Genomic DNA, 62,080 nt, shown 5'->3' on the forward strand with positions numbered 1-62,080 from the left:
ACCTCCAGGAATACGGCCAACCAGAGTTGGCAACCCCACCCACTGCACAGCACAGAGTGTCTGACCCCTCCCTCTCGCTGCTTGGGTTCATGACCTCCCCCCCCCATCCCCCTCTGTCAGCGGATACCGGGAGCTGCTCTGGGTTTTGGCAGGGTGGGGTGTTTTTGATAGCAGTTCTGGTGAAGTCTCGCTGAAGGAGATTGTTCAGTCACTAAATCCATGTCAGAAACCTCTCAGATTTCGATCGTTCACAAGCCTGGCAAAAAAAAAAAATTAAATTAAATCACACCAAATATAAAATGACCCAAGAGCCAGACTCCAGAGAATGAGATAAAGTGGTGGTGGAGAGAGCTGGGGGCGAGGGGATCGCCCAATCGTATTCCCTCGAGTGTAGGAGATCAAGGGGTGATCTAATTGAGGTGTTAAAGATGATTAAAGGATTTGTTAGGGTAGATAGAGAGAAACTATTTCCTGTGGTGGGAGAGTCCAGAACAAGGGAACTTAACCTTAAAATTAGAGCTCGGCCGTTCAGGGGTGATGTCAGGAAGCAGTTCTTCACACAAAGGGGAGTGGAAATCTGGAACTCTCTCCCCCAAAAGGCTGTTGATGCTGAGAGACAATTGAAAATTTCAAAACTGAGATAGGTTTTTGTTAGGCAAGGGTATTAAGGGTTACAGAACCAAGGCGGGTAAATGGAGTTAAGATACATATCAGCCATGATCTAATTGAATGGCGGAACAAGCTCGAGGGGCTGAATGGCCTCCTCCTGCTCCTGTGTTCCTTAATAATTCAACATAGCAAAATCCAAACTGCGCACCAAATACTCACATCTGTGAGTTCACTACAAGTAACACTAAGATGGGAAACTTAACCCCTTCCCATTTTAAAAAACAAATTATGATAATGTAGTGCTTTTAAAGTAATTAAACCTTCCAGGGAGCTTCACAAAGTGCAACGGGGAGTGGTGAGAGACGAGGGAACTCATGGTTGAATAGACAGGTTTGAAGAGGCTGCGATATTTTGAGGCTCTTTTCTCATACTCAAAGGCCTCCTCCTTCCAGCAGGCCCTTGCTCTCCTGGACCCAGACTGGCCGTACATGCACTTTATCTGGTACTGCAGCATTGCCTGAGAACAAACAGGATCCTCTGGCTTACTGGATGCGACATAAGCTCTCTCCTGATCTCCCAGACTTTGGACAGTCGAGGAATAAACTTTCTATCAGACTGTGGCTTTGGCAATAAACTACAGAGCGAGTTTACTGAAAGTAAGAGATAAGCAGGAGCAAGAGACAATACGGATGTTTGCACAATGGTAGAACTTTACCCCGTACTTCCTCCTTGGGTACAGAAATAACAAAAGCCACGGCACTCTGCTAACTAGGTTTACTGATATTAAACCTGGACTAGGTTTACTGATATTAAACCTGGACTAGGTTTACTGATATTAAACCTGGACTAGGTTTACTGATATTAAACCTGGACTAGTGTCCATACTGAAACTCAGAGACCCTGGGGCTCCAACAGACTGGCAGCACTGGGATCGAGCAGGGCAGATGGTAGAATCAGGGCAGACAGCAGGGATAGAGTGGGCATAGGATAGGGTGGGGTGGGGGAATAGAGCAGGATAGGATGGGGTAGGCGGGAATCGGGATAGGACTTGAATGGGGGATAGAGTGGGGATGGGATCGGAGGAGGGCAAGGAATGGGACAGGGGCCATAAATATAAGATAGTCACTAATAAATCCAATAGGGAATTCAGGAGAAACTTCTTTACTCAGAGAGTGGTGAGAATGTGGAACTCACTATCACATGGAGTCTTTGAGGTGAATAGCAAAGATGCATTTAAGGGGGAGCTGGATAAACATATGAGGGTGAAGGGAATAGAAAGATATGGAGATAGGCTTAGATGATGAGGGGTGGGAGGAGGCTCGTGTGGAGCATAAACACTGGTATAGACCTGTTGGGCTGAATGGCCTGTTTCTGTGCTGTAAATTCTATGTGTATAATACTTGTGCCAATTCTCTGACCTCTGTTGCTGTTAGATTTACAGTGTACAGATTCCTGGCCTTCCCCAGCGTGGGGTTTGTCAGAGACTCCAGATCTTCTAGTCCTTTCACACTCCAGTTTGCCTGATCCAAAACCAGTTTAGTGGCAGCCCTAATAAATGGGCCCAAATACAGGGCCCAAGGTCTAAGCCGGTTCCTGAGAGCAGAGTGGAGAGCCACCCCCTCTCTCCAATCTCCTGCAGGCCCCGAACACTCCCTCTCCCCGCTCCATCTGTTCGAGGCCCAGCGGTGTGGGATATAATTCCTGCTGCTGCATTCTGCTGACCTCAGGGTGTTGCCAGTGATCGATTTGTTTCCTCCCAGTGACCAGGCCTCATTCTAAAATGAGCACATTGTGTAAAATCACTGTTGGTTGGAGATGTGTAAAACTGCAGAGGGCAGCGCTGCCCAATAAGATCAGTGTTCGAGAGAGTGGTTTGAGACCACAGGGTGACTACATTAACCCGGTGTTCCCATTATCCAAGTAAGGCTTCCCACCTCTTCATTTCGAGATTGACCACCCTCCCATTTCTCCACTGTCCCCCCCATTGTGTTAAAGATCCACACACCAATCTCATTATAGTGTGTTGAGGTATTTTGTATCAAATTGAACAAATAGGGGTGGACGAGGAGGGGGTTTTGTGATACCCTCCCGTTCCTTTAGAGCTGGGACAGCTGAATGTGAGCCAGCCTCACCCCTTCCCCCTCCAACTAGTTGGAATCGCACATCCGTAGCAATTTGCAGCACAGAAGGTGGACATTCGGCCCATCGTGCCTGTGCCAGTGCTAGCTCTTCAACAGACCCACCTCCTCGAATTCCATTTCCCTGCCATTTCGCCACATCCTTTTATATTCATTTCTTCAGGAACTTATCCAATTCCCTCCTGTCTCAGCAGCCCCCCCTGTGTTGAAACATTCCATGTTCAAATAACTCTCTGTGAGAATTTCTTCAAACTTCACCCTTCACTCTTCCAGTGACAGTCCTCAGTCTGTGCCCCTTGATACTGATTCACGGGCCCCTGGGAACAACCTGACATCATTTATCCCCTCAACACCTCTCAGAATTTTATAACCATCTACTAATTCCTTCTTACCCTTTACTCTGTATCTAACCCTGTACCTGCCCTGGGAGTGTTTGATGGGACAGTGTAGAGGGAGCTTTACTCTGTATCTGACCCGTGTTGTACCTGCCCTGGGAGTGTTTGATGGGACAGTGTAGAGGGAGTTTTACTCTGTATCTAACCCCTGCTGTACCTGTCCTGGGAGTGTTTGATGGGACAGTGTAGAGGGAGCTTTACTCTGTATCTAACCCATGCTGTACCTGCACTGGGAGTGTTTGATGGGACAGTGTAGAGGGAGCTTTACTCTGTATCTAACCCGTGCTATACCTGCACTGGGAGTGTTTGATGGGACAGTGTAGAGGGAGCTTTACTCTGTATCTAACCCGTGCTGTACCTGCCCTGGGAGTGTTTGATGGGACAGTGTAGAGGGAGCTTTACTCTGTATCTAACCCGTGCTGTACCTGCCCTGGGAGTGTTTGATGGGACATTGTAGAGGGAGCTTTACTCTGTATCTAACCCGTGCTGTTCCTGCCCTGGGAGTGTTTGATGGGACAGTGTAGAGGGAGCTTTACTCTGTATCTAACCCGTGCTGTTCCTGCCCTGGGAGTGTTTGATGGGACAGTGTAGAGGGAGCTTTACTCTGTATCTAACCCGTGCTGTTCCTGCCCTGGGAGTGTTTGATGGGACATTGTAGAGGGAGCTTTACTCTGTATCTAACCCGTGCTGTACCTGTCCTGGGAGTGTTTTAAGCCCTGCCCAGTGTGGGGTCTGATCTGGTCTAGTAGCAGTGATCTAATCACTCCTTGATGCCGTGGTTTGTCTCATTCTGGTTACATTGCCATTCTGCTTGACAAACAGCACAGTCGTGTCTAGACAGAATCCTCCAGATGCCTCAGGTCAAACTGACTGATTCCGGCCAATACCAGTTGTCTGCTTCAGTACAGCTGGGATGCGCTATTCCCCGCTCTCCCTCGGGGACACGGTGCTCAAAGTGCGATCGCTTTCTCCGAAGGGATTTTGTGCAATTTAAACCTGCTGGTGGCTCCTGACTGACTCCCTCTGACCCTTTCTCAGGCCTCAGGCTGAGCATGTGCAGTAATATCAGTCACCATAGCTCTCTGCAATGACCTCCAGTGTTATTAATTCCTCCTTTATCCATGGATTACAAAGGGGAGGACGTTATGCTTCAGTTGTAGAGTTCATTGGTTAGATCGCACCTGGAGCACAGTGTTCAGTTCTGGGCACAGTACCTCAGGACGGATATATTGGCCTTGGAGGGGGTGCAGTGCAGATTCACCAGAATGATACCGGGGCTAAAAGGGTTAAATTATGAGGCCAGGTTGCATAAACTTGGCTTGTATTCCCTTGAGTTCAGAAGGTTGAGGAGTAATCTAATCGAGGTGTTTAAAATGATAAAACAATTCGATAGGGTAGATACAGAGAAGGCATTTCCTCTGATGGGGAATCAAGAATAAGGAGGCATAATATTAAAATTAGAGCTAGGCCATTTAGGAGGGAAATCAGGAAGCACTTTCTCACACAAAGGGGAGTGGAAATCTGGAACTCTCTCCCCCAAAGGCTGTGGATGGTGGGGGACAATTGGAGCTTTCAAGACTTGGATCGATAGATTTTTGTTGGGTAAGGGTATCGAGGGATATTGAGCAAAGGCGAGTAGATGGAGTTGAGGTGCAGGTTGGCAGTTTGAACCCCCTCACTGTAGCTGGCAGTGTCCCCGTGGGACAGATGTGCCCTCCAGCCCAATGGAAGGCTGCTTCCATGCAGGTGGTGCCTCACCTCATTGAGTTACTCCCAGCGCCCTGGGTGCCCACCATGACTCCTCGTGAGTGACCGGAATAGGCCAGACCTGGAGCTTCAACAGGGGATATGGATCTTGCCCCTGCACCAATGGCCCTGCTCCCTTCCCGAGGTATCGGCCCGGGATCCAGTGACACGGAGACTGACTGTGGAGTTGTGAAGAGCTCAGTTTATTTTTCAATTCCCAGTTGGCAATGTTCGACTGGGAGAGACTGTTGGCTGCGGAGAGACTTCAAACCACATGATGGTCGCCTTCTCTATCCATAGCAAAGCCCTTGGGAAAGTTATCAGTCTCCTGTGACAGAGGGGGGAGCCCCAGGTCAGGTCTGTGCTCTAATGATTCAGGCCAAGGAATGAGTGACCATGAAGCCTGGCACTAGGGTCTAGGTGTCAGTCATGGCTCATTGGATTTTCCCTCCCCTCTGAGTCAGACAGTCATGGGTTCAAATCCCACTCCAGAGACTTGAGCACAAAATCTAGGCTGTCACTCCAGTGCAGTTCTGAGGGAGCACTGCGTCCTTCAGAGGAGATGTTAAACTGAGGCCCTGCCTGCCCTCTCAGGTGGGCGTAAAAGATCCCATGGCACTGCAAGAAGAGGAGGGGAGTTTTCCCAGTGCCCTGGCCAATATTTATTCTCCAACCGACAACCAAAATACAAATGATCTGGTCATTTACCTCATTGCTGTGTGATCTTGCTATGTGCAAATTTGCTGCTGCATTTCCTACATTACAACAGAGGCCCCATTCCAAAAAAATAATACTTCATTGGCCGTAAAGCTCTTTGGGACATGCTAAGGTCGTGAAAGCAGCTATATAAATGTAAGTTCTTTCTTGTTCTGGTGTATTCACATCTCTTGGGTTGGCTATAGATCCCTGGACCCCAGGAGTCCTCAATCAACTGACCATTTTCTCAAGGGAGCCTGGAAGGAGGGTGTAGGAGGCTATTTGACCACAAGAGGCGACACCCAATCCTATGCTCACCTGATATCCCGCAAGCATCATCCGGTGGGAGTTGGCAGATAATGATCAGGAGCAAGGACGCTGGCTCTGGGCCTACTGCTAACCCAGGTGGGATCGGTTAGCTCAGTACAGGCCTGGGACGGGGCCCGGGACTTGCCCGTCTGTGTGACTTAGTTCACGGTCTGTTCACACAACCAAGCCACTAGGGTGAGTGAAAATTACCGTGGCTCGAACCACACTGTTGTTAGCTGAGCATTACTAAAAACTGCAGTCTTTAATTAACTTGGTCATGTCGTGAAATGACACGCACAGCTGAGTCCTGTCTAATGGAGGGTGGTGAGCTGGGTCAGTACTTGGTGTCTGTGGTTTGACCACGAAGGCTTTGCGACGTGTTGAGGCAGCAATCTCTCGAGATCACTACAAGCACCAATTCCTTCACTTGGAAGGTGTTAGCCATGGCTCAGTGGTAATTCTGTCTCACTTCTGAGTCAGAAGGCTGTGGGCTCTAAGTCCCACTCTAAACACTTAAACACACAATCTAGATTAAACCTCAAGTATAGTTATCTCTAACACATATTCTCTGTCTTTTCAGCGTGGCTCATGAAATGTTATGTCGAACCTTTGTAAATATCTTAGGCCTGGGTTTTCTTTGGGGAATCCACCATTTTGTGCTCCATCGAAACCTCTTCCAAATTTCGATCTGCTTTATTCCATGAGCTTCTCCCCCTTTAAGAGTCGATCTGTAGATTTACAGTGGTTCAGCACCGCAGGGTTCCCCTCTCTGGGAATGGCAGACTCCTTCTACAAGTGAAAAGCTCGCTGGGACCCTGCCCTGCAGGTGTGATTGACCCTGACCCAAGTACAAGGGTCGGGCTGGAGGGTGGCAGTCCTGGTCTGACCTACTGCCCGATCCCCATATCCCTTGATTCCCCTAGAGTCCAAAAATCTATCCATCTCAGCCTTGAATATACTCAATGACTCAGCATCCACAGCCCTCTGGGGTAGAGAATTCCAAAGATTCACAACCCTCTGAGTGAAGAAATTCCTCCTCATCTCAGACTTGAATGGCCAACCCTTATCCTGAGACTATGCCCCCTAGTTCTAGACTCTCCAGCCAGGGGAAACAATCTCTCAGCATCTACCCTGTCAAGCCCTCTCAGAATCCTATATGTTTCAATGTGATCACCTCTCATTCTTCTAAACTCCAGAGAGTATAGGCCCATTCCACTCATAGGACAACCCTCTCATCCCAGGAATTAATCTAGTGAACCTTTGTTGCACCGCCTCCAAGGCAAGTATGTCCTTCCTTAGATAAGGAGACCAAAACTGTACACAGTACTCCAGGTGAGGTCTCACCAAAGCCCTGTACAATTCCTTACGTTGTACCCCATCCCCCTTGCAATAAAGGCCAACATACCATTTGCTTTCCCAATTGCTTGTCGTACCTGCATGCTAACATTTTGTGTTTCTTGTACAAGGACACTCAAGTCTCTCTGAACACCAACATTTAATAGTTTCTCACCATTTAAAAAATATTCTGTTTTTTGATTCTTCCTACCAAAGTGAATAACCTCACATTTCCCCACATTATACTCCATCTGCCACCTTCTTGCCCACTCACTTAACCTGTCTATATCCCTTTGCAGACTCTTTGTGTCCTCCTCACAGCTTACTTTGCCACCTAGCTTTGTATCATCAGCAAACTTGGATACATTACACTCAGTCCCTTCATCTAAGTCATTAATCTAGATTGTAAATAGCTGAGGCCCAAGCACTGATTCTTGTGGCACCCCACTAGTTACAGTCTGCCAAACTAAAAATGACCCGTTTATCCCAACTCTCTGTTTTCTGTCCGTTAACCAATCCTCAATCCATGCTGATATATTACCCCCAACCCCATGAGCCCTTATCTTGTGTAACATCCCCCTATATGGCACCTTTGTGAATGCCTTTTGAAAATCCAAATATACTACATCCACTGGTTCCCCCTTATTTACCCTGCTAGTTACATCCTCAAAAAACTCTAATTGGTTTGTCAAACATGATTTCCCTTTCATAAAACCATGTTGACTCTGCCTAATCATATTATGATTTTCTAAGTGCCCTGTTACCACTTCCTTAATAATGGATTCCAGCATTTTCCCGACCACTGATGTCAGGCTAACTGGCCTGTAGTTCCCTGTTTTCTCTCTCCCTCCTTTCTTGAATAGTGGGGTCACATTTGCTACCTTCCAATCCACTGGGACCATTCTAGAATCTAGGGAATTCTGGAAGATCAAAACCAATGCAACCACTATCTCTGCAGCCACCTCTTTTAGAACCCTAGGATGTAGCCCATCAGGTCCAGAGGATTTGTCGGCTTTTAGTCCCATTAGTTTCTCAAGTACTTTTTCTCCACTGATATTAATTACTTTAAGTTCCTGACTCTCATTAGCCCCTTGGTTCCCACTATTTCTGGTATGTTTTTTGTGTCTTCTACTGTGAAGACAGATATAAAATATTTGTTTAACGTCTCTGCCATTTTCTTACTCCCCATTATAATTTCTCCTGTCTCAGCCTCTAAGGGACCCATGTTTACTTTTGTTACTCTCTTCCTTTTTACATACTAGTAGAAGCTCTTACAACCTGTTTTTATATTACTTGTTAGTTTACCCTCAAATTCCATTTTCTCTCTTTTTATCAATTTTTTGGTCATCCTTTGTTGGTTTCTAAAACTCTCCCAATCCTCTGGCTTATTACTCCTCTTGGCAACATTACAGGCCTCTTCTTTTAATATAATATTCTCCTTAACTTCTTTAGTTAGCCACGAGTGGATCACTTTTCCCGTGGAGTTTTTATTTCTCAATGGAATGTATATTTGTTGAGAATATTGAAATATTTCTTTAAATGTTTGCCATTGCTTATCCACCTCATACACTTCAATTTAATTTCCCAATCTATCTTAACCAACTCGCCCCTCTTACCTATGTAATGAGGGGCGATAATACTAAATGGAAAACTTATAATGTATTATCGGTAGATATATAGATGTATCTGTACTTGCCTTTCATTCCTCCAGAATCTAGGTGGTGCTGTGATGACTGCCCCACTGTCCCTCCTGTTCGCCTTCTCAGCCTGTTCATCCCATCCCCCCGTGTTGTCTCTGGCCTGGGCACTCTGCTCAGTGGCCACCTGCCTGGGTCACCATGTCTCAATCCACCCTTCCTTTCCCCACCGTTGGGGGTCTCAATCCACCCATCCTGTCCCCGCCCTTGGGGGTCTCAGTCCACCCGTCCTGTCCTCAATCTTGGGGGTCTCAGTCCACCCCTCCTGTCCCTACCCTTGGGGGTCTCAATCCACCTGTCCTGTCCCCACCCTTGGGGGTCTCAGTCCACCTCTCCTGTCCTCACACTTGGGGATCTCAGTCCACCTCTCCTGTCCCCACCCTTGGGGGGGTCTCAGTCCACCTCTCCTGTCCTCACCCCTGGGGGGAGGTCTCAATCTGCCTCTCTTGTCCCCACCCTTGGGGGGATCACAATCCACCTTTCCTGTCCTCACCCCTGGGGGGGTCTCAATCCACCTCTCTTGTCCCCATCCTTGGGGGTCTCAGTTCACCTCTCTTGTCCTCACACTTGAGGGTCTCAGTCCATCTCTCCTGACTCCACCCTTGGGGATCTCAGGCCATCTTTTCTGTCCCCGCTGTTCAGGGTCTCAGGCCACCTCTCCTGTCCCCACTGTTAGAGATCTCAGGCCACCTCTCCTGTCCCCACCATTGGGGGTCTCAGGCCACCTCTCCTATCCCCACTGTTGGAGGTCTCAGGCCACCTCTCCTGTCCACACTGTTGGGGGTCTCAGGCCACCTCTCCTGTCCCTAATGTTGGGGGTCTCAGGCCACCTACGTGTGTGACAATATTTCAGTTTGAGCGTTTTGGAAAACAAATCAATGATGAATTTGAATAGGTTTTCAACTCAATTATATAACTGGTAGCTTCACTTTTTCCTTCAGAAAGCAAATCAAGCTGAGAGACAGAGATATTGTCCCATTGCAAAAACAGCTCACTCGGTGATAATTGTTGAGCCAGCCTTGGTGGGTGAGTGAAACACTAATTATTTGCTGTGTGGTGGGAAATCCCAGAAGCCGTGTGAGGTAATTAATGGCCTGAATTTCCTCAGAACCTTCAGCACTTAAACCGATATTGCTTCATTAATGTGCTGGACGAGAGTTTCCTCGGTGATCTGCCCGCCGTAGCCCCGTGGGATTCGTTTGTGTCAGACGCAACTCACCTGGATAGTGCTGTTCCTGGAAGTTTCCTGATTTTGCACCATTGCTGCACTCCGGGAAAGTTAGACCCATATAAAACACAGGAAGCTGCTCCCTCCACGTCACCTGATTCAGGCGGGAGGAGGTGAAGAGTTTGAGAGTTTCGAAGAGTCGCCAAATGTGGCTTTGTATATTTCTGGCTTCACAGATGTTTTTTCAACCCATTTAGTTACAGAGACTTGCATTTGACCGGTCCTACAGTCTCAGTCTCACCAACCCCACCCCCATCCTTCTCCTCCCCCCCTCCACATTCTCAAAATGACTCTGGTGAAAGGCAGTCCCCGTTGGCATATCTTTCTATGCCATCCTAATGGATGAGGAGGAGGAAGGAGGATGGGGCGATCGTACCCAGCGGGACACTGCCCTCTGACTGTCCCAAAGTGCCCCTGACTGCACTCCATCCTACGTACAGCCCATGGTGGGGCTCCTAGCTCTGACAATAGCTGTTTTCTTGATATATATTAATGACTTGGACTTGGGTGTACAGGGCACAATTTCCAAATTTGCAGATGACACAAAACTTGGAAGTGTAGTGAACAGTGAGGTGGATAGTGATAGACTTCAAGAGGATATAGACAGGCTGGTGGAATGGGCAGACACATGGCAGATGAAATTTAACACAGAAAAATGCGAAGTGATACATTTCAGTAGGAAGAATGAGGAGAGGCAATATAAACTAGAGGGCACAACTCTAAAAGGGGTACAGGAACAGAGAGATCTGGGGGTATGTGTGGACAAATCGTTGAAGGTGGCAGGGCAGGTTGAGAAAGCGGTTAAAAAAGTATACGGGATCCTGGGCTTTATAAATAGAGGCATAGAGTACAAAAGCAAGGAGGTTATGTTGAACCTTTATAAAACACTAGTTCGGCCACAACTGGAGTATTGTGTCCAGTTCTGGGCACCGCACTTTAGGAAAGATGTGAAGACCTTAGAGAGGGTGCAGAAGAGATTTAGAATGATTCCAGGGATGAGGGACTTTAGTTAAGTGGATAGACTGGAGAAGCTGAGGTTGTTCTCCTTGGAACAGAGAAGGTTGAGAGGAGATTTGATTGAGGTATTCAAAATCATGAAGGGTCTAGACAGAGTAGATCGAGAGAAACTGTTCCCATTGGTGGAAGGGTCAAGAACCAGAGGACATAGATTTAAGGTGATTGGCAAAAGAACCAAAGGGGACATGAGGAAAAACTTTTTTACACAGCGAATGGTTAGGATCTGGAATGCACTGCCCGAGGGGGCGGTGGAGGCAGATTCAATCATGGCCTTCAAAAGGGAATTGGGTAAGTACTTGAAAGGAAAAAATTTGCAGGGCTATGGGGATGGGGCTGAGGAGTGGGACTAACTGGATTGCTCTTGCAGAGAGCTGGCACAGATTCGATGGACCGAATGGCCTCCTTCCGTGCTGTAACCATTCTATGATTCTATGGTTCTATAACGGGATAGAGGCACCTCAGCCCAGTCACTGGATTCCTTGGTTGAAGGAGATCTGAAGCTGGCTGTACACAAGGTGCAGTGCGGCTGAGAAAGTTAATTCCACTTGGCTTTTAACAGTTATGTTCAATTCTATTGAGAGAAATCACTCAAGCTGTAGTCAAGGGATCTCTTCAGCTCTTCAGACAGACCCCTAATACCCCTTCAGATTACAGTTCCACCCAGTTACCAGTGAGTAACTCCATGTTTGAACCTCTCCAATCAGGTTTTCACCCCTGCTACAGCATCCAATCAAAGTCACAAATGACATCCGATGTGACTGTGTGACCATGGTGAACGATCTCCCCTCATCCTCCTCGACCTGTCTGCAGCCTTTTACACAGATGGCCACACCATCCTCCCCCAACCCCTCTCCTCCGTCGTCCAGCTCGCCTGGTTCCATTCCTATCTATCCAGTCGTAGCCAGAGAATCACCTGCAATGGCTTCTCTTCCCGCTCCCGCACCGTTCCCTCGATTCCCCCGTGGATCTATTCCTCGACCCCCTCCTATTTCTCATCTCCATGCTGCCCCTCGGTGACATCATCCGAAAACACGACGTCAGGTTCCACATGTGCGCTGACGACACCCAGCTCTACCTCACCACCACCTCTCTCGACCCCTCCACTGCCTCTGTGTTGTCAGATTGCTTGCCCGACATCCAGTCCTGGATGAGCTGAAATTTCCTGCAATTTTACATTGGGAAGACCGAAACCATTGTCTTTGGTCCACGCCACAAACTCTGTTACTTAGCAACCGACTCCATCCCTCTCCCTGACCACTGTCTGAGACTGAACCAGACCTTTCACAACCTTTGCCTCCCCTATTTGACCCTGAGATGAGCTTCTGACCCCATATCTGCTCCATCACCAAGACCGCCTACTTCCACCTCCATAACATCACTCGTATCCGCCCCTGCCTCAGCTCATCTGCTGCTGAAACCCCCACTCCTGCTCCTCAGGGGAAATCCTGCTCCTGTTTTCTTTGTTTCTCTGAATAAACAGTGACTCTGTACAGTTACACAGTGAGTATCCCTTACCCTGCTGAATAAACAGTAACTCTGTACAGTTACACAGTGATTAACCCTTACACTACTGAATAAACAGTGACTCTGTACAGCTCTGTGCTGTCCCTCTGTGGTGGGGGATTCGGCGATGGTAATGCCATTGAAGGTCAAGGAGAGGTGGTTAGACTCTCCCTTGTTGGAGATGGTCATTGCCTGGCACTTGTCTGGTGCGAATGTTACTTGCCACTTATCAGCCCAAGCCTGGATGTTGTCCAGGTCTTACTGCATGCGGGCTTGGACTGCTTCATTATCTGAGGGGTTGCGAATGGAACTGAACACTGTGCAATCATCAGCGAACATCCCCATTTCTGACCTTATGATGGAGGGAAGGTCATTGATGAAGCAGCTGAAGATGGTTGGGCCTAGGACACTGCCCTGAGGAACTCCTGCTGCAATGTCCTGGGACTGAGATGATTGGCCTCCAACACCAACTACCATCTTCCTTTGTGCTAGGTATGACTCCAGCCACTGGAGAGATTTCCCCCTGATTCCCATTGACTTCAATTTTACTGGGGCTCCTTGGTGCCACACTCGGTCAAATGCTGCCTTGATGTCAAGGGCAGTCACTCTCACCTCACCTCTGGAATTCAGCTCTTTTGTCCATGTTTGGACCAAGGCTGTAATGAGGTCTGGAGCCGAGTGGTCCTGGCGGAACCCAAACTGAGCATCGGTGAGCAGGTTATTGGTGAGTAAGTGCCGCTTGATAGTACTGTCGACGACACCTTCCATCACTTTGCTGATGATTGAGAGTAGACTGATGGGGCGGTAATTGGCCGGATTGGATTTGTCCTGCTTTTTGAGGACAGGACATACCTGGGAAATTTTCCACATTGTCGGGTAGATGCCAGTGTTGCAGCTGTACTGGAACAGCTTGGCTAGAGGCGCAGCTAGTTCTGGAGCACAAATCTTCATCACTACAGCCGGGATGTTTTCGGGCCCATAGCCTTTGCTGTATCCAGTGCACTCAGCTGTTTCTTGATATCACGTGGAGTGAATCGAATTGGCCGAAGACTGGCTTCTGCGATGGTGAGGCTATCGGGAGGAGGCCAAGATGGATCATCCACTCGGCACTTCTGGCTGAAGATGGTTGCATTCGCTTCAGCCTTGTCCTTTGCACTCACGTGCTGGACTCCGCCATCGTTGAGGATGGGGATGTTTACAGAGCCTCCTGCTCCCGTTAGTTGTTTAATTGTCCACCACCATTCACGACTGGATGTGGCAGGACTGCAGAGCTTTGATCTGATCCGTTGATTGTGGAATCGCTTAGCTCTGTCGATAGCATGTTGCTTCCGCTGTTTAGCATGCATGTAGTCCTGAGTTGTAGCTTCACCAGTTGGCACCTAACTTTAGGTACGCCTGGTGCTGCTCCTGGCGTGCTCTTCTACACTCGTCATTGAACCAGGGTTGATCCCCTGGCTTGTTGGGAATGGTAGAGTGAGGAATATGCCGGGCCATGAGGTTACAGATTGTGCTGGAATACAATTCTGCTGCTGCTGATGGCCCACAGCGCCTCATGGATGCCCAGTTTTGAGCTGCAAGATCTGTTCTGAATCTATCCCATTTAGCACGGTGGTAGTGCCACACGACACGTTGGATGGTGTCCTCAGTGCAAAGATGGGTCTTTCTCTCCACGAGGACTGTGCGGTGGTCACTCCTACCATCACCCCCGGGACCGCCCCCCGCCGCGCCCCTGGGACCGCCCCCGCCGCGCCCCTGGGACCGCCCCCGCCGCGCCCCTGGGACCGCCCCCGCCGCGTCTGCTGGGACCGCCCCCGCCGCACCCCCGGGATCGCCCCCGCCACGTCCGCTGGGACTGCCCCCGCCGCGCCCCTGGGAACGCCCCCGCCGCGTCTGCTGGGACCGCCCCCGCCGCGCCCCTGGGACCTCCCCCGCCGCACCCCTGGGACCGCCCCCGCTGCACCCCTGGGACCGCCCCCGCCGCGCCCCCGGGACCGCCCCCGCCGCGTCTGCTGGGACCGCCCCCGCCGCGCCCCTGGGACCGCCCCCGCCGCGTCTGCTGGGACCGCCCCCGCCGCACCCCTGGGACCGCCCCCGCCGCACCCCTGGGACCGCCCCCGCCGCGCCCCCGGGACCGCCCCCGCCGCGTCCGCTGGGACCGCCCCCGCCGCGCCCCTGGACCGCCCCCGCCGCGCCCGCTGGGACCGCCCCCGCCGCACCCCTGGGACCGCCCCCGCAGCGCCCGCTGGGACCGCCCCCGCCGCGCCCCTGGACCGCCACGCCGCGTCCGCTGGGACCGCCCCCGCCGCGTCCGCTGGGACCGCCCCCGCCGCGCCCCCGGGACTGCCCCCGCCGCGTCCGCTGGGACCGCCCCTGCCGCGCACCCGGGACCGCCCCCGCCGCGTTCGCTGGGACCGCCCCCGCCGCACCCCTGGGACCGCCCCCGCCGCACCCCCGGGACCGCCCCCGCCGCGTCCGCTGGGACCGCCCCCGCCGCGCCCCTGGACCGCCCCCGCCGCGTCCGCTGGGACCGCCCCGGCCGCGCCCCCGGGACCGCCCCCGCCGCGTCCGCTGGGACCGCCCCCGCCGCGCCCCCGGGACCGCCCCCGCCGCGTCCGCTGGGACCGCCCCCGCCGCACCCCTGGGACCGCCCCCGCCGCGCCCCCGGGACCGCCCCCGCGCGTCCGCTGGGACCGCCCCCGCCGCGCCCCTGGACCGCCCCCGCCGCGTCCGCTGGGACCGCCCCCGCCGTGCCCCTGGGACCGCTCCCGCCGCGCCCCTGTGACCGCTCCCGCCGCGCCCCTGGGTTCACTGGGACCGCTCCCGCCACCTCCGCCGCTCCCAGTGAGGGTAGACCCTCGACCCTGCACTTTTATTTCACTCCTTCTGCCCCCTCCAGTGCTCCACTAGGTCTGCTCCCGCCCCCTCCGCCACTCCGAGTCATTTCTCGGTCATGTCGTACAGGAGGCAGTGTTCACTATACTCAGCATCACTGGGTTATCCAGAGCAGGAGGCAGTGGTCACTATTCTCAGACAGTACTGAATTATCCAGTGCAGGAAACACTATTCACTAATCTCAGGCAGTATGGGTTATCCAGTACAGGGGGCAATGTTCACTAATCTCAGCATTTCTGGGGTATCCAGTACAGGAGGTAGTCTTTGCTTTTGTCAGACAGTATTTGGGTTATCCGGTGCAGGAGGCAGTTTTCACTATTCACAACATTGGAGGCAGTGTTCACTATATCAACATTAAAGAACATAAGAACATAAGAAATAGGAGCAGGAGTAGGCCATACGGCCCCTCGAGCCTGCTCCGCCATTCAATCAGATCATGGCGGATCTTCGACCTCAACTCCACTTCCCCCCCGATCCCCATATCCCTTGACTCCCCTAGAGTCCAAAAATCATCCATCTCAGCCTTGAATATACTCAATATCTCAGCATCCACAGCCCCCTGGGGTAGAGAATTCTAAAGCTTCGCAACCTTCTGAGTGAAGAAATTCTTCCTCATCTCAGTCTTGAATGGCTGGACCTCTTATCTTACAACTATACCTCTAGTTCTAGACTCTCCAGCCAGGGGAAACAACCTCTCAGCATCTACCCTGTCAAAGGCCCGTCAGAATCTTATATGTTACAATGAGATTTTTGGGTTATCCACTACAGGAGGCAGTGTTCACTAGTCTCAGCATTGGAGGCAGTGTTCACTACTCTCAGCATTACTGGGTTCTCCAGTACAAGAGGCAGTGTTCACTATTCTCAGCATGACTTGGTTCTCCAGTATAGGAGGTAGTGTTCACTATTCTCAACATTGGAGGCAGTGTTCTCTCTTCTCAGCATTGCTGGGTTATCCAGTACAGGAGGCAGTATTCACTATTCTCAACAATCCTGTGTTATGTAGTAGGGCCGGCAGTGTTCACTACTCTCAGGTAGTACTGGGTTATCCAGTACGGAGGCAGTGTTTAATATTCCCAGCCTTCCTTTGTTATCCAGTACAGGAGGCAGTTCTCACTTTACTCAGACATTACTACTGTTTCCTGTACAGGAGACAATATTCCCTATTTTTAACATTACTGGGCCATTAAAGGAGGCAATGTACCCTATTCTCAGGCACTACTAGGTTATCCAGTACAGGAAGCAGTGTTCACTAATCTCAGCCTTCATTTATTATCCAGAACAGGGGGCAGTATTCACTATTCTCAGCATTACATGGTTTTCCAGTATGAGAGGCATTAGCAGGGTATCCAGTACAGGAGGCAGTGTTCACTATTTTCAGGCACCACTGGGTTTCCATCGTACAGGAGGCAGTGTTCACTATTTTCAGGCACCACTGGGTTTCCATCGTACAGGAGGCAGTGTTCACTAATCTCAGCCTTCATTTGTTATCCAGAACAGAAAGCATTATTGACTATTCTCAGCATTATAGACAGTGTTCACTATTCAAGCATTACTGGGTTATCCAGTACAGGAGGCAGTGTTCACTATTCTCAGCATCACTGCGTTATCCAGTCCAGAAGGCATTGTTCACTATTCTCAGCATCACTGCGTTATCCAGTACAGAAGGCAGTTTTCACTAATCTCAGCCTTCATTTGTTATCCAAAACAGGAAGCATTGTTGCCTATTCTCAGCGCTATAGACAGTGTTCACTATTCAAGCATTACTGGGTTATCCAGTACAGGAGGCAGTGTTCACTATTCTCAGCATTACTGGGTTATCCAGTACAGGAGGCAGTGTTCACTATTCTCAGCATTACTGGTTTATCCAGTACAGGAGGCAGTGTTCACTATTCTCAGCATTACTGGGTTATCCAATACAGGAGGCAGTGTTCACTATTCTCAGCATTACTGGTTTATCCAGTACAGGAGGCAGTGTTCACTATTCTCAGCATTACTGGGTTATCCAATACAGGAGGCAGTGTTCACTATTCTCAGCATTACTGGGTTATCCAATACAGGAGGCAGTGTTCACTATTCTCAGCATTACTGGTTTATCCAGTACAGGAGGCAGTGTTCACTATTCTCAGCATTACTGGGTTATCCAATACAGGAGACAGTGTTCACTATTCTCAGCATTACTGGGTTATCCAGTACAGGAGGCAGTGTTCACTATTCTCAGCATTACTGGGGTATCCAGTACAGGAGGCAGTGTTAACTATTCTCAGGAAGTACTGGGTTATCCAGTACTGGAGGCAGTGTTCACTATTCTCAGGAAGTACCGGGTTATCCAGTACTGGATGCAGTGTTCACTATATTCAGAAATTAGTGGGTTATCCAGTACGGGAGGCCATGTTCACTTTTCTCACCATTACTTGGATATCCAGTACAGGAGGCCATGTTCAATATTCTCAGCATTACTGGGTTATCCAGTACAGGAGTCAGTGTTCACTATTCTCGGCAATACTGGGTTATGTAATACAGGAGGCAGTGTTCACTATTCTGAGACAGTACTGGGTTATCCAGTGTAGGAGGCAGTGTTCACTATTCTCAGACAGTACTGGGTTATCCAGTGTAGGAGGCAGTGTTCACTATTCTCAGACAGTACTGGGTTTTCCAGTGTAGGAGGCAGTGTTCACTATTCTCAGACAGTACTGGGTTTTCCAGTGTAGGAGGCAGTGTTCACTATTCTCAGACAGTACTGGGTTTTTGAGTACAAGAGGCAGTGTTCACTATTCTCAGACAGTACTGGGTTTTCCAGTGTAGGAGGCAGTGTTCACTATTCTCAGACAGTACTGGGTTTTCCAGTGTAGGAGGCAGTGTTCACTATTCTCAGGCAGTACTGGGTTTTCCAGTGTAGGAGGCAGTGTTCACTATTCTCAGACAGTACTGGGTTTTCCAGTGTAGGAGGCAGTGTTCACTATTCTCAGACAGTACTGGGTTTTCCAGTACAGGAGGCAGTGTTCACTATTCTCAGACAGTACTGGGTTTTCCAGTACAGGAGGCAGTGTTCACTATTCTCAGACAGTACTGGGTTTTCCAGTACAGGAGGCAGTGTTCACTATTCTCAGACAGTACTGGGTTTTCCAGTACAGGAGGCAGTGTTCACTGTTATCAGTATTATTGGGTAACACTAACCCACTGAGTCAGAAGGTCATGGGTTCAAGTTCCACTCCAAGGACCTGAGCACATAATCCGGGCTGACAGTCCAGGCAGTACTGAGGGAGTGCTGCACTATCAGAGGCGCTGTCTTTTTGATAAGACGTTAAACCGAGGCCCCGCTTTCCCTCTCAGTTGGACGTCAAAGATCCCACGGCACTATTTCGAAGGAGAGCAGGGGAGTTCGCCATGGTGTCCTGGCCCATATTTATCGTTCAGCCAACACCTAAAGCCGCTTATCTGCTCATTGTCACATTGCTGTTTGTGGGATCTTGCTGTGCGCAAATTGGCTGCCACGTTTCCTACATTACAACAGTGACTACACTTCAAAAATACTTCATTGGCTGCAAAGAGCTTTGGGACGTCCTGAGGTCCTGAAAGTCGCTATAGAAATGCAAGTCTTTCTTTCATTCTATTCCGTGGCAAGCCTTAGGAGCTGGGCCCGACACCATGTTTGATATTTTCCCATTGACTGTTCACACACACTCCCCAGAGCCTCACTCAATCACCATCACTGAACTGGGAAGCCCACTGTGTCGTCAAGTGAAGGGTTTTTTAGCGCTGTGGGACGAGCAGGAAATAGAGTCCGAAATGACGGGGCCTTCGGTTTGACAAGCTCTGAACCTCAGTTTAGATTTCTTGCTCCCTGACCTGTACAGAGCGTGAGTACTGGTGGTGTTATCACTGGGCTGCCAGGAACAGGAACCTGCTCCCTGTTTCACTTCCATCTCCAAACACTTGCTTTATATTTACAGGGTGACGGACCATTAAAATATCCAGTGAGCAAAGAATGGCCGTCAGCTTCCAACACTGTCTCCCACCCCCCCCACAGTACTCTTAATCCCCCCCCGCACAGTACTCTTAATCCCCCGCCCCACAGTAATCTTAATCACCTCCCCCCACAGTACTCTTAATCCCCCGCCCCACAGTACTCTTAATCCCCCCCCCAACAGTACTCATAACCACCCCCCCTCACAGTACTCTTAATCCCCCCCCACAGTACTCTTAATCCCCCCCCACAGTACTCTTAATCCCACCCCCACAGTACTCTTAATCCCACCCCCACAGTACTCTTAATCCCCCCCCACAGTACTCTTAATCCCCCCCCACAGTACTCTTAATCCCCCCCCACAGTACTCTTAATCCCCCCCCACAGTACTCTTAATACCACCCCCACAGTACTCTTAATCCCCCCCCACAGTACTCTTAAACCCCCCCTGCACAGTACTCTTAATCCCCCGCCCCACAGTACTCTTAATCCCCCCCCCGCACAGTACTCTTCATCCCGCCCCACAGTACTCTTAATCCCCCCCTGCACAGTACTCTTAATCCCGCCCCACAGTACTCTTAATCCCCCCCCCCACAGTACTCTTAATCCCCCCCCGCACAGTACTCTTAATCCCGCCCCACAGTACTCTTAATCCCACCCCCGCACAGTACTCTTAATCCCGCCCCACAGTACTCTTAATCCCCCCCCCCACAGTACTCTTAATCCCCCCCTGCACAGTACTCTTAATCCCCCCCCCACAGTACTCTTAATCCCCCGCCCCACAGTACTCTTAATCCCACCCCCACAGTACTCTTAATCCCACCCCCACAGTACTCTTAATCCCCCCCCCCACAGTACTCTTAATCCCCCCCCACAGTACTCTTAATCCCCCCCCAGTGTACTCTTAATCCCCCCCCCACAGTACTCTTAATCCCCCCCCACAGTACTCTTAATCCCCCCCCACAGTACTCTTAATCCCCCGCCCCACAGTACTCTTAATCCCACCCCCACAGTACTCTTAATCCCACCCCCACAGTACTCTTAATCCCACCCCCACAGTACTCTTAATCCCCCGCCCCACAGTACTCTTAATCCCCCCCCCACAGTACTCTTAATCCCCCCCACAGTACTCTTAATCCCCCGCCCCACAGTACTCTTAATCCCACCCCCACAGTACTCTTAATCCCTCCCCACAGTACTCTTAATCCCCCGCCCCACAGTACTCTTAATCCCACCCCCACAGTACTCTTAATCCCTCCCCACAGTACTCTTAATCACCCCCCACAGTACTCTTAATCCCACCCCCACAGTACTCTTAATCACTCCCCACAGTACTCTTAATTCCCCCCCCCACAGTACTCTTAATCCCCCCCCCGCACAGTACTCTTAATCCCCCCCCCACAGTACTCTTAATCCCCCCCCTCACAGTACTCTTAATCCCCCCAACAGTTCTCTTAATCCCCCTCCAGTACTCTTAATCCCCTCCCACAGTATTCTTAATCCCCCCCACAGTACTCTTAATCCCACCCCCACAGTATTCTTAATCCCCCCCCACAGTACTCTTAATCCCCCCCCACAGTACTCTTAATCCCCTCCCACAGTACTCTTAATCCAACTCCACAGTACTCTTAATCCCCCCCCCCACAGTACTCTTAATCCCCCCCACAGTACTCTTAATCCCCCCCCCCACAGTACTCTTAATCCCCCCCCACAGTACTCTTAATCCCCCCCCACAGTACTCTTAATCCCCCCCCACAGTACTCTTAATCCCCCCCCCCACAGTACTCTTAATCCCACCCCCCCACAGTAGTCTTAATCCCCCCCCACAGTACTCTTAATCCACCCCCCAGTACTCTTAATGCCCCCCAACAGTACTCTTAATCCCCCCCACAGTACTCTTAATCCCCCCCCCACAGTACTCTTAAACCCCCCCCCAGTGTACTCTTAATCCCCCTACCCACAGTACTCTTAATCGCCCCCCCCACAGTACTCTTAATTCCCCCCCACAGTACTCTTAATCCCCCCAGAGTACTCTTAATCCCCTACCCACAGTACTCTTAATCCCCCCCTCACAGTACTCTTAATCCCCCAGAGTACTCTTAATCCCCTACCCACAGTACTCTTAATCCCCTACCCACAGTACTCTTAATCCCCCCCCACAGTACTCTTAATCCCACCCCCCCCCCCACAGTACTCTTAATCCCCCCCCCACAGTACTCTTAATCCCCCCCAGAGTACTCTTAATCCCCCCCATGGTACTCTTAATCCCACCCCCCCCCCCACAGTACTCTTAATCCCCCTACCCACAGTACTCTTAATCCCCCCCTCACAGTACTCTTAATCCCCCCCACAGTACTCTTAATCCCCCCCCCCACAGTACTCTTAATCCCCCTACCCACAGTACTCTTAATCCCCCCCACAGTACTCTTAATCCCACCCCCCCCCACAGTACTCTTAATGCCCCTATCCACAGTACTCTTAATCCCCCCCTCACAGTACTCTTAATCCCCCCCACAGTACTCTTAATACCCCCCCACAGTACTCTTAATCCCCCTACCCACAGTACTCTTAATTCCCCCCCACAGTACTCTTAATCCCCCCAGAGTACTCTTAATCCCCTACCCACAGTACTCTTAATCCCCCCCTCACAGTACTCTTAATCCCCCCAGAGTACTCTTAATCCCCTACCCACAGTACTCTTAATCCCCCCCTCACAGTACTCTTAATCCCCCCTCACAGTACTCTTAATCCCCCCCTCACAGTACTCTTAATCACCCCCCCTCCCACAGTACTGTTAATCCCCCCCACAATACTCTTAATCCCCCCCCACAGTACTCTTAATGCCCCTATCCACAGTACTCTTAATCACCCCCTCACAGTACTCTTAATCCCCCCCTCACAGTACTCTTAATCACCCCCTCACAGTACTCTTAATCACCCCCCCACAGTAATCTTAATCCCCCCCACAGTACTCTTAATCCACCCCCATGGTACTCTTAATCCCCCCCACAGTACTCTTAATCCACCCCCATGGTACTCTTAATCCCCCCCACAGTACTCTTAATCCCCCCCCACAGTACTCTTAATCCCCCTACCCACAGTACTCTTAATCCACCCCCATGGTACTCTTAATCCCCCCCCACAGTACTCTTAATCCCCCCAGTGGACTCTTAATCCCCCCCACAGTACTCTTAATCCCCCTACCCACAGTATTCTTAATCCCCCCCACAGTACTCTTAATCCCCCTACCCACAGTAATCTTAATCCCCCCCACAGTACTCTTAATCCCCCCCACAGTACTCTTAATCCCCCCCCCACAGTACTCTTAATCCCCCCCACAGTACTCTTAATCCCCCTACACACAGTACTCTTAATCCCCCCCACAGTACTCTTAATCCCCCCCTCACAGTACTCTTAATCCCCCCAGAGTACTCTTAATCCCCTACCCACAGTACTCTTAATCCCCCCCCCACAGTACTCTTAATCCCACCCCCCCCCCCACAGTACTCTTAATCCCCCCCCCACAGTACTCTTAATCCCCCCCAGAGTACTCTTAATCCCCCCCACAGTACTCTTAATCCCACCCCCCCCCACAGTACTCTTAATCCCCCTACCCACAGTACTCTTAATCCCCCCCTCACAGTACTCTTAATCCCCCCCCACAGTACTCTTAATCCCCCCCCCACAGTACTCTTAATCCCCCTACCCACAGTACTCTTAATCCCCCCCACAGTACTCTTAATCCCCCCCCCCACAGTACTCTTAATCCCCCCCCACAGTACTCTTAATCCCCCCCCCCACAGTACTCTTAATCCCCCTACCCACAGTACTCTTAATCCCCCCTCACAGTACTCTTAATCCCCCCCTCACAGTACTCTTAATCACCCCCCCTCCCACAGTACTGTTAATCCCCCCCACAATACTCTTAATCCCCCCCCACAGTACTCTTAATGCCCCTATCCACAGTACTCTTAATCACCCCCTCACAGTACTCTTAATCCCCCCCTCACAGTACTCTTAATCACCCCCTCACAGTACTCTTAATCACCCCCCCACAGTAATCTTAATCCCCCCCACAGTACTCTTAATCCACCCCCATGGTACTCTTAATCCCCCCCACAGTACTCTTAATCCACCCCCATGGTACTCTTAATCCCCCCCACAGTACTCTTAATCCCCCCCCACAGTACTCTTAATCCCCCTACCCACAGTACTCTTAATCCACCCCCATGGTACTCTTAATCCCCCCCCACAGTACTCTTAATTCCCCTACCCACAGTACTCTTAATCCACCCCCATGGTACTCTTAATCCCCCCCCACAGTACTCTTAATCCCCCCAGTGTACTCTTAATCCCCCCCCACAGTACTCTTAATCCCCCTACCCACAGTATTCTTAATCCCCCCCACAGTACTCTTAATCCCCCTACCCACAGTAATCTTAATCCCCCCCACAGTACTCTTAATCCCCCCCACAGTACTCTTAATCCCCCCCCCACAGTACTCTTAATCCCCCCCCACAGTACTCTTAATCCCCCTACACACAGTACTCTTAATCCCACCCACAGTACTCTTAATCCCCCCCACAGTACTCTTAATCCCCCCCACAGTACTCTTAATCCCCCCCACAGTACTCTTAATCCCCCCCCACAGTACTCTTAATCCCCCCCCACAGTACTCTTAATCCCCCCCCACAGTACTCTTAATCCCCCCCCACAGTACTCTTAATCCCCCCCCACAGTACTCTTAATCCCCCCCCCACAGTACTCTTAATCCCCCCAGTGTACTCTTAATCCCCCCCCACAGTACTCTTAATCCCCCTACCCACAGTATTCTTAATCCCCCTACACACAGTACTCTTAATCCCCCCCACAGTACTCTTAATCCCCCCCCACAGTACTCTTAATCCCCCTACACACAGTACTCTTAATCCCCCCCACAGTACTCTTAATCCCCTCCACAGTACTCTTAATCCCCCCCACAGTACTCTTAATCCCCCCCACAGTACTCTTAATCCCCCCCCACAGTACTCTTAATCCCCCCCCACAGTACTCTTAATCCCCCTACCCACAGTACTCTTAATCCCCCCCCACAGTACTCTTAATCCCCCCCACAGTACTCTTAATCCCCTCCACAGTACTCTTAATCCCCCCCACAGTACTCTTAATCCCCCCCACAGTACTCTTAATCCCCCCCCACAGTACTCTTAATCCCCCCCCACAGTACTCTTAATCCCCCCCCCACAGTACTCTTAATCCCCCCCCACAGTACTCTTAATCCCCCCCCACAGTACTCTTAATCCCCCCCCACAGTACTCTTAATCCCCCCCCACAGTACTCTTAATCCCCCTACCCACAGTAATCTTAATCCCCCCCCACAGTACTCTTAATCCCCCCCACAGTACTCTTAATCCCCCCCACAGTACTCTTAATCCCCCCCCACAGTACTCTTAATCCCCCCCCACAGTACTCTTAATCCCCCCCACAGTACTCTTAATCCCCCCCACAGTACTCTTAATCCCCCCCCCACAGTACTCTTAATCCCCCCCACAGTACTCTTAATCCCCCCCACAGTACTCTTAATCCCCCCCCACAGTACTCTTAATCCCCCCCCACAGTACTCTTAATCCCCCGCCCCACAGTACTCTTAATCCCCCTACCCACAGTACTCTTAATCCCCCCCCACAGTACTCTTAATCCCCCTACCCACAGTACTCTTAATCCCCCCCCACAGTACTCTTAATCCCCCCCCACAGTACTCTTAATCCCCCTACCCACAGTACTCTTAATCCCCCCCCACAGTACTCTTAATCCCCCCCCACAGTACTCTTAATCCCCCTACCCACAGTACTCTTAATCCCCCCCCACAGTACTCTTAATTCCCCCCCACAGTACTCTTAATCCCCCTACCCACAGTACTCTTAATCCCCCCCCACAGTACTCTTAATCCCCCCCCACAGTACTCTTAATCCCCCTACCCACAGTACTCTTAATCCCCCCCCCCACAGTACTCTTAATCCCCCCCACAGTACTCTTAATCCCCCCCCACAGTACTCTTAATCCCCCCCCACAGTACTCTTAATCCCCCCCCACAGTACTCTTAATCCCCCTACCCACAGTACTCTTAATCCCCCCCCACAGTACTCTTAATCCCCCCCCACAGTACTCTTAATTCCCCCACCACAGTACTCTTAATCCACCCCCCAGTACTCTTAATGCCCCCCAACAGTACTCTTAATCCCCCCCACAGTACTCTTAATCCCCCCCCCACAGTACTCTTAAACCCCCCCCCCAGTGTACTCTTAATCCCCCTACCCACAGTACTCTTAATCGCCCCCCCCCACAGTACTCTTAATTCCCCCCCACAGTACTCTTAATCCCCCCAGAGTACTCTTAATCCCCTACCCACAGTACTCTTAATCCCCCCCTCACAGTACTCTTAATCCCCCCAGAGTACTCTTAATCCCCTACCCACAGTACTCTTAATCCCCCCCCCACAGTACTCTTAATCCCACCCCCCCCCCCCACAGTACTCTTAATCCCCCCCCACAGTACTCTTAATCCCCCCCAGAGTACTCTTAATCCCCCCCACAGTACTCTTAATCCCACCCCCCCCCACAGTACTCTTAATCCCCCTACCCACAGTACTCTTAATCCCCCCCTCACAGTACTCTTAATCCCCCCCACAGTACTCTTAATCCCCCCCCCACAGTACTCTTAATCCCCCGACCCACAGTACTCTTAATCCCCCCCACAGTACTCTTAATCCCACCCCCCCCCCACAGTACTCTTAATGCCCCTATCCACAGTACTCTTAATCCCCCCCTCACAGTACTCTTAATCCCCCCTCACAGTACTCTTAATCCCCCCCTCACAGTACTCTTAATCACCCCCCCTCCCACAGTACTGTTAATCCCCCCCACAATACTCTTAATCCCCCCCCACAGTACTCTTAATGCCCCTATCCACAGTACTCTTAATCACCCCCTCACAGTACTCTTAATCCCCCCCTCACAGTACTCTTAATCACCCCCTCACAGTACTCTTAATCACCCCCCCACAGTAATCTTAATCCCCCCCACAGTACTCTTAATCCACCCCCATGGTACTCTTAATCCCCCCCACAGTACTCTTAATCCACCCCCATGGTACTCTTAATCCCCCCCACAGTACTCTTAATCCCCCCCCACAGTACTCTTAATCCCCCTACCCACAGTACTCTTAATCCACCCCCATGGTACTCTTAATCCCCCCCCACAGTACTCTTAATTCCCCTACCCACAGTACTCTTAATCCACCCCCATGGTACTCTTAATCCCCCCCCACAGTACTCTTAATCCCCCCAGTGTACTCTTAATCCCCCCCACAGTACTCTTAATCCCCCTACCCACAGTATTCTTAATCCCCCCCACAGTACTCTTAATCCCCCTACCCACAGTAATCTTAATCCCCCCCACAGTACTCTTAATCCCCCCCACAGTACTCTTAATCCCCCCCCCACAGTACTCTTAATCCCCCCCCACAGTACTCTTAATCCCCCTACACACAGTACTCTTAATCCCCCCCACAGTACTCTTAATCCCCCCCACAGTACTCTTAATCCCCCCCACAGTACTCTTAATCCCCCCCACAGTACTCTTAATCCCCCCCCACAGTACTCTTAATCCCCCCCCACAGTACTCTTAATCCCCCCCCACAGTACTCTTAATCCCCCCCCACAGTACTCTTAATCCCCCCCCCCACAGTACTCTTAATCCCCCCAGTGTACTCTTAATCCCCCCCCACAGTACTCTTAATCCCCCTACCCACAGTATTCTTAATCCCCCTACACACAGTACTCTTAATCCCCCCCACAGTACTCTTAATCCCCCCCCACAGTACTCTTAATCCCCCTACACACAGTACTCTTAATCCCCCCCACAGTACTCTTAATCCCCTCCACAGTACTCTTAATCCCCCCCACAGTACTCTTAATCCCCCCCACAGTACTCTTAATCCCCCCCCACAGTACTCTTAATCCCCCCCCACAGTACTCTTAATCCCCCTACCCACAGTACTCTTAATCCCCCCCCACAGTACTCTTAATCCCCCTACACACAGTACTCTTAATCCCCCCCACAGTACTCTTAATCCCCTCCACAGTACTCTTAATCCCCCCCACAGTACTCTTAATCCCCCCCACAGTACTCTTAATCCCCCCCACAGTACTCTTAATCCCCTCCACAGTACTCTTAATCCCCCCCACAGTACTCTTAATCCCCCCCCACAGTACTCTTAATCCCCCCCCACAGTACTCTTAATCCCCCCCCCACAGTACTCTTAATCCCCCCCCACAGTACTCTTAATCCCCCCCCACAGTACTCTTAATCCCCCCCCCACAGTACTCTTAATCCCCCCCCCACAGTACTCTTAATCCCCCTACCCACAGTAATCTTAATCCCCCCCCACAGTACTCTTAATCCCCCCCACAGTACTCTTAATCCCCCCCACAGTACTCTTAATCCCCCCCACAGTACTCTTAATCCCCCCCACAGTACTCTTAATCCCCCCCACAGTACTCTTAATCCCCCCCACAGTACTCTTAATCCCCCCCCACAGTACTCTTAATCCCCCCCCACAGTACTCTTAATCCCCCCCACAGTACTCTTAATCCCCCCCCACAGTACTCTTAATCCCCCCCCACAGTACTCTTAATCCCCCGCCCCACAGTACTCTTAATCCCCCTACCCACAGTACTCTTAATCCACCCCCACAGTACTCTTAATCCCCCTACCCACAGTACTCTTAATCCCCCCCCACAGTACTCTTAATCCCCCCCCACAGTACTCTTAATCCCCCTACCCACAGTACTCTTAATCCCCCCCCACAGTACTCTTAATCCCCCCCCACAGTACTCTTAATCCCCCTACCCACAGTACTCTTAATCCCCCCCCACAGTACTCTTAATTCCCCCCCACAGTACTCTTAATCCCCCTACCCACAGTACTCTTAATCCCCCCCCACAGTACTCTTAATCCCCCCCCACAGTACTCTTAATCCCCCTACCCACAGTACTCTTAATCCCCCCCCCACAGTACTCTTAATCCCCCCCACAGTACTCTTAATCCCCCCCCACAGTACTCTTAATCCCCCCCCACAGTACTCTTAATCCCCCCCCACAGTACTCTTAATCCCCCTACCCACAGTACTCTTAATCCCCCCCCACAGTACTCTTAATCCCCCCCCACAGTACTCTTAATTCCCCCACCACAGTACTCTTAATCCCACCCCCATAGTACTCTTGAACCCCCCCCACAGTACTCTTAATCCCCCCCCACAGTACTCTTAATCCCCCTACCCACAGTACTCTTAATCCCCCCCCACAGTACTCTTAATCCCCCCCCACAGTACTCTTAATCCCCCTACCCACAGTACTCTTAATCCCCCCCCACAGTACTCTTAATTCCCCCCCACAGTACTCTTAATCCCCCTACCCACAGTACTCTTAATCCCCCCCCACAGTACTCTTAATCCCCCCCCACAGTACTCTTAATCCCCCTACCCACAGTACTCTTAATCCCCCCCCCACAGTACTCTTAATCCCCCCCCACAGTACTCTTAATCCCCCCCCACAGTACTCTTAATCCCCCCCCACAGTACTCTTAATCCCCCCCCACAGTACTCTTAATCCCCCTACCCACAGTACTCTTAATCCCCCCCCACAGTACTCTTAATCCCCCCCCACAGTACTCTTAATTCCCCCACCACAGTACTCTTAATCCCACCCCCATAGTACTCTTGAACCCCCACTACAAAGTAATCTCACCACCCCCCCGACAGTACTCTCACTCCCCCCACAGTACTCTCACTCCCCCCACAGTACCCTCACTCCCACCCCACAGTAATCTCACTCCCCTCACTCCCACGCCACAGTACCTTCACTCCCCCATTACTCTCACTACCCCCTCACAGTAGTCTCTCTCCCCCACACAATACCCTCACTCCCCCCACAGTACCCTCACTCCCCCCCCCCACAGTAACTCACTACCCCCCCACAGAACTCTCACTCCCCCCCACAGTACTCTCACTACCTGCAGAGTACCCTCACTCCCTCACACAGTACTCTCAATCCCCCCCACAGTACCCTCATTCTGCCCCAAAATACCCTCAATCCCTCTCCCACATTACCCTCACTCCCAACTCCACAGTACACTCACTCCCCCCACAGTACCCTCACCGCGCCCCCCACAGTACTCTCACTCCCCCCCCATAGTACCCTCACTCCAAACCCCCAGAGTACTCTCACTCCCCCCACAGTACCCTCACCGCACCCCCCCCCCCACAGTATCTCACTCCCCCCTACGGTACCCTCACTCCCCCGCACAGTACCCTCACTCACCCCCACAGTATCCTCACTCCCCCCACAGTACTCTCACTCCCCCCCCCACAGTACCCTCAATCCCCCCACAGTAATCTCACACCCCTCCCACAGTACTGTAACTCCCCTCCACAGTAACCTCACTCCCCCCGACTGTACCCTCATTCCCCCCCACAGTACCCTCACTCCCCCCGCAGTACCCTCACTCCCCCCCACAGTACCCTCACTCCCCCCCACAGTACCCTCACTCCCCCCCACAGTACTCTCACTCCCCCAACAGCACCCTCACTCCCTCCACAGTAACCTCACCCCCCCTCCGACTGTACCCTTACTCCCCCCACAGTAACTCACTCCCCCCCCACAGTACCTCACTCCCCCCCCACAGTACCTCACTCCCCCAACAGTAATCTCACTCTCCTCCACAGTACCCTCGCACCCCCCCCCCCACAGTACCCTCACTCCCCCCACAGTACCCTCACTCCCCCCACAGTACCCTCACTCCCCTCCACAGTAACCTCACTCCCCCCCTACATTACCCTCACTCCCCCCAATATCCTCACTCCCCCCACAGTACCCTCACTCCCCCCCACAGTACCCTCACTCCCCCCCACAGTACCCTCACTCCCCCTACAGTACCCTCACTCCCTCTACAGTACCCTCACTACCCCCCCCCTGCACCCTCACTCCCCCCACTGTACCCTCACTCCCTCTACAGTACCCTCACTCCCCCCCTCAGTATCCTCACTCCCCCCCCTGCACCCTCACTCCCCCCACAGTACTCTCCGCCCGATCCCCCCCACTCCCCGATTCCCCCCCTCAATCCCACCTGCTTGATTTGACTTTCCATGGACTTCAAGTGTGAACTGGGGGCCTAACCCGCCCCTGACAGTTTCCCGCCAGGCGAGTTACATTAAAATCCCCCTCCCCCCGTGTCTCTGATGTCACACCTCAGGCTTCACAATTCAGACATGCACCGATCAGAGTGTTAAAAACATTCAAAAGAGCGGCAGTTATTTCATACTGGTTTCTTCTGACCTGGAGCTGGCAATTTAGAAGCACCTGCCAATCTACCAAGATCCCTCACTGTATGCAATTAAACTCTAAATGACCCCAGGATTTGTAGCAAATAACCTGTGTGGCCTTCAGGGGACAGACAATTTAAACACAGCACCACTGCAGCAGCAGAATAATACATTAACGATCACACGTTCCTATTATTAAATAGCGTGCACCGTGAGGACGGGAACTCTCGTCTATTTTAAAGTTAATTGCACAAAATTACGGGGCTCGATGCCGTGGTCAGGTTGAGTACCCCTGGGACCTGGGTTACCATCTCGCTCGGACGGTCGGAATGAAGATCTCGCCTCTCGATCGGGCCCTAAAGCGGCCTGAGTATTTCAGAATCCGGCTCGCGCTCGGCCGTGAGCCAGAAAAGCATTTAAAACAAAATGCAGGACGTGCCTTCGCCTGGTGCGTTAATATTCCTCGTCATCCTTGAAGCACCATGGGCCATTTTCCCACGTTAAAGGCACTATGCGAATGTAAGTTGTTGTAATTGTTGTACGGTGATCCGGTTGCTATGCCAACCAGCGACGACTTGGAGCAACTTACGCTGTGAAGGCTGAGGAGCGGCAGGGATGAAGCTAGGCCTCGAACCAAGGGGCTGGATTTCATAGAATCGTACAGCACTGAAGGCGGCCATTCGGCCCATCGTGCCTGTGCCAGCCCTTTGAAAGCGCTATTCAATTAGCCCCGCTGAACCCCCGCCCCTCCCCCCACCCCCGCTCTTTTCCCATAGCCCTGCAAATGTAAGCATTTATTTCAGTGTTTTGTTGGCAATGCTGGGACTGATCCATTTTACTTCCTTTTCCAATTCTGTGTGGTGTTTGTTTTAAGTTGAAATTGGAATGAGAAGGGGTTGAGAACGGCAGAGGGAAGTGGGTCACATGAGAGCCAAGAATAGTCCTTTGAGATATGGTTTCACACAGCCCTTATCGCCTGGCTTCTGAGGCCGCACCCATTGCACAAATAACCTTCTTCTGCCTGATTTTGACTGGGCCCGATCGACTCACTGAGCTCCTGCCCCCTGCCCTGGGAGCTCCAGTGACATTTGTTTCGGAAAATAAGGAGGTTTAATGGCTGCTGCCTCGCATCAGAGCAGAATGCGGGCTCGGGGCATTCATTTACGGGGTGAGGGGGGAGCGGAGAAATGGGCCAGTGTGTCCGCTCTGACCTCATTGACCCCTTTATCCATAGGGCGCTGGTAACCTGCCCAAAGGTTAATGGGTTGTGATGGGAGCGTGTGGGAATACGTGGGCCGACCGTTTAAATCACATTAGAATTCCACGTGGAGGAGGCTTCGAGGAGCAGGTCTAGTCACGGTGCCATGAGAAATCTGTTTTAACTCGTTCCACAGGCCTCCAGTGATGATGTGAAGATCCCCAGGAGCATTACATCGAGTTACATCAAGTCTACAGCACAGAAACAGGCCATTCGGCCCAACTGGTCCATGCCAGTGGTTATGATGCACACGAGCCTCCTTCCACCCCTCTTCATCTCACCCTATCAGCATATCCTTCTCTCTCTTTCTCCCTCATGTGTTTATCTAGCTTCCCCTTAAATGCATCTTTGCTAATCGCCTCAATCACTCCATGTGGGAGCGAGTTCCACATTCTCACCACTCTCTGGGTAAAGAAGTTTCTCCTGAATTCCCTATTGGATTTATTAGTGACTATCTTTTATTGATGACCTCTAGTTTTAGTCTCCCCCACAAGTGGAAACATCTTCTCTATGTCTACCCTATCAAACCCTTTTATAATCTGAAAGACCTCTATCAGGTCACCCCTCAGCCTTCTCTTTAGAGAAAAGTGCCCCAGCCTGTTCAGTCTTTCCTGATAGGTATATTACAGTTGGGGTAATTATAGTTCAAAGGCCTCTTATCCCAGAGAGAGTTATGTGAGGACCTGCACAACACCAGGTTATAGTTTTATTTTAAATCACAAGCTTTCGGAGATTTCCTCCTTCGTCAGGTGAAAGCCTCCGAAAGCTTGTGATTTAAAACAAAGCTGTTGGACTATAACCTGGTGTTGTGCGACTCCTTACATTTGTCCACCCCAGTCCATCACCGGCATCTCCACATCAGAGAGAGTTACGGCTCGTCCTGAGGCCTGTTTTTCTGCTGACTTCCTAGAATTAAAAACTCCCCCCAATAGTTCCTCCCACCGCCTCCTCGAGCTGTGACAGCCTGGGCCTCTCTGACTCGAGTCTGTGATTGTCTGATTGAGGCCGGGGGGGGGGCGGGGGGGTGGGGGTGGAGAACAGCAGGGCATCTTAAAATAAAAGGCTTGGTGCGCATGCTGCCAGTCATTACATTTAAGGATCAGCTTCCATTGCTCAAAACTGCACTCTGCACACCCCCAACACGGGAAAGAAAGAAAGACTTTGCATTTCTATAGCGCCTTTCACAGCCGAAGGACGTCCCAATGTGCTTTACAGCCAATGAAGTACTTTTGAGGTGTAGTCACTGTTGTAATGTAGGAAATGCAGCAGCCAATTTGCGCACAGCAAGATCCCACAAACAGCGATGTGATAATGACCAGATAATCTGTTTTATTGATGTTGGTTGAGGGGTAAATATTGACCAGGACACCGGGGAGAACTCCCCTGCTCTTCTTTGAATAGTGGCCACGGGATCTTTTACGTCCACCTGAGAGGGCAGACGGGGCCTCGGTTTAACGTCTCATCCGACAGAAGGCACCTCCGACAGTGCAGCACTCCCTCAGTATCACACTGGGAGGGTCAGTCTGGGTTATGAGCTCAAAGTCTCTGAGAGAGGGACTAGAACCCACAACCTTCAGACTCAGAGGTGAGAGTGCTCCTCACTCCACGGTGCAGACACTGACGGAGCTCCAAGCGACACCAGGCCAGAGAAGAAGCCCCGAGTGTCCGGGTCGAACTCCACTCGCAGAATGAGGAGGAGCCTCCTCTCCCTGCGCACACAACTGGACTCGGCACCACAGTCTACAATGGTCAAACACGGTTTGCAGGCTGGCAGAGATCTCGAAATCACATGACCTCCAGTTGGTGATCGGGGAGGCCTGGTCACTGTAACTATACTAAGCTTAACTGGGATGCCTTAGAGACTGAGCACAAGGATATAGGCCCTACCCTGCCTCCTCTCTCAGCACCACTCCCCCTCACCGCCACCTGCTGCTCCCACATCTTCACAAAATGCTGGTCCCCTCACCCACCCCCATTCCCCAGGCTCCCCCTCCCCCCGACCCCTTCCACTCTCCCCCCGTCCTCCATTCCCCAGTCTCCCTCTCCCCCCGACCCCTTCCACTCTCTCCCCAGTCCTCCATTCCCCAGTCTCCCCCTCCCCCCGACCCCTTCCACTCTCCCCCAAGTCCCCCATTCCCCAGCCTCCCCCTCCCCGTCCCTTCCTCTTCCCCCCAGTCCTCCATTCTCCAGTCTCCCTCTCCCCCTGCCCCCTTCCACTCTCCCCCCAGTCCCCCATTCCCCAGCCTCCCCCTCCCCGTCCCTTCCTCTTTCCCCCAGTCCCCCATTCCCCAGTCTCCCCCTCCCCTGACCCCTTCCACTCTCCCCCAGTCCCCCATTCCCCAGTCTCCCTCTCCCCTGACCCCTTCCACTCTCCCCCAGTCCCCCATTCTCCAGTCTCCCTCTCCCCTGACCCCTTCCACTCTCCCCCAGTCTCCCATTCTCCAGTCTCCCCCTCCCCTGACCCCTTCCACTCTCCCCCAGTCCCCCATTCCCCAGTCTCCCTCTCCCCTGACCCCTTCCACTCTCCCCCAGTCCCCCATTCTCCAGTCTCCCTCTCCCCTGACCCCTTCCACTCTCCCCCAGTCTCCCATTCTCCAGTCTCCCCCCCCCCTGACCCCTTCCACTCTCCCCCAGTCCCCCATTCCCCAGTCTCCCTCTCCCCCGCCCCCTTCCTCTTCCCCCCAGTCCTCCATTCCCCAGTCTCCTCCTCCCCTGACCCCTTCCACTCTCCCCCCAGTCCCCCATTCTCCAGTCTCCCTCTCCCCCGCCCCTTCCACTCTCCTCCAGTCCCCCATTCTCCAGTCTCCCTCTCCCCTGACCCCTTCCACTCTCCCCCAGTCCCCCATTCTCCAGTCTCCCCCTCCCCCTTCCACTCTCCCCCAGTCCTCCATTCCCCAGTCTCCTCCTCCCCTGACTCCTTCCACTCTCCCCCCAGTCCCCCATTCCCCAGCCTCCCTCTCCCCCCGCCCCCTTCCACTCTCCCCCCAGTCCCCCATTCCCCAGTCTCCCCCTCCCCCCACCCCCTTCCACTCTCCCCCCAGTCCCCCATTCCCCAGTTTTCCTCTCTCTCCCCACCTGCTCGGGCCCCATTTCCCCCCGAACCCCATCTCTCTCTCCTCCTGCTCGAGTCCCACCCGACCCCCGCCTCCCACTCCCCCCACAAAAATTGGCTACCGCATATCCTACATTACAACAGTGGCTCCATTTCAAAAGTACTTCATTGGCTGTAAAGTGCTTTGGGACGTCCTGAGGTGGTGAAAAACTCTATCGAACACTTGTTCCTTCTTTCTTTGTTCTGTCTGGAAAAAGAGCTGCAGACAGATTGGGGGGATGGGGAGGCGACTGATTGTTCGGGACTGGAATATCTGAAAGGGGCAGTGTCCCATGTGTTTCCCCTGTGGGATGTGAGCAGGATCTTATTTGTAAACAGAAGTTGAAGCTGAAAGAATGCGAGGCAGTTTGAATCACAATAAGTCAAGCAACGAATCGCAAACCCCCTGCAGCAAAGTAGATTCAAAAGCAGAAAATGAGGGAATGTTATTGTTGAGAGAAATCATTTGCTCTCGAGCTGTTTCAGATCACAGTCAGGATTAATTACATGTGGGCTGGCAGCGTGTCTCGACTGGTTACACAGTGCATTCTAACACCAGTATTAAGCAATGCTGTTGGTGGAAGGAGAGCTTTTTGCATATTGTTGTGGTTGTGAGCAGATCAAAACTGAGCCTGTTGTATGAAGGGCCGAGCTGAGCAGCAGGAAGGAGGCACATACCCTTCCCTCTCCAAACTCCAGCCTGCCGCCCTCCTGTCGCAAAGGAGAGGTAGGTTCTTCTCTATAGATTGAGATTCCATCAGTTCTGAGGACCCTGCATGTGCTATGTGACCTGGGCAGGTACGTTATCTGTGGGGAGTCACAGGCACAGGCGCACATCACTGTTTGGACCTGCTATCCACAGTCACTGGCCCTGCACCACTTGATTGATCCCAACATACTTTAACTGTGGATCCAGCCTATTGGCTACTCACAGTGTATGTGCAGACTCTCTTTAACGGTTATATAGCATCGGACGGAAATGTTTTAATCCTGGCAGTAATTAATACTAAGGGGGAGGAGTTTTAATCCTGGCAGTAATTAATACTGAGGGGGAGGAGTTTTAATCCTGTCAGTAATTAATACTGAGGGGGAGGAGTTTTAAACCTGTCAGTAATTAATACTGAGGGGGAGGAGTTTTAATCCTGTCAGTAATTAATACTGAGGGGGAGATGTTTTAATCCTGTCAGTAATTAATACTGCGGGGGAGATGTTTTAATCCTGTCAGTAATTAACACTGAGGGGATGTTCTAAACCTGTCAGTAATTAATACTGAGGGGGATGTTCTATTCCTGTCAGTAATTAATACTGAGTGAGATGTTTTAATACTGTTAGTAATTAATACTGAGGGGGATGTTCTGAACCTGTCAGTAATTAATACTGAGGGAGATGTCCTAATCCTGTCAGTAATTAATATTGAGGGGGATGTTTTAATCATGTCAGTAATTAATACTGAGGGAGATGATCTAAACCTGTCAGTAATTAATACTGAGGGAGATGTTTTAATCCTGTCAGTAATTAATGTTGAGGAAGATGTTCTAAACCTGTCAGTAATTAATACTGAAGGAGATGTTCTAAACCTGTCAGTAATTAATACTGAGGGGGAGGAGTTTTAATCCTGTCAGTAATTAATACTGAGGGAGATGTTTTAATCCTGTCAGTAATTAATACTAAGGGGAATGTTCTAATGCTGTCAGTAATTAATACTGAGGGGGATGTTTTAATCCTGTCAGTAATTAACACTGAGGGGGATGTTCTAATCCTGTCAGTAATTAATACTGAGGGGGATACTTTAATCCTGTCAGTAATTAATGCTGAGGGGGAGGAGTTTTAATCCTGTCAGTAATTAATACTGAGGGGGCGGAGTTTTAATCCTGTCAGTAACTAATACTGAGGGGGATGTTCTAATCCTGTCAGTAATTAATACTGAGGGGGATGTTCTAATCCTGTCAGTAATTAATACTGAGGGGGATGTTCTAATCCTGTCAGTAATTAATACAGAGGGGGATGTTTTAATCCTGTCAGAAATTAATACTGAGGGGGGGGAGTTTTAATCCTGTCAGTAATTAATACTGAGGGGGAGGAGTTTTAATCCTGTCAGTAATTAATACTGAGGGAGATGTTTTAATCCTGTAAGTAATTAACACGTAGGGGGATATTCTAAACCTGTCAGTAATTAATACCGAGGAAGATGTTTTAATCATGTCAGTAATTAATACTGAGGGAGATGTTTTAATCCTGTCAGTAATTAATACTAAGGGGGATGTTCCAATGCTGTCAGTAATTAATACTGAGGGGGATGTTTTAATCCTGTCAGTAATTAATACTGAGGGGAATGTTTTAATCCTGTCAATAATTAATACTGAGGGGGGTGTTCTAATCCTGTCAGTAATTAATACTGAGGGAGATGTTCTAATCCTGTCAGTAATTAATACCGAGGGAGATGATCTAAACCTGTCAGTAATTAATACTAAGGGAGATATTTTAATCCTGTCAGTAATTAATATTGAGGGAGATGTTCTAAACCTGTCAGTAATTAATGCTGAGAGAGATGTTTTAATCCTGTCAGTAATTAATACTGAGGGGGATGTTTTAATCCTGTCAGTAATTAATACTGAGGGGGAGGAGTTTTAATCCTGTCAGTAATTAATACTGAGGGGAGGAGTTGTAATCCTGTCAGTAATTAATACTGAGGGGGATGTTCTAATCCTGTCAGTAATTAATACTGAGGGGGATGTTCTAATCCTGTCAGTAATTAATACTGAGGGGGATATTCTAATCCTGTCAGTAATTAATACAGAGTGGGATGATTTAATCCTGTCAGTAATTAATACTGAGGGGGATGTTTTAATCCTGTCAGTAATTAATACTGAGGGGGAGGAGTTTTAATCCTGTCAGTAATTAATACTGAGGGAAATGTTTTAATCCTGTCAGTAATTAACACGTAGGGGGATATTCTAAACCTGTCAGTAATTAATACCGAGGAAGATGTTTTAATCATGTCAGTAATTAATACTGAGGGTGATGTTTTAATCCTGTCAGTAATTAATACTAAGGGGGATGTTCCAATGCTGTCAGTAATTAATACTGAGGGGGATGTTTTAATCCTGTCAGTAATTAATACTGAGGGGGATGTTTTAATCCTGTCAGTAATTAATACTGAGGGGTTGTTCTAATCCTGTCAGTAATTAATACTGAGGGAGATGTTCTAATCCTGTCAGTAATTAATACCAAGGGAGATGATCTAAACCTTTCAGTAATTAATACTAAGGGAGATATTTTAATCCTGTCAGTAATTAATATTGAGGGAGATGTTCTAAACCTCTCAGTAATTAATGCTGAGAGAGATGTTTTAATCCTGTCAGTAATTAATACTGAGGGTGATGTTTTACTCCTGTCAGTAATTAATACTAAGGGGAATGTTCTAATGCTGTCAATAATTAATACTGAGGGGAATGTTTTAATCCTGTCAGTAATTGATACTGAGGGGATATTTTAATCCTGTCAGTAATTGATACTGAGGGGTGATGTTCTAATCCTGTCAGTAATTAATACTGAGGGGTTGCTTTAATCCTGTCAGTAATTAATACTGAGGGGGAGGCGTTTTAATCCTGTCAGTAATTAATTCTGAGGGGGAGGAGTTTTAATCCTGTCAGTAATTAATACTGAGGGAGATCTTTGAATCCTGTCAGTAATTAATACTGAGGGAGATGTTCTAGACCTGTCAGTAATTAACACTGAGGGAGATCTTTTAATCCTGTCAGTAATTAACACTGAGGGGGATGTTTTAATCCTGTCAGTAATTAATACTGAGGGTGATGTTCTAATCCTGTCAGTAATTAATACTGAGGGGGAGGAGTTTTAATCCTGTCAGTAATTAATACTGAGGGGGATATTCTAATCCTGTCAGTAATTAATACTGAGTGGGATGTTCTAATCCTGTCAGTAATTAATACTGAGGGGGATGTTTTAATCCTGTCAGTAATTAATACTGAGGGGGATATTCTAAACCTGTCAGTAATTAACACTGAGGGAGATGTTTTAATCCTGTCAGTAATTAAAACTGAGGGGGATGTTTTAATCCTGTCAGTAATTAAAACTGAGGGGGATGTTCTAATCCTGTCAGTAATTAATACTGAGGGCGATTTTTTAATCCTGTCAGTAATTAATACTGACGGGGAGGAGTTGTAATCCTGTCAGTAATTAATACTGAGCGAGATGTTTTAATCCTGTCAGTAATTAATACTGAGGGGGATGTTCTAAACCTGTCAGTAATTAACACTGAGGGAGATATTTTAATCCTGTCAGTAATTAATACTGAGGGCGATGTTTTAATCCTGTCAGTAATTAATACTGAGGGGGATGTTATAATCCTGTCAGTAATTAATACTGAGGGGGATGTTCTAAACCTGTCAGTAATTAATACTGAGGGGGATGTTCTAATCCTGTCAGTAATTAATACTGAGGGGGATGTTCTAATCCTGTCAGTAATTAATACTGAGGGGGATGTTCTAAACCTGTCAGTAATTAATACTGAGGGGGATGTTCTAATCCTGTCAGTAATTAATACTGAGGGGGATGTTCTAATCCTGTCAGTAATTAATACTGAGGGGGATGTTCTAATCCTGTCAGTAATTAATACTGAGGGGGATGTTCTAATCCTGTCAGTAATTAATACTGAGGGGGATGTTTAATCCTGTCAGTTTTCAATGTGTATTACACATATATGTTGGAAGTTTGTGCTGTTGCTGCGCTGTGCACTCGGGTGAGGTAAATGAGCATTAATGCTGCCTGAGGGATAAATGCTGGCCAGGACACCGGGCAGAACTCGGTGCTTCTTGCAGACAGTGTGCGGTGAGTGCTCGGGGCGCTGGGGAAGGTCCGCCAGGGTGATGCTGTGTTTGGAAGTTGCCACATTTCCTAAACAGGAAACGTTAACTGTCACAGTTTGAGAAAAGTTTTTCTCTTTCCTGCGGACAGTCGGGGGTTTGGGGCTGTGTGTGGAGGAGGCTGTGGGAAGGACACTGTGTGCTGTGGGATCCCAGGACAGAAAGGTGAGTCCCATCCTTCCAAGCCTTGGGGCGGCTGTGCTGCAGGAGCCCAGTCGTGTCTCACTATCGTGTGTTCTCACACCGGGTGCACCATTACAGAGGCTGCTTGTGTTATGATTGTCCCGGGAGTCTGCCCCTCGCTGGGAGTGATGTCTGTGATGACAGGAATGTGGTGGGAGCTCAGTTCCGGAGTGTCCCAGCACCTCCTGATGGGCTTTCACCTCTCTCCCTGTTTAAACAGTTCATGTCCCACATTCTCCTGGCATTCGTTCAGCTGCTGCACTCACTGGGGGGGGGTTTCAACCCGGCCGGGAACTGACGGGATCGGCTGCAGCTCTGCTTTCACACCCAGCCCGAATTAGGTTAAAATGACCCCCTTCGTCAATCTTAAAGGGAATGGGGAGAGGGCAAGGAAATGAGATTGGAGTAGTTCATTCTGGCACCGCCACCGGTACAGGCGAGGGAGGGGCATCAGCACAGACACTGGCACTGGCCCTCGCCCAAACAGGACACTGGCACAAGCACTGGCAGAGACAAGAGCACTGGGGCAGGCGGTAGCACCACACTGGCACTGGTACAGGCAGAGGCACTGGAACAGGCACAGGTAAAACCAGAGGCACCGGTACAGGCACTGTTGCAGGTAGGGGCACTGGTGAGGTCCCTAAGTGTGCACTGTCTTGTCGATGATTTCCCCAAGTGTGCACCGTCCGGTTGGTGATGTCCCTGAGTGTGCACTGACCTGTCGGTGATGTCCCTGAGTGTGCACTGTCCTGTCGGTGAGCACCCTGAGTGTGCACTGTCCACTTGCTGAGCACCCTGAGTGTGCATTGTCCACTCGGTGAGCACTCTTAGTGTGCACTGTCCTGTCGGTGATTTCCCCGAGTGTGCACCGTCCGGTCGGTGATTTCCCCGAGTGTGCACCGTCCGGTCGGTGATTTCCCCGAGTGTGCACCGTCCGGTCGGTGATTTCCCCGAGTGTGCACCGTCCGGTCGGTGATTTCCCCGAGTGTGCACCGTCCGGTCGGTGATTTCCCCGAGTGTGCACCGTCCGGTCGGTGATTTCCCCGAGTGTGCACCGTCCGGTCGGTGATTTCCCCGAGTGTGCACCGTCCGGTCGGTGATTTCCCCGAGTGTGCACCGTCCACTCGGTGAGGTCCCTGAGTGTGCACCGTCCACTCGGTGATGTCCCTGAGTGTGCATTGTCCACTCGGTGAGGTCCCTGAGTGTGCACTGTCCACTCGGTGATGTCCCTGAATGTGCACTCTCCACTCGGTGATGTCCCTGAGTGTGCACTGTCCACTCGGTGAGGTCCCTGAGTGTGCACTGTCCACTCGGTGATGTCCCTGAATGTGCACTCTCCACTCGGTGATGTCCCTGAGTGTGCACTGTCCACTCGGTGATTTCCCTGAGTGTGCACTGTCCTGCCGGTGAGGTCCCTGAGTGTGCACTGCCCACTCGGTGATGTCCCTGAGTGTGCACTGTCCTGCCGGTGAGGTCCCTGAGTGTGCACTGCCCACTCGGTGATGTCCCTGAGTGTGCACTGTCCTGTCGGTGATGTCCCCGAGTGTGCACTGTCCTGTCGGTGAGCACTCTTAGTGTGCACTGTCCACTCGACGATGTCCCTGAGTGTGCACTATCCACTCGGTGAGCTCCCTGAGTGTGCACTGTCCACTCGGTGAGGTCTCCGATTGTGCACTGTCCTGTCGGTGATGTCCCTGAGTGTGCACTGTCCGCTTGGTGAGGTCTCTGAGTGTGCACTGTCCACTCAGTGAGCACCCTGAGTGTGCAATGTCCCCTCGGAGAGCACCCTGAGTGTGCACTGTCCAGTTGGTGAGCACCCTGAGTGTGCACTGTCCAGTTGGTGAGCACCCTGAGTGTGCAATGTCCCCTCGGTGAGCAGCCTGAGTGTGCACTGTCCCCTCGGTGAGCACCCTGAGTGTGCACTGTCCAGTTGGTGAGCACCCTGAGTGTGCAATGTCCCCTCGGTGAGCACCCTGAGTGTGCACCGTCCACTCGATGATTTCCCTGAGTGTGCACCGTCCGGTCGGTGATTTCCCCGAGTGTGCACCGTCCGGTCGGTGATTTCCCCGAGTGTGCACCGTCCGGTCGGTGATTTTCCCGAGTGTGCACCGTCCGGTCGGTGATTTTCCCGAGTGTGCACCGTCCGGTCGGTGATTTCCCCGAGTGTACACCGTCCGGTCGTTGATTTTCCCGAGTGTGCACCGTCCACTCAGTGAGATCCCTGAGTGTGCACCGTCCGGTCGGTGATTTCGTGAGTGTGCACTGTCCTCTTGGTGATATCAGTGAATGTGTACTAGCTGTTGGTGATGTCCCTGAGTGTGCACTGTTCCGACAGTGAGGTCACTTAGTGTGTAGTGTCCGGTGAGTGACCTCCTTGAGAGTGCACCGCCACATCGGTGAGGTCACTGAGTGTGCACTGTACTGTTGGTGATGTTCATGATTGTGTGCTGTCCTGTCGGTGAGGTCCCTGAGTGTGCACTGTCCTGTCGGTGAGGTCCCTGAGTGTGCACTGTCCTGTCAGTGAGGTCCCTGAGTGTGCACTGTCCTGTCGGTGAGGTCCCTGAGTGTGCACTGTCCTGTCGGTGATGTCCCTGAGTGTGCACTGTCCTGTCGGTGAGTTCCTTGAGTGTGCACTGTCCTGTCGGTGAGGTCCTTGAGTGTGCACTGTCCTGTCGGTGAGGTCCCTGAGTGTGCACTGTCCTGTCGGTGAGGTCCCTGAGTGTGTACTGTCCTGTCGGTGAGGTCCCTGAGTGTGCACTGTCCTGTCGGTGAGGTCCGTGAGTGTGCACTGTCCTGTCGGTGAGGTCCCTGAGTGTGCACTGTCCACACGATAAGGTCCCTGAGTGTGCGCTGTCCGGTCGGTGAGGTCCCTGAGTGTGCACTGTCCACTCGGTGAGCACCCTGAGTGTGCACTGTCCACTCGGTGATGTCCCTGAGTGTGCACTGTCCACTCGGTGAGGTCCCTGAGTGTGCACTGTCCTGTCGGTGAGGTCCCTGAGTGTGCACTGTCCACTCGGTGCGGTCCCTGAGTGTGCACTGTCCTGTCGTTGATGTCCCTGAGTGTGCACTGTCCACTCGGTGAGGTCCCTGAGTGTGCACTGTCCACTCGGTGAGGTCCCTGAGTGTGCACTGTCCTGTCGTTGATGTCCCTGAGTGTGCACTGTCCACTCGGTGAGCACCCTGAGTGTGCACTGTCCACTCGGTGATGTCCCTGAGTGTGCATTGTCCACTCGGTGAGGTCCCTGAGTGTGCACTGTCCTGTCGGTGAGGTCCCGGAGTGTGCACTGTCCTGTCAGTGAGGTCCCTGAGTGTGCACTGTCCACTCGCCGATGTCCCTGAGTGTGCACTGTCCACTCGGTGAGCACCCTGAGTGTGCACTGTCCACTCGGTGAGGTCCCTGAGTGTGCACTGTCCTGTCGGTGAGGTCCCTGAGTGTGCACTGTCCACTCGGTGAGGTCCCTGAGTGTGCACTGTCCTGTCGGTGAGGTCCCTGAATGTGCACTGTCCTGTTGGTGAGGTCCCTGAGTGTGCACTGTATGCTCAGTGAGCACCCTGAGTGTGCACTGTCCACTTGGTGAGCACCCTGAGTGTGCACTGTCCACTCGATGATTTCCCTGAGTGTGCATTGTCCTGCCGGTGAGGTCCCTGAGTGTGCACCATCCGGTCTGTGATTTCCCCGAGTGTGCACTGTCCGGTCGGTGATTTCCCCGAGTGTGCACCGTCCGGTCGGTGATTTTCCCGAGTGTGCACCGTCCGGTCGGTGATTTTCCCGAGTGTGCACCGTCCGGTCGTTGATACACCTGAGTGTGCACCGTCCGGTCTGTGATTTTCCCGAGTGTGCACCATCCGGTCGGTGATTTTCCCGAGTGTGCACCGTCCGGTCTGTGATTTTCTTCAGTGTGCACCGTCCGGTCGGTGATTTCGTGAGTGTGCACTGTCCTCTTGGTGATATCAGTGAGTGTGTACTACCTGTTGGTGAGGTCCCTGAGTGTGCACTGTTCCGACAGTGAGGTCACTTAGTGTGTAGTGTCCGGTTAGTGAACTCCTTGAGAGTGCACCGCCACATCGGTGAGGTCCTTGTGCACTGTACTGTTGGTGATGTTCATGATTGTGTGCACTGTCCTGTCAGTGATGTCCCTGAGTGTGCACTGTCCTGTCGGTGAGGTCCCTGAGTGTGCACTGTCCTGTCGGTGAGGTCCTTGAGTGTGCACTGTCCTGTCGGTGAGGTCCCTGAGTGTGCACTGTCCTGTCGGTGAGGTCCTTGAGTGTGCACTGTCCTGTGGTTGAGGTCCCTGAGTGTGCACTGTCCTGTCGGTGAGGTCCTTGAGTGTGCACTGTCCTGTCGGTGAGGTCCCTGAGTGTGCATTGTCCTGTTGGTGAGCACCCTGAGTGTGCACTGTCCACTCGGTGAGCACCCTGAGTGTGCACTGTCCACTCGGTGAGCACCCTGAGTGTGCACTGTCCACTCGGTGAGGTCTGTGAGTGTGCACTGTCCACTCGATGATTTCCCTGAGTGTGCATTGTCCTGCCGGTGAGGTCCCCGAGTGTGCACCGTCCGGTCGGTGATTTTCCCGAGTGTGTACCGTCCGGTCGGTGATTTTCCCGAGTGTGCACCGTCCGGTCGGTGATTTTCCCGAGTGTGTACCGTCCGGTCGGTGATTTTCCCGAGTGTGCACCGTCTGGTCGGTGATTTTCCCGAGTGTGCACCGTCCGGTCTGTGATTTTCCCGAGTGTGCACCGTACAGTCGGTGATTTCCCCGAGTGTGCACCGTCCGGTCTGTGATTTTCCCGAGTGTGCACCGTACAGTCGGTGATTTTCCCGAGTGTGCACCGTCCGGTCGGTGATTTTCCCGAGTGTGTACCGTCTGGTCGGTGATTTTCCCGAGTGTGCACCGTCCGGTCGGTGATTTTCCCGAGTGTTCACCGTCCGGTCTGTGATTTTCCCGAGTGTGCACCGTCCGGTCTGTGATTTTCCGGAGTGTGCACCGTCCGGTTGGTGATTTCGTGAGTGTGCACTGTCCTCTTGGTGTTATCAGTGAGTGTGTACTACCTGTTGGTGAGGTCCCTGAGTGCGCACTGTTCCGACAGTGAGGTCACTTAGTGTGTAGTGTCCGGTTAGTGAACTCCTTGAGAGTGCACCGCCACATCGGTGAGGTCCTTGTGCACTGTACTGTTGGTGATGTTCATGATTGTGTGCACTGTCCTGTCGGTGAGGTCCCTGAGTGTGCACTGTCCTGTCAGTGAGGTCCCTGAGTGTGCACTGTCCTGTCAGTGAGGTCCCTGAGTGTGCACTGTCCTGTCAGTGAGGTCCCTGAGTGTGCACTGTCCTGTCAGTGAGGTCCTTGAGTGTGCACTGTCCTGTCGGTGAGGTCCCTGAGTGTGCGCTGTCCACACGATAAGGTCCCTGAGTGTGCACTGTCCTGTCGGTGAGGTCCCTGAGTGTGCACTGTCCACTCGGTGAGGTCCCTGAGTGTGCACTGCCCACTCGGTGAGGTCCCTGAGTGTGCACTGTCCTGTCGGTGAGGTCCCTGAGTGTGCACTGTCCACTCGGTGAGGTCCCTGAGTGTGCACTGTCCTGTCGGTGAGGTCCCTGAGTGTGCACTGTCCTGTCGGTGAGGTCCCTGAGTGTGCACTGTCCTGTCGGTGAGGTCTCTGAGTGTGCACTGTCCTATCAATGATGTCCCTGAGTGTGCACTGTCCTGTCGGTGAGGTCTCTGAGTGTGCACTGTCCTGTTGGTGAGGTCTCTGAGTGTGCACTGTCCTGTCGGTGAAGTCTCTGAGTGAGCACTGTCCTGTCGGTGAGGTCTCTGAGTGTGCACTGTCCACTCAGTGAGATCCCTGAGTGTGCACTGTCCTGTCGGTGAGGTCTCTGAGTGTGCACTGTCCACTCGGTGAGGTCTCTGAGTGTGCACTGTCCTGTCGGTGAGGTCTCTGAGTGTGCACTGTCCTGTCGGTGAGGTCTCTGAGTGTGCACTGTCCTGTCGGTGAGGTCCTTGAGTGTGCACTGTCCTGTGGTTGAGGTCCCTGAGTGTGCACTGTCCTGTCGGTGAGGTCCTTGAGTGTGCACTGTCCTGTCGGTGAGGTCCCTGAGTGTGCATTGTCCTGTTGGTGAGCACCCTGAGTGTGCACTGTCCACTCGGTGAGCACCCTGAGTGTGCACTGTCCACTCGGTGAGCACCCTGAGTGTGCACTGTCCACTCGGTGAGGTCCGTGAGTGTGCACTGTCCACTCGATGATTTCCCTGAGTGTGCATTGTCCTGCCGGTGAGGTCCCCGAGTGTGCACCGTCCGGTCGGTGATTTTCCCGAGTGTGTACCGTCCGGTCGGTGATTTTCCCGAGTGTGCACCGTCTGGTCGGTGATTTTCCCGAGTGTGCACCGTCCGGTCTGTGATTTTCCCGAGTGTGCAACGTACAGTCGGTGATTTCCCCGAGTGTGCACCGTCCGGTCTGTGATTTTCCCGAGTGTGCACCGTACAGTCGGTGATTTTCCCGAGTGTGCACCGTCCGGTCTGTGATTTTCCCGAGTGTGCACCGTACAGTCGGTGATTTTCCCGAGTGTGCACCGTCCGGTCGGTGATTTTCCCGAGTGTGTACCGTCCGGTCGGTGATTTTCCCGAGTGTGCACCGTCCGGTCGGTGATTTTCCCGAGTGTTCACCGTCCGGTCTGTGATTTTCCCGAGTGTGCACCGTCCGGTCTGTGATTTTCCCGAGTGTGCACCGTCCGGTTGGTGATTTCGTGAGTGTGCACTGTCCTCTTGGTGTTATCAGTGAGTGTGTACTACCTGTTGGTGAGGTCCCTGAGTGTGCACTGTTCCGACAGTGAGGTCACTTAGTGTGTAGTGTCCGGTTAGTGAACTCCTTGAGAGTGCACCGCCACATCGGTGAGGTCCTTGTGCACTGTACTGTTGGTGATGTTCATGATTGTGTGCACTGTCCTGTCGGTGAGGTCCCTGAGTGTGCTGTCCTGTCAGTGAGGTCCCTGAGTGTGCACTGTCCTGTCAGTGAGGTCCCTGAGTGTGCACTGTCCTGTCAGTGAGGTCCCTGAGTGTGCACTGTCCTGTCAGTGAGGTCCCTGAGTGTGCACTGTCCTGTCAGTGAGGTCCTTGAGTGTGCACTGTCCTGTCGGTGAGGTCCCTGAGTGTGCGCTGTCCACACGATAAGGTCCCTGAGTGTGCACTGTCCTGTCGGTGAGGTCCCTGAGTGTGCACTGTCCACTCGGTGAGGTCCCTGAGTGTGCACTGCCCACTCGGTGAGGTCCCTGAGTGTGCACTGTCCTGTCGGTGAGGTCCCTGAGTGTGCACTGTCCACTCGGTGAGGTCCCTGAGTGTGCACTGTCCTGTCGGTGAGGTCCCTGAGTGTGCACTGTCCTGTCGGTGAGGTCCCTGAGTGTGCACTGTCCTGTCGGTGAGGTCTCTAAGTGTGCACTGTCCACTCGGTGAGGTCTCTGAGTGTGCACTGTCCTGTCGGTGAGGTCTCTGAGTGTGCACTGTCCTGTCGGTGAGGTCTCTGAGTGTGCACTGTCCTGTCGGTGAGGTCCTTGAGTGTGCACTGTCCTGTGGTTGAGGTCCCTGAGTGTGCACTGTCCTGTCGGTGAGGTCCTTGAGTGTGCACTGTCCTGTCGGTGAGGTCCCTGAGTGTGCATTGTCCTGTTGGTGAGCACCCTGAGTGTGCACTGTCCACTCGGTGAGCACCCTGAGTGTGCACTGTCCACTCGGTGAGCACCCTGAGTGTGCACTGTCCACTCGGTGAGGTCCGTGAGTGTGCACTGTCCACTCGATGATTTCCCTGAGTGTGCATTGTCCTGCCGGTGAGGTCCCCGAGTGTGCACCGTCCGGTCGGTGATTTTCCCGAGTGTGTACCGTCCGGTCGGTGATTTTCCCGAGTGTGCACCGTCTGGTCGGTGATTTTCCCGAGTGTGCACCGTCCGGTCTGTGATTTTCCCGAGTGTGCACCGTACAGTCGGTGATTTCCCCGAGTGTGCACCGTCCGGTCTGTGATTTTCCCGAGTGTGCACCGTACAGTCGGTGATTTTCCCGAGTGTGCACCGTCCGGTCGGTGATTTTCCCGAGTGTGTACCGTCCGGTCGGTGATTTTCCCGAGTGTGCACCGTCCGGTCGGTGATTTTCCCGAGTGTTCACCGTCCGGTCTGTGATTTTCCCGAGTGTGCACCGTCCGGTCTGTGATTTTCCCGAGTGTGCACCGTCCGGTTGGTGATTTCGTGAGTGTGCACTGTCCTCTTGGTGTTATCAGTGAGTGTGTACTACCTGTTGGTGAGGTCCCTGAGTGTGCACTGTTCCGACAGTGAGGTCACTTAGTGTGTAGTGTCCGGTTAGTGAACTCCTTGAGAGTGCACCGCCACATCGGTGAGGTCCTTGTGCACTGTACTGTTGGTGATGTTCATGATTGTGTGCACTGTCCTGTCGGTGAGGTCCCTGAGTGTGCTGTCCTGTCAGTGAGGTCCCTGAGTGTGCACTGTCCTGTCAGTGAGGTCCCTGAGTGTGCACTGTCCTGTCAGTGAGGTCCCTGAGTGTGCACTGTCCTGTCAGTGAGGTCCCTGAGTGTGCACTGTCCTGTCAGTGAGGTCCTTGAGTGTGCACTGTCCTGTCGGTGAGGTCCCTGAGTGTGCGCTGTCCACACGATAAGGTCCCTGAGTGTGCACTGTCCTGTCGGTGAGGTCCCTGAGTGTGCACTGTCCACTCGGTGAGGTCCCTGAGTGTGCACTGCCCACTCGGTGAGGTCCCTGAGTGTGCACTGTCCTGTCGGTGAGGTCCCTGAGTGTGCACTGTCCACTCGGTGAGGTCCCTGAGTGTGCACTGTCCTGTCGGTGAGGTCCCTGAGTGTGCACTGTCCTGTCGGTGAGGTCCCTGAGTGTGCACTGTCCTGTCGGTGAGGTCTCTGAGTGTGCACTGTCCTGTCAATGATGTCCCTGAGTGTGCACTGTCCTGTCGGTGAGGTCTCTGAGTGTGCACTGTCCTGTCGGTGAGGTCTCTGAGTGTGCACTGTCCTGTCGGTGAAGTCTCTGAGTGAGCACTGTCCTGTCGGTGAGGTCTCTGAGTGTGCACTGTCCACTCAGTGAGATCCCTGAGTGTGCACTGTCCTGTCGGTGAGGTCTCTGAGTGTGCACTGTCCACTCGGTGAGGTCTCTGAGTGTGCACTGTCCTGTCGGTGAGGTCTCTGAGTGTGCACTGTCCTGTCGGTGAGGTCTCTGAGTGTGCACTGTCCTGTCGGTGAGGTCTCTGAGTGTGCACTGTCCTGTCGGTGAGGTCTCTGAGTGTGCACTGTCCACTCGGTGAGGTCCCTGAGTGTGCACTGTCCTGTCGGTGAGGTCCCTGAGTGTGCACTGTCCACTCGGTGAGGTCCCTGAGTGTGCACTGTCCACAAGATAAGGTCCCTGAGTGTGCACTGTCCTGTCGGTGAGGTCCTTGAGTGTGCACTGTCCTGTCGGTGAGGTCCTTGAGTGTGCACTGTCCTGTCGGTGAGGTCCTTGAGTGTGCACTGTCCTGTCGGTGAGGTCCCTGAGTGTGCACTGTCCTGTCGGTGAGGTCCTTGAGTGTGCACTGTCCTGTCGGTGAGGTCCCTGAGTGTGCACTGTCCTGTCAGTGATGTCCCTGAGTGTGCACTGTCCTGTCGGTGAGGTCCCTGAGTGTGCACTGTCCTGTCAGTGATGTCCCTGAGTGTGCACTGTCCTGTCGGTGAGGTCCTTGAGTGTGCACTGTCCTGTCGGTGAGGTCCCTGAGTGTGCACTGTCCTGTTGGTGAGGTCCTTGAGTGTGCACTGTCCTGTGGGTGAGGTCCCTGAGTGTGCACTGTCCTGTCGGTGAGGTCCTTAAGTGTGCACTGTCCTGTCGGTGAGGTCCCTGAGTGTGCACTGTCCTGTCAGTGAGGTCCCTGAGTGTGCAATGTCCTGTCAGTGATGTCCCTGAGTGTGCACTGTCCTGTCAGTGAGGTCCCTGAGTGTGCACTGTCCTGTCAGTGATGTCCCTGAGTGTGCACTGTCCTGTCGGTGAGGTCCCTGAGTGTGCACTGTCCTGTCAGTGATGTCCCTGAGTGTGCACTGTCCTGTCAGTGATGTCCCTGAGTGTGCACTGTCCTGTCAGTGAGGTCCCTGAGTGTGCACTGTCCTGTCAGTGAGGTCCCTGAGTGTGCACTGTCCACACGATAAGGTCCCTGAGTGTGCGCTGTCCTGTCGTTGAGCACCCTGAGTGTGCACTGTCCACACGATAAGGTCCCTGAGTGTGCGCTGTCCTGTCGGTGATGTCCTTGAGTGTGCACTGTCCTGTCAGTGATTTCCCTGAGTGTGCACTGTCCTGTTAGTGAGGTCCCTGAGTGTGCACTGTCCTGTCAGTGAGGTCCCTGAGTGTGCACTGTCCTGTCAGTGATGTCCCTGAGTGTGCACTGTCCACACGATAAGGTCCCTGAGTGTGCGCTGTCCTGTCGGTGAGGTCCCTGAGTGTGCACTGTCCACACGATAAGGTCCCTGAGTGTGCGCTGTCCTGTCGGTGAGGTCCTTGAGTGTGCACTGTCCTGTCAGTGAGGTCCTTGAGTGTGCACTGTCCTGTCGGTGATGTCCCTGAGTGTGCACTGTCCTGTCAGTGATGTCCCTGAGTGTGCACTGTCCTGTCAGTGAGGTCCCTGAGTGCGCACTGTCCACACGATAAGGTCCCTGAGTGTGCAGTGTCCTGTCGGTGAGGTCCCTGAGTGTGCACTGTCCACTCGGTGATGTCCCTGAGTGTGCACTGTCCACTCGGTGAGGTCCCTGAGTGTGCACTGTCCACTCGGTGAGGTCCTTGAGTGTGCACTGTCCTGTCGGTGAGGTCCCTGAGTGTGCACTGTCCTGTCGGTGAGGTCTCTGAGTGTGCACTGTCCTGTCGGTGAGGTCTCTGAGTGTGCGCTGTCCACACGATAAGGTCCCTGAGTGTGCACTGTCCACTCGGTGAGCACCCTGAGTGTGCCCAGTCCTGTCGGTGAGGTCTCTGAGTGTGCACTGTCCACTCGGTGAGCACCCTGAGTGTGCACTATCCACTCGGTGAGCACCCTGAGTGTACACTATCCACTCGGTGAGCACCCTGAGTGTGCACTATCCACTCGGTGAGGTCCCTGAGTGTGCACTGTCCACTCGGTGAGGTCCCTGAGTGTGCACTGTCCAATCGGTGAGCACCCTGAGTGTGCACTGTCCACTCGGTGAGCACCCTGAGTGTGCACTGTCCACTCGGTGATGTAGAGAAGATATTTCCACTTGTGGGGAGGACCAATACTGGGGGCCATAAATCTAAGATCGTCACTAATAAACGCAATCGGGAATTCAGTAGAATCGTCTTTCCCCAGGGAACGGTTAGAATGTGGAACTCGCTACCACAAGGAGTAGTTGGGGCAAATAGCATAGATGCATTTCAGGGGAAGATAGATAAACACGTGGGGGAGAAAGGAATGGAAGGATATGCTGATAAAGTTAGATGAGGGGTGGGAGGAGGCTCGTATGGAGCAGAAACACCAGCATGGACTAGTTGGGCCGAATGGCCCATTTCTGTGCTGTAAAATTCTATGTAATTCTATGTAACATTAATAAACTTGCAGAATGGGTGTGTAATTGGCAAATAAATTTCAATATAGATAAATATGAGGTGGTGCATTTTGGTTGGAGGAATAAGGAGGCCAAGACAAAGCAGCCCGCTTGATTGGCACCCCATCCACCACCCGAAACATTCACTCCCTTCACCACCGGCGTGTTCTTATCTTATATTGATGGCCCCTTCACGTTCCCCTCCAAGTCACGCACCATCCCGACTTGGAAATATATCGCCGTTCCTTCATCATCACTGGGTCAAAATCCTGGAACTCCCTTCCTAACAGCACTGTGGGAGAACCTTCACCACACGGACTGCAGCAGTTCAAGAAGGCGGCTCACCACCACCTTCTCAAGGGCAATTAGGGATGGGCAATAAATGCCGGCCTTTCCAGTGACGCCCACATCCCACGAACAAATAAAAAAGAAACATACTCCATGGAAAATAAGAGTCTAAATGGGGTAGAGGGGCAAAGGGATCTGGGAGAACAGATACACAAATCACTGAAAGTAGCGACACAGATTAATAAGGCCATAAAAAGTGCAAACAAAGCACTGGGGTTCATTCCCAGAGGCATAGAATTAAAAATTAGATAAGTCATGTTAAACTTATATAGAACCTTGGTTCGATCACACTTGGAGTATTGTGCACAGTTCTGTTCTCCATATTATAAAAAGGATATAGAGGCACTGGTGAAGGTGCAAAAAATATTCACAAGAAGTATACCAGAACTGAGGGGATATATTTATCAGTAAAGATTGAATAGACTGGGGCCTTTTTCTCCAGAAAAGAGAAGGTTGAGGGGTGACCTGATAGAGGTCTTTCAAATTATGAGGGTGTTTGATAGGTTTAGACATAGTTTCCACTGGTGGGGGAGTCCAGAACTGGGGGCCATCAATATAAGATAGTCACCAATAAATCCAATAGGGAATTCAGGAGAAACTTCTTTACCCAGAGAGTGATTAGAATGTGGAACTCACTCCCACATGGAGTAGTTGAGGTGAATAGCATCGATGGATTTAAGGGGAAGCTAGATAAACACATGAGGGAGAAAGGGATAGAAGGGGTGAGATGAAGTAGAATGGGAGGCAGATCGTGTGGAGCATAAAGACTGGAATGGAGCAGTTGGATCCAAAGGCCTGTTTCTGTGCTGTCCATTCTATGTAGATTGGTTGAGTTGTGATGATCTGGAATGCACTGCCTGTAAAGGTGGTGGAAGCAGATTCAATAGTAACTTTCAATAGTGAACTGGATAAATACTTGAAAAGGAAAACATTTTCAGGGCTATGGGGCAAGAACAGGGGTAATAGGACTCATATAAGAACATAAGAAATTGGAGCAGGAGCAGGCTCGAGGGGCCGATTGGCCTACTCCTGCTCCAATTTCTTATGTTCTTATAACTCTTCCAGAGAGACGGCACAGGCACGAAGGGCCGAATGGCCTCTTTCTGTGCTGTACGTTTGTATAATTCCATGATAAATCAGGTTTAGCTTGGATTGTGTAGAGCTGTAATGTCAGTTAATGAATAGCTTGGCACTCCTTGTCAATAAATAGCTTGGCACTGCCCATTATCTCCAGTCAATCAATCAGCACACTTGTATCCTACAGTATCCACGTTGCAGTGGGACAGGACTTGGGGAGGGGAAGTGGTTTTATTTCCGAGCCTGTGGTTAGAAACTGGGTGACTCTGCACTTCTGCTTGTGTTGGCTGCGTTGAGCTTGCAGTATTGTGTTGCTGGAGGCACTCTCCCCTCTTCCCGACAAGCTTCCGTCAACGTGCTGGATGGGGGCTACGATCCCAGCCTTGGACAGCGAGGGTGCTTTACCGTGTTAGCAGGTAGGCAGTGCCACCGCCGTGTGGGGTGCATTGGGGCTCGGTGCTGAGCAATGGGTGAGCATTTGGCACACACCGCCAGTCCTTGGCGAGTTGCTGCAGTGCATAGTATCATAGAAAATTTACTGCACAGAAGGAGGCCATTTGGCCCATCATGTCCCGCCGGCCGAAAATGAGCCATCCAGCCTAATCCCACTTTCCAGCACTTGGTCCGTAGCCTTAATGTATTTATAAAACATCCTGTGGATGGTGCACACTGCAGCCACTGTGCACCGGTAGTGAAGGGAGTGAATGTTTAGGGTGGTGGATGGGGTGCCAATCAAGCGGGCTGCTTTGTCCTGGATGGTGTCGAGCTTCTTGAGTGTTGTTGGAGCTGCACTCATCCAGGCAAGTGGAGAGTATTCCATCACACTCCTGACTTGTGCCTTGTAGATGGTGGAAAGGCTTTGGGGAGTCAGGAGGTGAGTCAATCGCTGCAGAATACCCAGCCTCTGACCTGCTCTTTTAGCCACAGTATTTATGTGGCTGGTCCAGTTAAGTTTCTGGTCAGTGGTGACCCCAGGATGTTGATGGTGGGGGATTCGGCGATGGTAATGCCATCAAGGGGAGGTGGTTAGACTCTCTCTTGTTGGAGATGGTCATTGCCTGGCACTTGTCTGGCGCGAATGTTACGTGCCACTTATACGCCCAAGCCTGGATGTTATCTTGCTTCATGCGGGCACGGACTGCCTCATTATCTGCCATCATTGTGTGTGTATTCTACCCTCACTGTATATGTTCTGCCTCACTCTCTGTGTGCTGTACTCTCGCTCTCTGTGTGCTCTACCCTCCCTCTCTCTGTGTGTATTTGCATCTGCTGCCCTGAGTATATTGTATCCTCAGTAGCTCAGAATCAGATAGTGCTGCCGTCGGATTAATGTGGTTTTCAGGGTTGTTATTATTCACGATGAGTGAACAATTATCAGTCGTGAGATGGAGATTAAATTACAACCAGGAAACACATGAAGAATTAAAGTTTAACTCTTCCCTGGTGGGAGTTGGGCTGAGTCGGTAGGCTGTAGGGCAGATGGTTTATAGAAGGAGTCTGCCCTCAGAACTCATAGCTCACACTTGCCCCTTTATATGTCGTGACAGGATAATCATTGCCGGAGTTTCCTAATTGGGCTCTTGAGGAGGTGGGGGTTTCTGGGCAGGGGTGGGTGGAGAAGCCAAACTGATGGACAGGATCCACCTGGAGTAAGCCTGACTTCGGAATACATTGCAGCTGCTTCAATAGCTGGTGACAGGCTCACAATCCAGGCCCTGACAACAGGGGGCGGGAGTTCTGCAGCCACGGGACTGTCCCCTTCCACAGGCCGGCCAGGCACAGGAGCTCACACTGAGGGGGATGGGATACCAGGCCGCCTCACCTCGTTGCAGTGCAGTGGGCCCAGGGACAGCAGGGGATCTTACACTCCCACCACTGCCGCTTTCACTGATGCTTGGGTCTCTGTAATCGGGTACCTCTGATGTTTGAAAAGACTCGCTGACGTCCTTAGCAACACTGGATGTCAGGGGCTCACAGGCATCCCATGCACCCAGCGCTGCTAGGATGCAAGTGGTGGAAGATATGCCATAGAATCACAAAATCGTACAGCACAGAAGGAGGCCATTTGGCCCATCGTGCCTGTACCCGCTCTTTGGAAGAGTTTCCCGATTAGCCCCACTCCCCTGCTCTTTCCCTATAGGGTCGGTTCAGTTGAGTCGCACAGAGGCCTATGGGCAAGAGCTGAATCCCTTGAGGATGAAGCTTAATGGTTGAACAAAGCAAGATGTCTGCCCTGGATCACCACTGTGACTGTGATAGCCTGGTACTGGGAGTGATGTCTAAAGAAAGAAAGGACTCGTATTTCACAACCTCAGGACGTCCCAAGGTGTTTTACAGCCGATTAAGTACTTTTTTGAAGTGTAGTCACTGTCGTGATGTAGGAAATGCAGCAGCCAATTTACGCACAGCAAGATCCCACAAACAGCAATGTGATGATGACCAGATAATCTGTTTTAGTGATGTTGGTTGAGAGATAAATATTGACCAGGACACTGGGGAGAACTCCCCTGCTCTTCTTCAAAATAGTGCCATGGGATCTTTTACATCCCCCTGAGAGGGCAGACGGGACCTTGGTTTAACATCTCATCCGAAAGATGGCACCTCCGACAGTGCAGCACTCCCTCAGTACGGCACTGGGAGTATCAGCCCGGATTCTGTGCTCAAGTGTCTGGAGTGGGACTTCAACCTACGACCTTCTGACTCAGAAGTGATGGAACCCCCATCCTAACAGCACTGTGGGAGAACCTTCACCACACGGACTGCAGCGGTTCAAGAAGGCGTCTCACCACCACCTTCTCAAGGGCAGTTAGGGATGGGCAATAAATGCCGGCCTCGCCAGTGACGCCCACATCCCATGAAAGCGTACAGACTTTAAACCAAACATAAGTGATTACATAGAATTACATAGAATTTACAGCACAGAAACAGGCCATTCGGTGTTTATGCTCCACATGAGCCTCCTCCCACCGTTCTTCATCTCACCCTATCATCATATCCTTCTATCCCTTTCTCCTTCTTGTGTTTATTGAGCTTCCCCTTAATTGCATCTATGTTATTCGCCTCAACTACTCCTTGTGGGAGTGAGTTCCACGTTCTCACCACTCTCTGGGTAAAGAAGTTTCTCCTGAATTCCCTATTGGATTTATTAGTGACTATTTTATATTTATGGCCTCTAGTCCTGGTCTCTCCCACAAGTGGAAACATCTTCTCTACATCTACCCTCTCGGGCCCTATCATTATTTTAAAGACTCCTATCAAGCCACCCCTCACTCCTCTTTTCTAGAGAAAAGAGCCCCAGCCTGTTCAGTCTTGCCTGATAGGTATAATCTCTCAGTTCTGGTATCATCCCAGTAAATCTTTTTGGCGCCTTCTCCAGTGCCTCTATGTCGCTTTTAGTAATATGGAGATCTGAACTGTACACAGTACTCTAAGGAATGAGGCACTTCAGATATGTGGAGAGGTTGGAGGAGCTGGGATTGTTCTCTTTCGAACAGAGAAGGTTAAGGGGAGATTTAATTGAGATGCTCAAAATTTTGAGGGGTTTTGACAGAGTAAATAAGGAGAAACTGTTTCCAGTGGCAGAAGGGTCGGTAACCAGAGGACACAGATTTAAGGTAATTGGCAAAAGAACCAGAGGAGAATTCTTTACACAGCGAGTTGTTCTGATCTGGAATGCACTGCCTGAAAGGGTGGTGGAAGCAGATTCAATAATAACTTTCAAAAGGGAATTGGATAAATACTTGAAGGGGAAAAAATTGCAGGATCATGGGGATAGGGCAGGGGAGTGGGACTAATTGGATAGCTCTTTCAAAGAGTCAGCACAGGCACGAGGGGCCAGTTGGGCCGAATGGCCTGTTTCTGTGCTGTAAATTCTGTTTAATTCTACGTAATTCTATGATGTCCTGTGTTGGAAGATTCTACGATTCTATTCTCGGACATTGGGGCGTGTCTCCAGAGTGACTGTGGAGCTGTGAATGTTGCCAGAGGTTGTATGAAGTGAACTGCTGAAAACACACACTCAGGACTGCTCCCTTGCACGGGGGAGGAGAGGGAGAGGGAAGGGGAGAGGGAGGGGGGAAGGGGAGAGCGAGGAAGAGGTGGAGGGGGAGAGGGAGGCGGAGGGGAGAGGGAGGGAAGGAGAGGGAGGCGGAGGCAAAGGGGAGAGGGAGGCAGAAGGGAGAGGGAGGCGGAGGGGAGATGGACGGAAGGGAGAGGGAGGGAGAGCAGGGAGGGGAAGGAGAGGGGGGGGAGAGAGAGGGAGAGAGAGAGAGTGGGAGGGCGAGAGGGAGGCGGAGGGGAGGGGAGGGAAGTGGAGGGAGAGGGAGGCAGAGGGGAGAGGGAGGCGGAGGGGAGATGGACGGAACGGAGAGGGAGGGAGAGCAGGGGGAGAGAGAGGGAGAGCAGGGGGAGAGAGAGAGAGAGGGGGGGAGAAAGAGAGGGGGGAGAGGGAGGCGGAGGGAGAGGGAGGGAGGGGGAGGGAAGAGGGAGGGAGGGGGAGGGAAGTGGAGGGAGAGGGAGGCAGAGGGGAGAGGGAGGCGGAGGGAAGAGGGACGGAAGGGAGAGGGAGGGACAGCAGGGAGGGGAAGGGGAAGGGGGGAGAGAGAGAGAGGAGGAGAGAGAGGGAGAGGGAGGGGCAGAGGCAGTCCCCTGCTTCTCACTGTGTACTGAGTCTGTGCGGGGAGGGGAGGAGAGAGAAAGACAGGTCGGGGGGGGGGGGAGAGAGAGAGGGGGAGAGGGGAGGGACAGAGAGGGAGAGAGAGGGAGGGAAAGAGGAAGGGAGGGAGAGAGAGAGGGAGAGAGAGAGAGAGAGAGAAAGAGAGAGAGGGAGGGAGGGAGAGAGAGAGAGGGAGGGAGAGAGAGAGAGAAAGAGAGAGAGGGAGGGAGAGAGAGAGGGAGGGAGAGAGAGAGAGGGAGGGAGAGAGAGAGAGAAAGAGAGAGAGGGAGGGAGAGAGAGAGAGGGAGGGAGAGGGGCAGTCCCGTTACTTCTCGCTGTATATTGAGTGTGTGCAGGGAGAGAGGAGGGGGGGAGGGGAGAGAGAGGGAGAGACAGAGAAGGGGGGGAGAGAGAGAGGGAGGGGAGGAGCAGCCCCACTGCGTACGAGTGTGTGTGGGGAAGGGAGGGGAGGGGCAGTCCCACTGCTGGAACTGATGCAGCTTTTTTTTTGAACAGGACTTCCTGATATTGTGCGGACAGCACGCAGCTGCACTGCAGTGTCTGGGGTTTTTTTGTCTGCTTACCTTTGGCGGCGAGGAGACAGGGAGGAACTTTCCGGAACCTTTCCTCAGGAGAGGCCGGCCGTGACAGAGTGAACCGGAGAGTGAGTGTAGGCCGGACACGTCAAATGGCCTCGTCTCGTGGCCCAGTGGAGGGAGGCTCATTGGTTTTGAAGTATCTGGTGAGGATCCTCCATTGTTGCTGTGTGGACCGAGTTTGCGGAATGTGGTACTTCATTCCCTTCCACTCCTCCCAATTCTGGCCTCTTGCGCATCCCCAATTTTAATCGTTCCACCATTGGCGGCCGTGCCTTCAGCTGCCTAGGCCCTAAGCCCTGGAATTCCCTCCCTAAACCCCTCCGCCTCTCTCTCCTCCTTTAAGACGCTCCTTAAAACCGGCCTCTCTGACCAGCCTGTCCTAATGTCTCCTTATGTGGCTCGGTGTCAAATTTTGTTTGATAACTGCTCCTGTGAAGCGCCTCGGGACGTTATCCTACGGTAAAGGCGCTATATAAATGCAAGCCGTTGTTGTTGTTGCAGGTCCAGCAGCGATTGGTCTGAGAGGGTCGGGAGACGGAGATGGAAGTAGCCAGGCCTGAAATGGAAGCGGCCCACAAAGCCCTGCCTGGCGCCAGGCAACGGATCTCCATGGTTACGTCTCCGCTGAGAGCCGCCTGTCGCATTCGCCACAAGTACCTGGTGATGAAAAAGAGGCGTGGCTTCGGGACGGAGCAGAGTGAGCCAGCGGGCGGGGAGGGATCGGGGGCAGGCCGGTGTCCGCCCCTGAAGGGTCAGGAGGCCTCGGAGCGCCCTCTCAGGCGCAAGGCCAAGCCGGCCGAGTACTTCACCTTCGAGAAGCCCACCGTCAGACCCCTGAAGAGACGGCGGTCCAGTAAAAGGCGCAAAGTGCTGTACCCAAACGGTACCAGGAAGTACTTACCTGAGGAGAAAAAAAGCAAGGCCAAATATTGCCTCTTCCTGCTCAGTATCATCGTTTGCTTTCAGATATACAATGCCATCGAGAACCTGGATGACAACGTGCTGAAATATGACTTGGTCGGCCTTGAGAAAACACTCAAGAGGGAGGTTTTTGGGCAGCCAGCTTCTATAGACAGTCTTATGAATTTGCTAAAGGACTATCTGGCCACCCACATTCACAATAAACCCCTGGTGCTGTCTCTCAACGGCCCGATTGGGGTCGGGAAGAGCCTGGTCGGAAGACTGCTCGCCAAGCACTTCCGCTCAGTACTGAGTGACCAGCTGGTGTACCAGTATTTTGTGCTGCATCACTGCCCGACGCGGCAGGGCATCGACAGTTGCCAGCAGGAGATGGCGGGTGGCATCTCTGACATGGTCAATCGCGCAGAGGAGGAGGAGAAGATCCCACTGCTCATCTTTGACGAGGTGGAGTTCATGCAGCCGGCCCTCTTGGACTTCCTGCAGAATTACTTCCAGCCCAACCAGACCAACGAGTTCCTGAATGCCGTGTATGTTTTAATCAGCAACTACGGGCAGGGCGAGATAACAAAGTTTGTCCTCCACAACGGTTCCAGTGGTATGTTGAGACAGCCGGCCAAATCAGAAGAGCTTCTCTTCGTTGTCCAGTCGACATTGGTCAACTCTCACCCACTCTGGAAGCATGCAGATATTATCCCGTTCACCTTACTGGAGAGGGCCCACGTACTGGACTGCTTCTTGGAAGAGATGATGAGGGAAGGATTCTACCCAGACACTGCCCACCTGGAGGAGCTGTCCAGGGAGCTGAACTATTACTCAGTGGGTGACCGGCAGTACTCTGTTCTTGGCTGCAAGCAGGTTGTCTCCAAAGTAAACTTGTTGCATTAAGGGGCGGTGCGCGGATTCCCAAACCGTGCGTCAATCCGACAACAACACAAGGCGTTGCCGGGTTAGTCGAGTTCACTGGTCGACCCGTCTCATGCCACTGGGTCACAATCATCGGAACAGCCGCTAACTTCCAGAGACAACTTCCAGAGCAGTAACTCAGGCGGAGTGGAGTGGATCAACAGTCTTCAGAGGCGATTCTGGTCTCCTCTGGGTGCACGAGTATGTGTGGGTTCACCAACGTGAACGGCCAATCCGACTGATGGGGTGTTTACTCCGCTGCCTCTTTGCACTAATCCAGATCAGTTCACTATTGGACCATGGATTTATATTGACTGTGTGGGGGAGGGGGAGTGAGGGGATGGGGATAGGGAGAGAGAGGGGAGAGGGATAGGGAGAGAGAGGGGAGAGGGATAGGGAGAGAGAGGGGAGAGGGATCGTGAGAGAGGGGAGAGGGATAGAGAGAGAGAGGGGAGAGGGATAGAGAGAGAGAGGGGAGAGGGATAGAGAGAGAGAGGGGAGAGGGATAGGGAGAGAGAGGGGAGAGGGATAGTGAGAGAGGGGAGAGGGATAGAGAGAGAGAGGGGAGAGGGATAGAGAGAGAGAGGGGAGAGGGATAGGGAGAGAGAGGGGAGTGGGATAGGGAGAGAGAGGGGAGAGGGATAGGGAGAGAGAGGGGAGTGGGATAGGGAGAGAGAGGGGAGAGGGATAGGGAGAGAGAGGGGAGAGGGATAGGGAGAGAGGGGAGGGGAATAGGGAGAGAGAGGGGAGAGGGATAGGGAGAGAGGGGAGGGGAATAGGGAGAGAGAGGGGAGAGGGATAGGGAGAGAGGGGGGAGAGGGATAGGGAGAGAGGGGAGAGGGATAGAGAGAGAGAGGGGAGAGGGATAGAGAGAGAGAGGGGAGAGGGATAGGGAGAGAGAGGGGAGAGGGATAGGGAGAGAGAGGGGAGAGGGATAGGGAGAGAGGGGAGAGGGATAGGGAGAGAGAGGGGAGAGGGATAGGGAGAGAGGGGAGGGGAATAGGGAGAGAGAGGGAGAGGGATAGGGAGAGAGGGGGAGAGGGATAGGGAGAGAGAGGGGAGAGGGATAGGGAGAGAGAGGGGAGAGGGATAGGGAGAGAGAGGGGAGGGGGATAGGGAGAGAGAGGGGAGAGGGATAGGGAGAGAGGGGAGGGGAATAGGGAGAGAGAGGGGAGAGGGATAGGGAGAGAGGGGAGGGGAATAGGGAGAGAGAGGGGAGAGGGATAGGGAGAGAGGGGGGAGAGGGATAGGGAGAGAGAGGGGAGAGGGATAGGGAGAGAGAGGGGAGAGGGATAGGGAGAGAGAGGGGAGGGGATAGGGAGAGAGAGGGGAGGGGGATAGGGAGAGAGAGGGAGAGGGATAGGGAGAGAGGGGAGGGGAATAGGGAGAGAGAGGGGAGAGGGATAGGGAGAGAGGGGAGGGGAATAGGGAGAGAGAGGGGAGAGGGATAGGGAGAGAGGGGGGAGAGGGATAGGGAGAGAGAGGGGAGAGGGATAGGGAGAGAGAGGGGAGAGGGATAGGGAGAGAGAGGGGAGGGGAATAGGGAGAGAGAGGGGAGAGGGATAGGGAGAGAGGGGAGGGGAATAGGGAGAGAGAGGGGAGAGGGATAGGGAGAGAGGGGAGGGGAATAGGGAGAGAGAGGGGAGAGGGATAGGGTGAGAGGGGAGAGGGATAGGGAGAGAGAGGGGAGGGGGAA

At 52.2% G+C, this 62,080-nt stretch overlaps 2 protein-coding genes across 8 annotated transcripts; both read left to right on the top strand.

Annotated features, from left to right (window-relative positions):
• Window positions 1-14,326: 14,326 nt before the first annotated feature.
• On the top strand, window positions 14,327-15,580 carry LOC137300324 (uncharacterized). The gene has a single exon (XM_067969410.1). It carries the CDS (start codon window positions 14,327-14,329, stop codon window positions 15,578-15,580), a length of 1,254 nt encoding a protein of 417 aa, XP_067825511.1.
• Window positions 15,581-35,719: 20,139 nt separating this feature from the next.
• Window positions 35,720-60,705, top strand: LOC137300376 (torsin-4A-B-like). 7 transcript variants are annotated; one of them, XM_067969461.1, is made up of 3 exons: window positions 35,721-35,981; window positions 58,478-58,703; window positions 59,062-60,705. In XM_067969461.1, the coding sequence occupies exon 3, from the start codon at window positions 59,101-59,103 to the stop codon at window positions 60,364-60,366; it is 1,266 nt and encodes a 421-aa protein (XP_067825562.1). In that variant the 5' UTR covers window positions 35,721-35,981; window positions 58,478-58,703; window positions 59,062-59,100; the 3' UTR covers window positions 60,367-60,705. The 7 variants fall into 7 exon arrangements, with proteins under 7 accessions (XP_067825565.1, XP_067825562.1, XP_067825566.1 ...); XM_067969459.1 differs by lacking the exon at window positions 35,721-35,981 and adding an exon at window positions 40,242-40,305; XM_067969460.1 differs by lacking the exon at window positions 35,721-35,981 and adding an exon at window positions 53,569-53,723.
• Window positions 60,706-62,080: the final 1,375 nt, after the last annotated feature.

The sequence above is a fragment of the Heptranchias perlo genome, chromosome 31 (genome assembly GCF_035084215.1).
Source record: "Heptranchias perlo isolate sHepPer1 chromosome 31, sHepPer1.hap1, whole genome shotgun sequence".
Lineage (NCBI taxonomy): Eukaryota > Metazoa > Chordata > Chondrichthyes > Hexanchiformes > Hexanchidae > Heptranchias > Heptranchias perlo.

Coding starts and splice junctions, on each gene's coding strand:
- LOC137300324 (XM_067969410.1), top strand. CDS start 14,327: ATGGGTCTTTCTCTCCACGAGGACTGTGCGGTGGTCACTCCTACCATC.
- LOC137300376 (XM_067969464.1), top strand. CDS start 59,101: ATGGAAGTAGCCAGGCCTGAAATGGAAGCGGCCCACAAAGCCCTGCCT.